The 72089-nt window shown below is 36.9% G+C and overlaps 1 pseudogene across 1 annotated transcript; it reads right to left on the bottom strand.

Annotated features, from left to right (window-relative positions):
* Positions 1–37929: 37929 nt before the first annotated feature.
* On the bottom strand, positions 37930–68464 carry LOC114256755 (uncharacterized; annotated as a pseudogene). Its single transcript, XR_014363352.1, has 9 exons — positions 68420–68464; positions 68047–68152; positions 61045–61179; positions 60092–60191; positions 45232–45328; positions 41174–41347; positions 39932–40117; positions 39818–39874; positions 37930–38752 (listed from the first exon to the last, which is right to left on the bottom strand). The product of XR_014363352.1 is annotated as an uncharacterized LOC114256755 (transcript).
* Positions 68465–72089: the final 3625 nt, after the last annotated feature.

Here is a 72089-nt window from a genome sequence, read left to right as displayed (position 1 = left end):
AGAGAAGAGATGAGTGCAAAAAATATCATAGTGAAACAAATCAATTCCAACTAAATTGACATTGATAAGCACACTCAATCAATTATATGGTGGCATACCATCAAGAGTTGTGAGAAACTAATCAAAACAAAAGAAAAACAGCAAACAAGAAGTCAAAAGGATAGCCCATCAAAACACAAGCAATTTAGATAGCCATCACCAGTGAGCATGCTGCACCCAAAAAACACACTACACAGCGGAACAGAGCAAACACAAAAGCATAACAGACCACAAAGCCAAATCACACTCCAGCTAGCTCACTCCCTGCTGAGGCATCTTCCATAGCCTGACTGAACTCTTATGAGGATCCAATGCTCCTTCTCACCTGTTGCAGATTGTGCACCATCTCACTGACTGAATAGAAATACCCTTTTGATTGAGACTTCACCCAAATAGCCACTCTAATTTTGATAAGGTCACACAGCTCCTCAATCTTTGGTTGAAGATTATTAAAGATACAATCATTCCTGAAAATCCAAACAGACCATAATACTGCCACTGGGATTACCCTCCAAATCTGTCTTTCCTTTTTACTGCCCTTCCAACCTAACCACCATTGAAGTTGGCAATCAATTGAGCCAGGAATAGCCCATAGTGAACCCCACCAACTAATTATAGCAGACCAGACTTTCCATATAAAAGGGCAGTGGATCATAATATGATTCAAAGATTCCATCTCCTCATGACAGAATGCACAGTTTAAATCAACATTATCGCCCAGAGTTCCAAGTCTATGCAGCTCTGTAGTCTTCAATCTGCCTTTCCAAGCTAACCAGGTAATGAACTTAACTTTGGGAGTGGAAATATTATTCCAAATCAACATTAGCTGAATCTGATAAAGGCCCATTAATAGCTTCACCCCGTCTGTAAACATGATTAGCTTTATACACCCTGTTTGATCAAACTTCCATCTGAGGCAATCAACATTACACTCAATACTGGCCCAATAACCAGAACTATTTGCAATCTTTCAACCTCCTGTTCCCAAGCAAAAAGAAATCTTCTAAATGTTAAAGCCCATCTATTTTGACTATTTTTCCTGGATACTTGCAGCTTCCCTTTCATCACTCAACTGATTTAACCTTGGAAACTGGATCATAAGGCTTGAGCTTCCCAACCAGTTATCCACCCAGAATTTAATTTTGTTACCATCACCTATTCTTATCTCAATCATATCCATGAAGAACTGATTGTCTGGCATTCGTATGACTCACAGGTAAAATATCTTTCCAAATTCTGGATATACAATTAGGCTCTTCAGTGAAAGATAGCGCCACCTTCCACCCACAGAACCAAATTTGCCACGTATAACTTGCTTCCATAATGCATCATCTTCTTGACCATATGTAAGATTTCTGAATATTTTTTAAATATTTAATTGTGTAATAATACAAAGAATACATCTAATTATATAGTAAACCTAACCCCAAGACTAACGCTGTGTTTGGTTGGGAGATTTAGGAAGGGATTTGGAAAGGGGAGGGGAAAAAGTGTGTGCAATTAGGTGAAATGTAAGTATATTTTATTCATATTTCACCTACCATTTCCATTTTCCTTTCCAAATTCCTCCTCAAATCTCTCAACCAAACACAGCATAAAGGAAACACTGCCATATATATACACCTAAAACACTGCCATATATATGCACCTATACAATCTCTCAGAAAAGGAAACACTGCCTAACCTAATATTCTCACACCCCCGTTCAAACTCAATGTGTTGTAGTAGAAAGCACTGAGAATTTGCCAAGAAGAAACTAAAACCGAGTAGTGGTGTAAGTCTTGGTAAAAAAGTCAACAAGTCGTAGAGCTAAAGAGACCAAAGGAAGCGAGATAGAGCTGGATTGCAGATGCTGACAGACAAAGTAACAATTAATCTCAATGTGTTTGTTCCGCTCATGGAAGACAGTGTTATGGGCAATTTGAATGGCACTACGACTGTCACAGTAGAAGGAAGTCGGAGAAGACTGAAAGACACCCAACTCAAATAAGAAACAACGAGGCCAAACAATCTCAGCAGTAGCATGAGCCACAGCACGATACTCAATTTCGGCAGTAGAGCAAGCAACTATGAAGCACGGATACTTCAAATATGGAGACGTATCCGTATCGGATACCGATACTCCTTGGATACTTACGGATACGTATCAGATACTTATTAAAAGTATCAGATACTTCTTAATTAATTTTTCATTAATTTTGAAGTATTGGATACTTAGTTTTGAAGTATCGGATACTCCAAGTCACATATTATCGGATACTTCTTGATTAATTTTGTAGTATCAAATGCTCTAAGTCATGTATCACTCTTTTTACGAAATTAGAATTGTATCATTTCTTGCATACCATCATAATATAATATAATTGTAAGGATAAATAGAATATTTTTACAATACTGTGCTTAGTTTTTTTTTATAAAAATAATATAGTAAGCTAAAGTAATAGAATTCATCAAATTGACATTATCTTCATTGTATCATGCATGTCCTCTATAACTATATAGAAATAAGGATTAATAAGATAATATAACAATAGTAAAATTAAATATCAATAAATAAATAAGCAAATAAACTTGTGTACGGGGAGCAAATATTCCGGCAAGCCCGTACTCCTTTCTTCCAAGCTCCCAGTCGGTCTGATCGACCTGCGAACACAACGGCGGTGAGCTACCCGGCGGTGTATGGCCGGAAAACCCCTCCGACGATCAAGTTAGCACACTCTGGGATAGAGAGAGAGAGGAGGAGGTTTTGTGTTTAGTGTTCCTCACCAAATGATCATCTGTCTCAGCATGGGGGGCGCAGACACGCTTATATACCTTCTGCGCCCCAAATCTACTCCCATTAGCCTCTCGACACGTTGTGCTGCTATCCTATCTGTCAGCACAAATCCAGCAATCATCACCTAACCAAGCTGTCAGGATATCTTGACGGGGCCCGGCAGATCGACGGTATCACCTCGGCCTATCCCGGCCATGCTGTGTCGCATGCCCGAATGTTCACTAGCCGAGCTCCGTTCCGACCGAGCTCACTGCATTCCGGCAGAGCCGTGCTCGAAATAGGTCACGCGGGGTAAAACTAAGGCCTTCCTGCCGAGCAACGCAAGTAGCACGGTTCCCATCTGTGCAAGTTCAAGTAGCTCGGTCTTGGGCTTTTAACCGAGCAGCCCCATCTCTATGCAAGCCCAAAAACTAACCTGGCCCAAACGCGCTCGGCCTTCAAGTTGCCTGGCCCTTACCGTGGCCCATTTCCAGCTCATAAAATCTCTCTCCCAATTGCCCCTTAATTCCGCCTGCACAAGCGTGACTGGGATTACATGATCCAACCGGGGTAGACTCTTCCTCGGCCCTCAGTTTGCAAGTAGTTAACTGCGCTAGTCGACATGCCTGGTTTCCAAACTTGCCCGGTCGACGTTTCATCTCACCTCCGTCTCTTCAACTCTGACGCCGCTATTAATCGGGACACGCGTCGCTCGTTGATTGGCCTCGAGCAACCAACCCTCACGTCTCTTCACATTCAAAAATTTTAGCGGTCTCTCTCTCTCCCGTATATACGTCATTTCTCCCTTCATTTCGTTCTTACTGACTCTCCTTCAGTTCTTGACATTCTAGAGCTCCAAAACCTTCGAAGAGCTTCCTTCTTGCACCTTGCTGCGTTCGTGCTTGAAGACTCACCTCCAGCCCCATTCTAGTAAGTTCTTCGACCCTTTTATTGCTATTTCATTTGATATTCTTTGTTTTAGGGCACAAAAACCATAGATTTTAGGGTATAGCTCCCAAAAACTCTCCCCTGCCCCTTGTTCTCCTTGCTGTTCTTCAGTTTCACTGATGAACACCTGAAGATCTGGGGCGGACCGGGCTCCAGATCTTCTTTTGATCCCTTAAAACGTTAAGGCCGAGCAAATTACAAGTTTGCCAAACCCTTAGTAGAAACCGAGGTAGGCAGAGGACTTGGCCGCTCGATCGGGCTGACATCTGGTCCGCTTGAGCGACCGAGCTCCTTGGTTTGCCTTCGCGACCGAGGTGGTCTGGCACTCTTCCTGACCGAGCTAAAGTCAAGCTCATTTTGCGCGATCGCGCTTCCACTTACAATTACCCTGCTTTTCCTGCAGAGTCCAAGGGGACCACTGACCAATACCGAGGCTCTCAAAGACCGAGCAGCCATCAAACACCTGCCTGCGCCAAACCACCTCAGTCGAGCTAAACCAGCCGGCTACACATGGGGTGCTATCGCTTCCTTGTCAACACCCCGGCTGCCTTGGCCACATTCCGGGAAGAGTACGGTATCCCGACCGACGTTGACCTAGAGCTCGGCGACATTGACATAACTCCATGGGGCAGATTAGACCAATGCCCTTTCACCGTGCTATCCATCATAGAAGGAGGCCTCCGCTTCCCGGTCAACCCACTCATGACCGAATTCTTGCGACGCACCAGGCTAGCACCTACCCAAGTCTCTACCAACACTTACAGAATAATCAACGGGGTCCATGAGCTGAACAACCGGCTAGGGACCAAGTTAGGGATAGCCGAGATACTCCGCCAATACACCTTAGGGCACACAGGCGACGACCTCGCCTACTATTTAAAAATTAGACCGGGCAAAGAGAAGATAGTGACCGGCACCCCGGACAAGAATTTGCACGACGATGACTTTTTCTGGGTGTCCGGCAACTATGAAACAGCCGACGTACCGGGCTGGTTCATTAACAAGAACTTCGGTTCAACATGTAAACTGCGCTACCTGCTCGGTCAATTTATCTTTCTTCACTATTCTGTACTTGACGTTTTTTCTTCTTTCCTTTGCAGTAATCGAAGCCCTGCAAGCCCACTATCATTATCCCAACGAGGCAGCCATCAGAACCGCGCTCCGCTACCGCAACCGCGATTGCCACGAGCTCCTCGGTTACACACCGACATACAGATATTCAGCTCCATGCCAGAGTAAAGTCACAGACTTTCTTCGCAGTCCATCTCCACCTCCCGGTCCCACATTACCGGACGTGCCACTCATCCGATTGACCGAGGCAGAAGAGATGGCCAAAAGAAGCCGCATCAAGAACCTCATCACCTCCACCTCCACCGAGATACCGAGCATCCCAGCCCGCTCTCCTGCTGCTGGGCAATCCAGCAGGACCGTGGTTGCACTCGCGTCACCCGCCGCCGGGCAAGCTAGCAAGGACAACCGCCGGGCTGGAAAACGGCCACGTGCAGACCCTTTTGCCGAGCTAGTTGCGGAGCTCACCACCAAGCAACCTACCGTGATAGCTGACCCAACTCCGCCATGGAGGCCCCAACTCAAGCATCGGGGTAAAGAGATCCCGGCGACAGCTTCTGTCAAAGGCGACAAGAAGCATCTACTCGCCTTTGACCTCAGCAAAGCCCTGCTGCTACCGACTGACGTAGTTGGCAGCGACCATGTGCCAGACACCCGGCTGGTGAAATCCTCGGTCAAGTCTATGACCAGGGTAAGAACTTTGCACATTTTTTCTTTCTGATCAAGTGTTTGCTCGGTTTTCTTTCTGATCAAACCTTCCTCTTGCAGGCTATCCAGAAACAACACTTAGTCATGGAGCGCAATCACCGTCTCCGGCAGAAGGCCACCGATTCTGCCAACTAGGTGGATCACCTTCAAGCTGAGCTTGGCCGGGCAAAAACGTTGCTGCAGATGGAAAACTCTGACAATTCAAGGTTGCTCGGCCAGCTTGGTGTTGCCGAGCAAGAGAGGGATGCGCTCAAGGCCGAGCTTGAGGTGTTGAAGGAAGCGAGAAAGAAGGAGCTGGAGGATGCAAATAATGCCAGCATCAAGGAGGCCGAGGACAACTACACAAAGCAGGTCCATGCCACTCAAGACATTTTCTTCAAGGCGGGCTGGAAGACTGCTTGTGAACAGCTCGGCCAAAGACCTGATACCGACGTGTTTGCCTCTCCTCCAGCTGCCTTCGTACCGACCTATCTCGTGCGCTACGCGAACGACGTCTTCAGCGCGCTGCAAGCTGAGGCCGAGGAAGAAGAGGCCGAAGACATCGAGAAGGATGAGGAGGGTGACAACCGCCCAAATCTGGCCGGCCAGGAGAAGACCGGTGCCCAAAAAACCACAATCACAGTCGACCTGGAGGCCGCAACCGGGGATGAATTCACTGACCTTTCCCCCCTAGCTTAGTTTTCTGTCTTCTTTCTTTTTGTTTGCACATGTAACCGGGCTATCTGCCCCTCTTCTTGTAATTATTTTGCACATCAATGAACAAGTTCAATTTTCATCAAGTGTTTGCACGGTCTTCATGTAAAATAACTTCAGCCGGACAAAATACTTCGGCTTACCTTGTTAAACTTAATTAACCGGAAAAGGCATCTCGGTTTGAATAATAAAGTTGAGTAGGTCATCAACCTAGTCAACCAGAGTAAAGCATCTCGGTTGAAGTTTCACAAAAGTTGAATAAATCATCAACGTAGTCAACTGGAGTAAAACATCTCGGTTAAAGTTCAACGAAGTTGAGTAAATCATCAACTCAACTAACCAAAATAAGACATCTCGGTTGGAATCTCAAAGTTGAGTAAATCATCAACTTCAGTCAACTGGAATAAAACATCTCGGTTGGAATCTCAAAGTTGAGTAATTCATCAACTTCAGTTAACCAGAATAAAATATCTAGGTAGGAATCTCAAAGTTGAGTAAATCATCAACTCAATTAACCGGAGTCATCAACTCAATTAACCGGAGTAAAACATATCGGTTGGAATCTCAAAGTTGAGTAAATCATCAACTCAATTAACCGGAGTAAAACATATCGGTTGGAATCTCAAAGTTGAGTAAATCATCAACTCAATTAACCGGAGTAAAACATCTCGGTTGGAATCTCAAAGTTGAAAAACAACAATCTGAATGCTAAAGCAAAGATGAGACACTTCTATTATATTAACAAAAAGAATATTACATTCTGAAGTGAGACAAAAAATTCCTTTGCACAAAAAGAACACAAAAGCTAAAAATAGTACAGTTTGAGGCTGGCCGCATTCCATGGCCGGGGTATTCTTGTTCCCTCCAAGTCCTCCAAGTGGTATGCCCCCTTGCCCGCTAGACCGGTTATCTTGTAGGGTCTTTCCCAGTTTGCCTCTAGTTTGCCTTCTCCTGGCACCAAGGTATTGCCCATGACCTTCCTTAAAACCCAGTCGCCTACTTTGAACGGTCTGGGGTGCACCGTCTTGTTGTATTTTCTTGAAAGCTCTTGTTGGTAGGCGGCCACATGGATGAGAGCCTTTTCCCGGCATTCTTCCACTAGGTCCAATTCCAGGGCAATGGCTTCGGCGTTCAACTCGGGCTCAAAACTTTCACTGCGGAGGGTGGGCATACCGACTTCCAAAGTGATGACCGCCTCCATGCCATATGCCAAGGCAAAAGGAGTTTCCCCGGTGGATCGCCGCGGGGTCGTTCGGTATGCCCAAAGAATGCTTGGGAGTTCCTCGGCCCATTTTCCCTTGGCTTTCTCAAGTGGTTTCTTTAGCCCATCAAGAATGGTCTTGTTTGATGCTTCGGCTTGACCGTTAGACTGCGGGTAAGCCGGGGTAGAGTTGTAGAATTCAATCTTCAAGTCTTCACAAAATCCTCTAAATAGGTGGCCGTCAAATTGGGTGCCGTTATCAGAGATCAGAATTTTGGAGATGCCAAACCGCGTTACCACGTTCTGCCAAACAAACCGTTTTACATCCTTCTCCTTGATCGTTGCCAAAGGCTCAGCTTCAACCCATTTGGTGAAGTAGTCTGTGGCCGCGATAAAGAACTTCTGGTTGCCTGGTGCTGTTGGGAGTGGTCCCATTATATCCAACCCCCACATCGCAAAGGGCCAAGGGCTAGTGAGGGGAAGAAGTTCTCTGGTCGGTTGGTGAATTTGGTGGGCAAACTTCTGACATTTCTCACATTTGCGAACATATTTTTGAGCGTCCGCTTGCATGCACGGCCACCAATATCCTTGCGAGATAGCTCGGTAGGCCAAAGATCTGCCCCCTATGTGACTGCCGCAGATGCCCTCGTGAGTTTCGTATAGGAAAGCTTCCACGTTCCTTGGGTGTACACACTTGAGATAGGGACCGGTGAAAGACTTCTTGTAAAAAGCGCTAGATGGAGAGAGCCAAAACTGCTCTGACTTCACCCGGACTTTATGTGCTTCCTTTTTGTCGGTGGGAAGGGTCCGATCTTTAAGGAAGAGGATAATTGGGTCCATCCAGGAAGGACCTAGCTTGGTGCAGAGTACTTCTGTCTGCTCGGCTTCCGCAATGCTGGGCCTCGGAAGGAATTCAATCAGGAGAGGGCTGGGAGATGTGCTATCGACCATGGAAGCGAGGTTGGCTAATTCATCTGCTCGGTCGTTTTCTTCACAGCCAATTTGTTGGACCCTTATTGCCTGGAATCGCTTGATGTGGTCTCTTACCAGAGCTTGGTACTTCGCTATTTTGTCGTCTTTAGCTTCGTAAACCCCAGAAACTTGGTTAACCACAAGTTGGGAATCACTATAAACCATTAGCTCGAATGCGTGCATCTGAAGCGCGCTCTTGAGCCCGGCCAAAAGGGCCTCGTACTCAGCCTCATTGTTTGATGCAGGAAATCCAAGGGTGATAGAGTGTTCGATGGTCAGTCCGTCTGGCGAAATCAGAACTATGCCCAGCCCGGCACCGTGGCGATTAGAAGCCCCATCTACGAAAAGTTTCCACATTTCGCCCACAAAGAGCTTCCAACATTCTGAGGGGTCCTGGGAGGCTTGCAAGTGGATGGGCGCACGGTCGCTCAGCTGTGCTGCGTCAGGTTCAATGTTGATTGGTTCCACTTCCTCCCCTCTTAGCGATGCGGCACAGGACAGAGCAGGTTGGTCGGTAATACCCAACTCGGTCGTCGCATCGCCGGGCTGTAGCGTCATACTTGCTGAAGGATCTTCGGCGGGGCGCGCAAGTTCCGCGTCGCCAACATCGCCTTGCTGTGTTACTTCGGTTAAACCTGCACTCACCTCCTCGACTGCCGCTGCAAGATCCACTGGGCAGACGGGATGAATCCCGGGCGAGAATTCAGCAACAAAATCGCCCAATGTCTGGGCCTTTATGGCAGTGCGCGGCTGGAACTTGACGTCAAACTGTCCCAATTCGACCGCCCACTTGAGAATTCGACCGGAAAAGTCCGCCCGCTCAAACAAAGCTTTGAGGGGGAACTCGGTCAAAACAATGATTGTATGAGCATGGAAATAGTGCGCCAACTTCCTGGAGGCCATTAGCAATGCCAACACAAGTTTTTCCAGTGGCAAGTATCTCGACTCTGCCGTAGCAAGGTTTTGCTTACGTAGAAGATAGGGAGGTGCTTGACTCATTCCGACCAGACAAGCACCGCACTAACTGCATGCTGAGAAACGGCCAGATAAAGGTAAAGTTCCTCGCCGGGCTTCGGTGTTACCAACAGTGGTGCTGAAGACAGATACTCCTTGAGCTCGGCCAAAGCCTGGTCACATTCTTCATTCCATGAGAACTTTGATTTCAAAGCTTGAAAGAAAGGACGGCAGCGATCTGATGACCGGCTTATGAATCAGTTAAGCGCGGCGGCCATTCCGGCCAGATGCTACACGTCCTTAGCCGAGCTTGGCTGCTTTAATTCTTGTACGGCTCTGATTTGTGCGGGGTCTGCCTCGATGCCTCGGTTTGTGACTAGGAAGCCTAAGAATTTTTCGGATCCCACGCCAAAGGCACACTTGGATGCATTCAGGCGTAGCTTGTGTCGTTTGAGAATGGCGAACATCTCGGCCAAGTCGGACAAGTGGGTCTGCTTGATGCCGGCTTTTGACGACCATATCATCAATATAAGCCTCAATTGTCCGGCCTAGCAGAGGAGCGAACATCTTGGTCACCATCCTTTGGAAAGTTGCCCCGGCGTTCTTCAAACCAAAAGGCATGACTCGATAGCAGAAGAGTCCCCTTGGAGTAGTGAAAGAGGTGATTTCACGGTCGGGGCCATGCATGGCAATCTGATGATAGCCGTGGTAGGCATCCAAAAAACTGAGCCTGTTATGTCCGGCCGTTAGATCGACAAGCTAGTCTATTCTAGGCAAAGGAAAGCTGTCTTTAGGGCAAGCTCGGTTGACGGTCTTGTAGTCGACGCAAACTCGCCACTTCCCATTCTTCTTAGGGACAACGACCGTGTTTGAAATCCACCGAGGGTAGTGCACTTCCTAAATAGCTGGTGTCTCAAGCAAGTTCTTCACTTCTTCTGCAACTACCTCGGCATGGTGTAGCGCCGATCTCCTCGTTCTCTGAATGACCGGCTTTGCCCCGGGGAAAACATTAAGGTGATGGCAAATAAAACTCGGATCGATGTCGGGCATGCCGTAAGGTGACCATGCGAAGACTTCGATATTTTCCATCAAAAACTCTACCATCTCGGTCCTTTCTTGGGCGGTAAGGCTTGATCCGAGCAAGAAGAACTTGTTCGGGCTCTCCGTGTCAACCCGCACTTCCACCAACTCTTCAATGGCTTTGTCCTCAGTCTTGGTGCCCACGTCGTCAAGGACTCCCCGGTCTTCCGGTCCTTCAATCATTTGGACGAAGCCCTTGACAGCTCGGCTCCCATTTACTGCCACGAAGCATTGCTTCGACATGACCTGATCGCCCCAAACTTCCTCAATTGCCCCCATAGCCGAGGGGAATCTCATCACCTGGTGGTAGGTCGACGCTACGACTTGCATAGCATGAAGCCATCCCCTTCGAAGGATCAGGTTATAAGTAGACGGCACTTGCAATACCCAGAACTCCACTTGCTTGACCATGGATCCCGTTTTGACCGGCAGAATAATTTTTCCCAAAGGCCACTCTGGTTGAGAGTTGAAACCAACCAGTGGCGAAGTTGCCGGAGCCAAGTCTGAGTCTCGGAGTTTAAGCTGTTTGAACGCGTCGTAATACATGATCTCGATCGAGCTTCCCTGGTCGATCAAGATGCGCTTGACATCAAATTCCTTGACGCGGAGTGTGACCACTAAGGCATCGTTGTGCGGCGTCTGAATGCGCTCTAAGTCCCTTGTAGAGAAACTGATCACGTCTTTCTCTTCGGTCTTCCCCCTCTTGATCGCGGGCGCGACCGACAAAACTTCCCTCATGTGTTCTGCCTTCTTGGTCATACCTCGGAGCTCGCATACACACGCCGGCTCCACTATGCCGTGGATGACATTAACAACCCCTTGTGGGGGCGCCTCCAGGTCATTCGGTCCACGCGGGTCAACCGGGGCTTGATGTGCGGCCTTCACACCTCCATCAATGTAAAGGTCCAAGTGTCCGGCCGCGACTAGCTCCTCCAAGTATTGCTTCAGAGGCAAACAGTCCTCTGTCCGGTGTCCGTGCTCCCGATGGAATGTGCAGCGGTACCGCGGATTGAAGCCTTTTTGCGCATCGCCTAACTTAGCAGGAAACCGGACGTAATCCTCGTCGCGGATTTCACTAAGTATGCGATAGATTGGAATCTTAAAGACCGTGGTGATGCCCGTCCGAGCTTTCAACCTTCTGTTTGCATCAGCTTCGTCGTCGCGGGGGTATTCATCTCAGTCATTCCGCCGACCCCTACCCTAGTTTCGACGATTTGAACCTCAGTTAGATTCCTCGGCGCGATCATTTGAACGGTTGGCCTCCTGTCCGACCGCGTGCACCTTGCCAACCGACCTCTTGTCTGTTGCTACCGGAGTTGCCTTCGTGGTAGATGCTGCCGCATCATCTTCTACTAGGATGTGCTCATTGATGCGCTGCATTAGTTGGCCCATGGATGTCGGCTGGTGCATGGTAAGCGAGTCCTGCAGTCTATGTCCGACCGGGAGACCACGCTTATATTGCGTGATTGCCAGGTTGACCGGGCAATCCAAGATCTGGTTAAAGGTTTCCCAGTATCTAGAGTTGTATGCCTTGAGTGTGTCACTCGGCTCCATCTTGACACTAAGAAGGTGGTCAACTTCCTTTGGCGTTCTGGTGTTGGTTTTGAAACGCGTCACAAAGGCTTCCGCCAAGTGCTGCCACCTTTCGATGCTCCCCTCCGGCAGCCTCTCAAACCATTTCAAGCCCAGCTCGCCCAAACTTGACGGGAAGATAAGGCACATAAGAGCGTCATTCAGCCTATATCCGGCCATGACGTGTCGGAAGTGGCTGACATGCATGTATGGATCAGTTTTTCCGTTGTAGAGCGTGAACTTTGGCTGGTGGAAGCCCGCGGGAAGCGGTGTTGTTTCTATCTCCAGGGAGAAAGGAGTGGCACTCAGTCTCGCCAGATCTGTGTCTAGAAGGAGGGGCAAAGCTGGGCGGGGTGGCGGCATTACGACTTCTTCACTGGCATAACCCCCGTAAGATAGCCACTGGAGCGCCGGCACCCGCTGAGTCTCTCGCCAGCATGCTCGCTCCTTCAAGACTGCCCGCAAGTCCTTTGAGCAAGCGGAATAGGAATACCTCGACGTCGTCGCCAAACGTGAGGGCTGATAGGTACTGTCTTGTGTGCTAGACCTCTTTTCCGGCGCGTCGGACTCTCCAACCTTGTAACTTCTGGTGATCGAGAGGGACAGAGTGTGCCGCTGGCCCTAAATGCCTAAATGGCGGGGTTGGGTGCGCTCACTGTGGTCTCCCACTCCAGCTACACCCTTCCCTTTGACATGCCGCTTAAGATCCTCCATCTTTGCCGCCATTCTCCGGATGACGGCGTCTTGGTCCCGTAGCTTGTGTTCCAGACGTTTGGCGTGCGATTCTCTCCGCCGCTGGTGACCGTCTGGACTCCGAGAATGACCAAAGCTTCTTCTGCGCTTATCCCACGCGTCTCTTGAATGTTCTTCGGGAGAAGTCTCCAGGTCCGCCATCGGAAGAATGGCGGGGTGTCCATCTCTCCGTCTGGCTGACTCCGGGGTAACTCCGTCGATGGCGGACAACGGAATCTCTTCGTTGTTCGCCATGGACGGCGATCAGATGAGCTGGGAAGACAAGGTTTTGTCTATCAACTTCCCACAAACGGCGCCAAATAAAGCCACCGGTCCCCGTGCTTTGCACATATTGTTCGCTTTGGCATTCCGACCGCACGGTTTTGTTCCTCCCCCACTGGGGGAAAAGGCCTATGCAAGGTAAGAGGAGCCAGCCTGCTTATAAGGTGGGAAAGTAGTCCCTCACAGACCGATGTGGGATTTCCCGTACAACTTGCATAGAATATTTTTGACTAGTGCAAAAGGAAAAAACATAGGGTCAAGTTGTGGATTGTTTTGATATTATAATATCAACATATTAGACTTGATATTGAAATGAAATATCTGCAAGACCTATTGAAAATTTAAAAACTAAACTAGCTACTGGCTTAAATTAATATCTAATTATTAAAGATTAGTATTTTGCATTATAAAGTTACTGTGGTTTTTCAACATTCTTGAGCTTATGTATAACTCACTGCTAATAATTTATTTATTTTTTATTTTTTACAAATGTATCCTAATCGTATCCGTATCCTACTTTTTTAGATTTTGTTGTATTGCCGTATCCATATCGTATCGTATCTGTATCCCGTATCCGTATCCGTGCTTTCTAAGCAAGTAATAATAGTTTGTTTCTTGTTTTTCCAAGAGATCAAGGAATCGCCAAGAAACTTTTGAAAACTAGACACGGACTTAAGATCATTAACATCACCAACCCAATCAGAATCAATATAGGCCACCAAATCTAGAGAAGAAGTAGAGGACAATAGTAAACCCTGAAATATAGTACCTCAGAGATAGCGAAGAATTCGAACCAAGGCAACCCAATGTGTGGAGCGAGAAGCTGAAACAAACTGGCTAACCATATGAACAACATAGGCAAGATCAAGACGCGTAACCGTCAGATAGACTAAGTAACCCACAAGCTCAGGATAAAAGTAGGATCATCTAGAGGGACACCATCACTAGAGTTAAGCTTCACATTAAACTCAATTGGTGTATTAGAAACCTTAATATCAGTAAGACCAGTACGGTGAATGACCTCACTTGAGACAGAAAATAGTCCTTTGGAGAAGAAGCAACCTCAATATCAAGAAAATACCGCAATGGACCCAGATCCTTTATCTCAAAGGTGCGAAAGAGATGCTGCTTAACTTTAGAGGTAGCAGAAGAGCCAGAGCCAGTGATAATCATATCATCCACATATAGTAAGAGAGCAACAAAACCAACCAAGGTATGTCTCAGAAATAAAGTAGAGTCGAAAGCAAAAGGACGAAATCCAAGCTCAGTAACAGTAGTCTAAAAGCGATCATACTAAGCACGAGGAGATTGCTTCAAACCATACAGAGCACACTGAAGGCGACAAACCTGCCCAGAGGAATGGAGAAGGCCAGGAGGTGGACGCATGTAGACCTCCTCAATGAGATGACCATTAAGAAAAGCATTCTTAACGTCCATCTAATAGAGAGGCCAATGTCGCATAGCGGTAACAGAAATCTAGGTACGGACAATAGTCATCTTGACAACAGGGGTAAAGGTCTCCTCATAATTAATACCATACTCCTGCAAGAAACCATTGGCAACTAGGTGATCTTTGTATCGCTTGAGAGAACCATCGGAATGAGTCTTGACTTTATGGACCCATTTGCAACCAACCAGATGCTTGCCAGCAAGCAACAGGACCAACGCCTAAGTGTTAGTCTTCTGCAAGGTAAAAAACTCATCCTCCATAGCTTGAACCCAATTGGGATCCTAACAGGCCTCCTTGTAAGATTGAGGTTCTGAAAAAGAATAAATAGCAGACAAAAAAGAACGATAGGAAGCAGAAAAATATGTATTAGACCAACCCAACCTGTTTGGAGGATGATGCGCTCGAGTAGGATATCGGTGTGCAGCAAGAACAGAGTCGTCAGAAGCATAAGGATTAACAGTAGGGGCAGAGACAACTTGGTGACGAGAATAAACTAACAACAGAGGAGGAGGAGGAAAATGATGGGGAGAAGGAGGAGATTCAGGAACAGATTCATGGGGTTCAGTGGAAAAAGACTCAGCAGGAAGGGTGGTAGGAGGAGAAGAGAGAACAACTTCAGGGGGAACAATAGAGATGTACTCATCAGAAGGGACCTCAGAAAGAAATGGATCAATATAAATCAAATCCTCTTTGGAAATCGGAGCAGTGATAGGAGAAAGCTGAAAGCAAGGCAGACGTTCGAGAAAAGAAACATGACGGGAGACATAAAGACGACGGGAAACAGAGTTGTAACACAGATAGCCTCTCTGAGTAGGACTATAACCCAAAAAGATACAGAGAACAGACCGGGCACTAAGTTTGGTCCGATCTTTGCGGGGAAGAAAGACAAAACAGGCAGATCTAATATAGCGATTCCGGTTTTGACCCGTTACTTATTGCATTCTGGACTCAGGTTGGTTTGATTTCGAATAGTTATTCATATCTCTTTCCCTTGTCTTCCCCTTTATTTTGATTATCAGGTTGTAGTTGTACGTTTGGGATAGGTTAGTTGCTTGTTTTTCCAAACATTTGTTATCCAAATTTTGGCTCTTCCACTCAAGCGGGCTTCACAAAATTTGCTCCTTTGCTCAAGCGGCCATTCTTGCGCTCGAATGAGATTTGCCACTTCTCAGCATTTCTTTTACAGTTCTGAAAATACTGGGAAAGTGCTTTGGACGCTCGAGTGTCCAATCCCACGCTCAAGCAGGGACCTTCGTCTGCAAAACTTCTGGAAATGTGTATTTCACGCTCGAGCGTCAACTTTCACGCTCGAGTAGAACTTTGTGTCTGACGCTCGAGCGAGGCTTTCTACGCTCGAGCGGACTGCGCGTATAATAGTTCGAGAAGATCATATTTTGAGTCACTTTTTCATATCTTTCTCTCTCTAAAACTTTCCAAAAAGCTTGTTCTTGAGCCTCTCGCTCTAGAATTAACCTTCTCTCTTAGATTTCATCTAGATCCATTGATCTTTTCACCTTAGTGCCTTTGAGAAAAAGGTAGAGCTCGTCAAGATCTACATTTTGATCTGAATAAAAGTGAGTTTCAGCGTTCTTGGGATTTCTCTCTTATTTGACTCATCTTCTTCCTTTGAGGTAGGGATCTTTTCTACACCTTCATATGTTATTTAGCTTAGTTATTTGTATCTTGCGTGACAATGATGTGAGTTGAGGGTGTTGTAAGCAAACCTAGGGTTTGGGTATATATGGAAAGAGGGATTGTTGTTAAAATGAAATACATGAATGTGGGTTTTGAAAATGAAATGATATTGGGTCACAATGGTTGGAAATGATATTTGGGTTGATAATTAGAAAAGGGGAAGTTTTGCCCTAAAATAACTACCATGACTATTTTATAGAGATAATTGAAATTGTCATTGAGAATGTGAAATTGAGAGACCTCATTCTTTGAAAATTTGAATAAATTATCTATCATGAGATTGAATATCTATTTAGAAATAACTGTATTAGGCTATCGGTAGAGGATAGCTATGATTGTTGTAGAAATTGCATGAGGATTAGGTGAATTAAAACTAATCTCTTGTTGTTTGTCATTGAATATGACTATGTTTATATACATTGTATATGTATGATTATGTGGGAGTGGAAAGGGGATGTGCTCCATTGTTTGATGTTGTGTTTGAATACATTGCATATATATGAATGATTGTTTGGGAGAAGAAAGGGGATGGACTCCATTATAATTAAATTGGCCGGAGTGTGCTGGGTGAAAGTCCCGAAATTATACATGGGTGCCTAGCCCGCGGACGAAATATCCGTAAAATAGCAATTGTAGTGCTTGTATAGCCTACGTTTACATGGGTCCCATTTGATGGCTGCCTGCAGACGAAATTTCCGTGAAAGAAAAGTTTGAAGTGTTCATGCATTGTTGATGTGATGGTAGAACTAATGAGTTGAAGTCTCATTTGGATTGTTAAAGAGATAATGAAACAGGTTCATATAATAAAATGAATGGAAATTGGTACCTTATGATTATATAAACTGTGGAGGTCTCTATCACTGACGTTGTGTATGCATAGTGTACTTATACCTTTGTTAAGTTTCATATATTGTGCTAGATGATTTCTACTAGGCTGTGACTCACCCTATTTGGAAATAACATTTTTAGGTGTTGGTGACTTACCTCTACCAAGGCAATAGCTTGGAGGGATATTTTGGGAGCAAGAGCTTTTTTAATTTGAATTGTATAATTTTGTAAAGCCTAGGGCTAAATATGTATGAGCTAATCTCCTTTCGTGTAACCAAGTCAAGGCTTGGAAAGATGTAAGCCAATAGGACATTTAATTATGTTAAACCCTTTTGTGTTATTAACTTCATGTAATGAAAGGACTATTTACTCTAATTCATGTTGTTTTTAATATATGTTTGGGTTATATTGTTGTATTATTTTGGGGGCGTTACATCCAAACACACGAAGGAGAAAGTAATTAGGAATTTGGGAGAACAAAGCCTCATAAGGAGACCTACCAGAAACAAGGGGATTAGGCATGCAGTTGAGAAGAAAAGCAGCAATAAGAACTGTCTCCCCCCAAAAACGGAGCTGGATAAGACAGAGAGAAGAAGAAACGTAGTTGTCTCAAGGAGATGACGGTGTCTACGCTCGGCTCGACCATTTTGGGCAGGTGTATCTGTATAGGAAGTTTGGGGAATGGTACCTGTTAAGTATTATTGTATAAGGGTAGTTAAGGATAGTTATGTCTTTTGTTCCTTTAGTCTTTTATTATAAGTATGTGTAACCCTAATATGTTTAGGAGCGTGAATAATATACAGTTCTCTTTCTTTTCTTTCTTTTATGCAAATCTAACATGGTATCAGAGCATCATCTTCCTCCTTGAAGATTCGTTTCTTTTTCTTTTTCTTGTTTCTTTCGTTCTTCCTTGTACACAGAAAAAATCAGAAAAAAAAAAATCCAAAAAAAAAATCCTTTATGGTCGAAATTTGATGGGTTTTCACCCTAGATTTTTATTTTAATTTTTTGATGAGTTTTTGAGTGTTTTTCCAATTTTTGTTGATTTTTGGAAAAATCGATTGATTTTTTTTGGAAGTCCCTGCTGGGGCTTGTTTTTGGCTGTTTTTTCCCTTCCTCCCTTTACCTTGGGAGCCGACTGGGACTGATCTAGGGTTGGGAGGACTGGTTTTGATGATTTGGCAAGCTTTCACTCTATTTTTGTCAATTTTCCTCAGTTTCAGCACGTTTTCTCTCAGTTTCTGACTGGTTTTGGCCTCTCTAGCCCCTGTTTCGGCTCTGTTTTTGTCTCTAGAGGTACTTTTGTCCCTAAGTTGAGTTTGTGGATTGCCTCTGTTGGTTTTTGCTGTTTTTCAACTGGTATTTGCTTTTTCCTATTGTGGGCATTTAATCTTCAATGGCTGAGGGTGAGACTAAGGATACAATTAGTGATGAGGGTGGCCTCCGTCGTGTTATGACTCTTACCGACAATCCCTCTCTTCAAATTAGTCCCGTTAAATTGGATGGTTCCAACTATTTGATTTGGTCCCGCTCCTGTGGTCTTGCTATTGCTGCTCGCCGTTTGACTGGCTACATTACTGGTTCTCTTCCCCTACCGAATGGTGATGCCTCACTCCATACTCAATGGATTTCTGAAAATGCTCTTGTTATGACTTGGCTCATCAACTCTATGCAGCCCACTATTAGTCGGAGTTTCCTTTTATTAGATACTGCTCATAAGATTTGGACAGCTGCAGCCCAAATGTACTCCCAACAAGGTAATGATGCACAGGTGTATGAGTTGAGGAAGAAGCTTCGAAGCTTAGATCAGAAAGATAGATCACTCGCAGTCTACTATGCTGAGTTGAGTAGTTTGTGGCAGGAACTAGACTATTACCAAAGCTTCCAGGCTGTTTGTTCTCGGGATGCCACGTTGTTTCAGCAAACCGTTGAGAAAGAGCGTGTGCATGACTTCCTTGCTGGCTTGAACTTGGAGTATGATCAGATTCGCGTCCAGGTGTTGGGTCGTTCACCTTTTCCCACCCTACGCGAGGCTTATGCCCTTGTCCAGCAAGAGGAGAGTCGCCGTAGTGCTATGGTGCATTCCTCTATTCAGGATCGTTCTGCTTTAGCTGTTGCTCCTCCTCCTCGGGCTCCTCGGCCTAGTCCGGTTCAGTCTGGGAGTCAGGGTACACTGGTTGATCGAGATCGCTTGAAGTGTGATTATTGTGGGAAAGACAGACATGATCCAGAGCATTGTTGGAAACTGAATGGTCGCCCTACTTGGGGTCGAGGTCGTGGTAGTACAGCTCGACCCCAAGCACATGTGTCCGAGATTGCTGTGAGTCCTTTGAGCCCAGCATTCTTTCCCAGGATGAGTTACACACTCTTAGACGTTTGATGGCTCGACTTGACTCTCCTTCTACCACAGTTTCTTCTACTTCTGCTTCTTCCAATTTTGCCAACACAGGTATTCCTGCTAGTGCTCTTAGTACCTTATCATCGCCTTCTTGGATTATTGATTCCGGTGCCACCGATCACATGATAGGTGCCTCTAGTCTTTTCTATTCTTATTCTCCTTGTTCCGGCCAAGACAAGGTTCGAGTGGTTGATGGCACTTTATCCTCTGTCTCTGGCAAGGGTTCAGTTCATTGTTCATCTTTGCTTTCTCTTTCCTCTGTGCTTCATGTTCCTACTTTTTCCACTAACCTGCTTTCCGTTAGTAGTCTTACTACTTCTCTAAATTGCTCAGTGACATTTTTTCCTACTCATTGTGTCTTTCAGGACCTGGCTACGGGGAAAACGATTGGCAATGGTAGAGCACAAGGTGGGCTGTACTTTCTGGATGCCGTTCCTCCTGTCGTCCCATCTCAAGCTCTCAAGTGCACTATTGGCTTCTCTCTTTCTCTCCTTCATCAGTGGCATCGCCGTTTGGGTCATTCTTCCTTTAATGTTTTAGAGAAACTTTTTCCTTCTTTAGTTCGTGATTGTCCTAGGAGTATTTTTGGTTGTGATGCTTGTGAACTTGCAAAGCATAAACGTACTTGTTACCCTTCAATTAATAAAAGATGTACTTTTCCTTTTATGCTTATTCATACTGATGTGTGGGGCCCTTCCCCTGTGGTTTCTACTTCTGGGTATCGATGGTTTGTTACTTTTATTGATTGTTTTTCCCGTGTGACTTGGATTTACTTGCTTCGAACTAAGAGTGGAGTTTTTTCTTGTTTCCAAACTTTTCATAAAATGGTGACCAATCTTTTTAATGCTCAAATCAAAATTCTTCGTAGTGATAATGGGACTGAGTATGTTGATGGAGTTTTTCGGGCATACTTAGAGGAGCATGGAATTCTTTATCAGACTAGTTGTGTTGGTACTCCTCAACAGAATGGGGTTGCCGAACGCAAGAATGGCCATCTTCTTGAAGTTACTCGCTCTCTCTTGTTTACCATGCATGTCCGTAAGTCATTTTGGGGTGATGCTGTTCTTACCGCTGCTTACCTTATCAACCGTATGCCTTCCAGTGTCCTCCAATTCCAGATTCCTCTTCAACTACTTCCTGTCGCATATCCCACCTCTTCTCTTCCTCCTCGGGTGTTTGGGTGTGTCTGTTTTGTTCATTTGCAACCTCGTACTCGTGGAAAACTCGATCCTAAGGCTGTGCGTTGTGTCTTTATTGGTTATTCTACTACTCAGAAGGGTTACAAATGTTATGATCCTCACACTCGCAAAGTGTATGTAAGTATGGATGTCACTTTCCGTGAATCTGTGTCCTTCTTTCCTTCTCCTCCGCCATCTCCTCCGGGGGAGAATAGTAGTGGTATGGATGAGATTGCGGATGAGAAGATGGCCTATCAACACGAGTTGTCTTTTTTCCTTCCTAGTCAGCGGACTATTATTTGTGGTGAGGGGGAGCCTAATAGTTCTCTTGATGTGGAGCCTGACATTAGTGGTCGTTTGGACAGGGCTGATTTTAAGACTTATTCTCGACGTCCGAAAGAGCAAGCATCCCTTGTGCCACCAAACCCATCATCATCCCTCATGCCAGTTCCAGGTAATGCATCTCAGTCTATCCCTCTACCTGTAGTTGAGAGTCCTGTTGTTAATGATTCGAGTCTTCCTATTGCTCTTAGAAAGGGGGTTAGGGCCTGTACTCAACACCCCATTTCTAAATTTGTGTCATACGATTCATTGTCTTCTACATATCGTGCTTTTGTTTCGTCTTTGTCTTCTGCATGTATTCCCCAGGGTTGGACAAAAGCTATCAATGATCCTAAGTGGAAAATAGCTATGGTAGAAGAGATGCAAGCTCTAAGCAAGAATAACACTAGGGAGTTGGTTTCTCTTCCTAGTGGAAAAAAGCCTGTAGGGTGTAAATGGGTGTTCACCATCAAGCAGAAAGCAGATAGAACAATTGAACGGTACAAAGCACGGTTAGTGGCCAAGGGATTTACTCAGACATATGGAATTGATTACCAAGAAACCTTTGCTCCTGTGGCAAAGATGAATTCCATTCGAGCTATTCTCTCATGTGCAGCTAATTTGGGATGGCCTTTACAGCAGTTAGACGTGAAGAATGCATTTCTCCATGGTGATTTGGAAGAGGAGGTATATATGGATATACCACCAGGATTCTCATCTCAGTCTACAGTTGGGAAAGTTTGTAGGTTGAAAAAGGCGTTATATGGTTTAAAACAATCTCCTCGGGCTTGGTTTGACAGATTCCTAAAGGCTATGTTGAGGTTCGGGTATAAGCAAAGCAATGCAGATCACAGAATGTTTGTCAAACGTCACGCAAATAAGGTAACTGTGCTTATAATATATGTGGATGACATAGTTGTGACAGGTAATGATGAGGAAGAAGTGACACATCTTAAGATGCTGTTGGCCAAGGAAGTTATGTCTTTTGTTCCTTTAGTCTTTTATTATAAGTATGTGTAACCCTAATATGTTTAGGAGCGTGAATAATATACAGTTCTCTTTCTTTTCTTTCTTTTATGCAAATCTAACAGTACCCAAATTGACCAAATACTCACAGAACTCATTTTTAAAATATTCCCCACCTAAGCCAGACCGTAACACTTTAATTGTAGACCCAAATTGAGTAGTAATCATAGACTGAAAGTTACGATATATCTGATAGAAATTGGACTTATAAGCCACAAGATAAACCCAAGTATAATAAGTGCAGTCGTCAACAAATGACATATAGTATGTAGAACCCCCTTTGGTAAGAACAGGAGAAGGATCCCAAACATCAGTATAAACTAAAGAAAACAGTGTATCATATACAGAAGTACTTTTACGAAAAAGGAAGACTGTCATTTTGGCAAGTTTACACCCCCGACATTCAGTAAGTTCACTATGAGAAACTTTACCTAATATACCTTATTGAGCTAAAGACCGTAAACGGTCAGTAGACAAATGCTAGAATGCCACAGGTAGAAAGGACTGAATAGAGAATCTAAATGAAAAGAGGAAAAGGCAATCGGAGAGGTTGTCATAGGCAGATGCAAGCTCTCCATCACATAGAGGTCTCCAACTCTATGGCCAGTCCCAATCTGCTGCTTGGACATCCGATCCCGCATAGAACAGATAGAAGAAGAAAAGATAAAATCAAAATCGAAGGCATCAAGCTGATTGATAGATAATAAATTGACAGGTAACTGAGGAACATAAATGACAAATAGAATACAAATAGCAGACATAGCAAACGGTAAGACAAACCCAACAGATATAACAGACATACCAGACCCATTAACAGCATTAACAGTAATAGGAAGGGGAGGGGGAATACAGTTTTGAAGTAAGAAGAAATGAGAAGTCATATGATAAGAGGCACCAGAGTTAAAAATCCAGACAGATAAAGAGATACCTAAAAAAGACCCAAGCAAACCTGAATAAAGAGAGGAAACAATGGAGGCAGACGAGGATGGTTGAGTGGTAGACAGTATATGCTAAAATTGACTAATTTGAGCACTCAAGGAAGCCAAGTCAGGATCAGGAGCCGGAGTAGATGCAGTAGAACCGGAGAGAGGCTGAAAAATATTTGGAGGAAGGGCACAGAACTGGATCGGAAACTACTGTGAAGACGAGGCAAACAGACATCCCTTCTTGGGACAATGATACTTCCAATGACCCCTTTGATGGCAAAAGGCACACTCATTAGAAGCCAGAGGCATCATAGTAACCAGAAAACTGAGAGGTTCAAGTGCAATCAAACAAAATAGCTAAACCAGGGGTTCAAGTGTAATAAACCAAAAATAGACCAAAGTAACCAAATCAAGATCAGATGACCCGACAATCCGAATGACCCGACGAACCAATTGAACAAGAAAGAGAGAGAGAGCAGCCTAGTGTCGCAATTCCGAAACCAGATTGAACCAGAGAGCTCGCAATGGGTCGCGATACCAAAGTAAAAGAAAGAAAGAACTTTGGTGCTCAGAGGATCAGCGAACAAGGATCACCTGTGAAAACCAGTCGACGAACCCTAAGTCCACGAAATCAAAGGAGAGAAGACTAGTAGTGAGAGGAGTTCCGACTGAAGGTCACAAACCAAAGAGAGGTCAAGACGGATGGCCTTTCAATTAGCGAAGACGAACCACGATGGCGACGAACTAGAGCTAAAAATCGCGAGGTCCAGAGATGTCGGACGATCCACAGATGCCGACCATAGAGGAGTTACGAACTAGACTGGAGAACCTACGCAAATCAGACGATGACTCAAACAAAGGACTAGACGAACCAAACCCAATCTGGAACCAGATGGGTTGCACGTATTCAGAAAGTTGAACCAAAGAACTCAACAAAGCAGAGAAGCTTGGACAATGGCTGCTAGGGTTTCGAACCTAGCTTTGATATCATGTAAGATTTCTAAAATATTTTTTGTATATTCAATTGTGTAATAATACAAAGAATACATCTGATTATATAGTAAACCTAACCCCAAGACTAAAGGAAACACTGCCATATATATACACCTAAAACACCGCCATATATATAAACCTAACCTAAAGGAAACACTGCCTAACCTAATATTCTCACAATCTATGCCACCATTTCATTATCAAGCTATCATTCACCAATCTGATATTTCTAATCCCAAAACCCCCTTGTTTCCTACTCTTTGTTGCTTCTTTCCAGCTTACAATATGAACCTTTCTTTTTAGCTCATTAACCGCCCATAAAAAAGCTGCTTGAATCCTTTCTAATTCCTTGGCAACACACTCTGGCATCCTGAACAAAGACATGTAGTACACTAGTAAATAGGATAGACCAGATTTAATTAAAGTTATTCTACCAGCAAAAGAGAGGATTCTTCTCTTCCAATCTGCTAACTTCTTAAATTTGTCTATCACAAGCCTCCATGTCATTTTCGTATTGGGATTGGCACCCAATGGCATACCCAGGTACTTTAGAGGTAGATTCTGACTTATACAGTTTAATTTTTAGGCAAAATGTGCAACAATGTCCTTTGCCACTCCCACCCCACACACCACACTCTTGTGGAAGTTAATCTTTAGACTAGACACCACTTCAAAACATCTAAGGACTCTTTTAACAGCTACTACTTCTGACCAATCAGCTTCATAAAAGATTACTGTGTCATCAGCAAACTGAAGATGGGAAATGTTCAAACCATTTTAACCGTCACACCCTTAAAAATGCCCCATCTCCTTAGCTCTTGATAGAAGCATGTTGAGTCCTTTAGCTGCTACATTAAAAAGAAATGGTGAAATTGGGTCTCCTTGCCTTAATCCTTTTTTAGGTCAAAACTCAGCAGCTGGGGATCCATTTACTAGCACTGACACTCTGACAGAAGAGATGCAGCTCCTCATCCAATTAATCCAAGTGTTTCGAAATCCAAAATTGTCTAACATTTGTAGCATGTAGTTCCAATTCACTGAATCATATGCTTCTCAAAGTGTACAGAAAATAATTTGGAGAAAACAAAGTCAAGATTTTAACAAAACTTTCAAGTTTTAGAATTTCATAATATAAAAAAATAATAGCAGATATGCCACACTAGAAATTTGAACAGAATGTAACAATTTTAAATACAAACTTACAGTGCAATAGAAAAAAAAATTCAAAGAGTCAGAAATTTGGGTATGAGGCTTGGCTGGAGGAGGAGGGTATTTATAGCCATCGAAGTGGCTGTTTGCAGCAAAAATAGGCATAGCTAGCGACAAATAGACGTTATCACAGAGAAGGAAGGGAAGCAACGCAACAATTCAGATTTGAAATTCAAATAATTAGATACAAAGTAACCCTGACCTCATGTTTGAGCTGGTGGGGCAGTGGTGGCTCATATGTGTGTCTTTTTATCTAACCCACTTGGTTCGTAACTCCTCTCCTTCACAAAATTGGGTGTCACTTGGAATCTAAACCCAAATCCAATCCTAGAGCTTATAAACTCATCTAGCTTTCATAGTTTTCCTATAATATGTTTCCACCAACACTTCCTTATGGAGGTTACTTTGGTGTCAATTTTTCATTTGCTCATAAATGATTTTATCGAACCAATTACACAGCACTAATCACCACACTGTTAGAATAGGAAATTGGTATAATAGGAAATATTAGAATAGGAAATAATTCATTGTATTCTTATTTTCCTTTTTTGATTATTCAGACTATGCATGTAATTGCTCAATTATTAATATAAAAGGGAATGAAGTCTAACTCATTCCCTAACTCTTTCTCTTCTCTAAACCTACATAGTATCAGAGCCTCAATAGGAGGCACTGCCTAGGCCACCCGAAGGCAGCCCTTGGCCATTCGGCCTTCACCCACCCAAGCCAACTGACAGTCAACTCTCTCTAGGGCAACCGAAGCGGCCTCTGCCCTCCTCTGGCTTGTCGGCAGCCCTAACTCATCCATATAGCACTCCTGGAGTCCTCGTAGACCTCGTCAGGTTCACCTCTGCTTCTATCGGCATTCCTGGAGGCTCAGTCGCACTCGTCTGGTCGTCTTGGTTCATTGGCGTGTTGATTGGGGCCTAACCTTGTCATCTTCTCTAGTTCTTTCTTAATACATATAAAAAACAAAAAAATAATAATAAAAATAAAAAACAAAACAAAGAAAAAAAATGTAGTAAAAAAAAAAAATAGAGAATCCTTTATGAGTTAATCCTTTATGCTTGCATCGTGGTAGTTGGGTCATTTCTTCCACCGTTATCTTCTGGGTTTGTGATTGGCATTGTGCTTGAGAGTTAAAAAGTAGAGTATCCAAGGCAGATTCCCTTAGCGAATCAACTACTTCTCAGCCACGTAAGAGCGAAAGTTCCATTATGCCTTCTACTATGACTGATAATCTCAACCCTTGTCTTAAAATCACCACTTCTCCATTCAATGGTCAGAACTATCTAGCATGGTCGCAGAGTTTAACTATTTTCTTGAAGAGCAGAGGAAATATGGGGTATGTTGATGGTAGGATCCAGGCACCCACCACCATGGACCCAAGTTATGATCAGTGGGAGATCACCAACTCCCTCATTATGGGTTGGTTGATACATTCTATGGTCCCGGAGATTGGAGAGGGCTATCTCTCTATGGACACTGCCTAGGATATTTGGGAGGCCGTGACTACCACTTACTCCCAGAAGGGGAACTTCTCTCAGGCTTTTGAGTTATGTCGCTCCATTGAAAGGTCAGTCCAAGGTGAGATGACTATTCTTTAGTATTTTACCTTCCTTAGCAATGGGTGGAAGTGACTTGATCACCTTCAGGATTACAAACCAGTTTGTCTTACTAATTCTGTTGGTTACCGAAAGTTTGTGGCGCAAGAACGGGTTTTCAAGTTCTTAGAGGGCCTAAATGTGAAGTATGATCCAGTGCAGAGCAGAGTACCTAGCATGGATGTGCTTCCTTCTCTCCACAAAGCCTTTGCTTTTGTGTAGAATGAGGAGAGTCGCCCTTCTGCAATGCTTCCTTCTACCACTACTGATCGCTCGGCTTTGGTTTCTGTACCCCCTTGTGATGGAGACCGTGTGACTCGTGGTTCTCGTCCTTCCTTTGAGAAGGATAATCTTTTCTGTGACTACTGCCGTCGACCTCGCCACACACGAGAGACTTGTTGGAAGCTGCATGGGACTCCTTCTGGTGGCAAAGAAGACCGTCCTAGTACTCGAGGGGGTCAGTCTGGTCAGTCTAGAGGTCGATGGGCCAATGCTCGGGCCCATCTTTCCAACACGGTTGACCCACCATCTTCATTTCCAGTTATCTCTCCTACTGCTGATGTTTCAGGGTTATCTGCCTCAGATTTTGAGATTGCTTTTCGACACTTCCTACATCGTCGAGCCTCCACTCTTGCTCCAGGTGCACCATCTTCTTCCTTTGCTAATTCAGGTAATTTGGCTTCCTCCCCATGTGCATTGCTATCTCATACAAGTATACCATGGATTATTGATTCTGGTGCTTCCGACCATATGTCTGACTCTTCTAATTTATTTTCAGAGTATACACCTTCCTCAAGTCAAGAAAAAGTTCGTATTGCTGATGGTACTATTTCGTCTGTGTCAAGGAAAGGTTTAATTTATGCCACCTCTTCCCTTCCTTTGTCTTCTGTCCTCCATGTTCCCAATTTTAGTGTTAATCTTTTATTTTTGAGTCGTATTACCCATGACTTAAATTGTAGCGTGATGTTTTTTCCTGATCATTATCTTTTTTAGGACCTTATCACGAGGAAGATGATTGGCAGTGGTAGAGAGGAACATGGCCTCTACATTATGGATCAGACCGACAAACTGGCCCATTCATCTATTCAATTACCATCCACCACGGAAAACATTTGGCTATGGCATTGTCGCTTAGGACATCCTTCTTTTTTATTACTTAAGCATTTATTTCCTTCTGTCTTTGAGAAAAATAATGTGTCTGATTCTCAATGTGAGTCTTGTCAACTTGGAAAACAACACATAGGCCTCTTTTGCTCCTTCTATTAATAAAAGTTTAGTTTCCTTTTCTTTGATTCATTCTGATGTTTGGGATCCATCCCGTTTTCTATCTTTAACCGGTCATAAATGGTTTGTTACCTTCATAGATGATTGTTCTAGGGCTACTTGGGTCTATTTGATGAAAGATAAAAGTGAGGTTTTTTCTGTGTTTCAAAACTTCCATAAAATGATATGTACTCAGTTTGGGGCGGTTGTCAAAACTCTTCGCTCCGATAATGGGGGGGAATATATTGACTCTAGGCTTGCCACTTACTTCGCCACACATGGCATTACTCATTAAACTTCCTGCACTAATACCCCTAAACAAAATGGTGTTGTAGAACCCAAAAATCGCCATCTTCTTGATGTCGCCCGTTGTCTACCCTTTGAGATACGGGTTCCTCGATCCTATTGGGGGGACGCAGTTCTCACTGCCGCTTATTTGATTAATCGTCTTCCTACCCAAGTCTTTCAAAAACAAACACCTCTTCAAGTTTTGTTCGGGTCTACCTCTTTTGCGTTCTCCATTTCTCCTAAGACCTTTGGCTGTGTTCTCTTTGTCCATAATCATTCTCCCACTCGTGGTAAATTGGATCCTAAATCCCTTAAGTGTGTTTTTCTGGGTTATTCTGCCACCCAAAAGGGTTACAAGTGTTATCACCCTCCCACTAGCAAATGGCTTGTCTCCATGGATGTCACATTCTTTGAGTCTCAACCCTACTTTCCGTCTTCCTTGGTATCCCAGTCATCTCTTCTGGGGGAGCCTTGGTGTGAAGAGATTCTTGTTACACCTGTTTCTCTTCCGCTAGTGGGTGAACCGATAAAGGATGATGAGCCAGCAGTTGTTGAGGACAAGGAAGTAGGCAAAGTTTATATTAGGGACAAGGACAGACAGCAAGTCACCTGGATGCAAAAGCCTACTCTCCCTCCACTACTGCCAACTTCTTCTCCGGATGAGTGTCCAGAGTCAACCTCATCTCCTAAGAGTCTAGGTAATTTAGGTAATTCTAATTCTAGTACTCCTATTCCTGATGTTTCCGATCTTGATGTTCCCATTGCTAATAGGAAGGGAAATAGGTCATGTACTCAGCATCCTATTACTAATCATGTCTCTTATTCTAATTTGTCTTCCTCATATAAAACCTTTTTGTCTAAAGTGTCTTCTGTGAGTCTACCTACCACTTTCCAGAATGCTCTCTCTACTCCTGAATGGAAACATGCCATGATGGAAGAGATTAAAGCTCTCAGCAAAAATGGCACTTGGGAGTTAATGGAGTTACCTAGAGGAAAAAATCCAGTTTGGTGTAAATGGATGGTTCCATAGAACGGTACAAAGCAAGATTGGTTGCTAAGGGCTTCACTCAGACTTATGGGGTAGATTACTATGAGACATTTGCACCGGTTGCTAAGATGAACTCTGTAAGAATCTTACTCTCTCTTGCTGCAAATTTGGATAGGCCACTTCATCAGTTTGATGTGAAAAATGCCTTCCTTCATGGAGACCTAGCAGAAGAGGTCTATGTGGATATTCCTTCTGGTTTTGCGAATGCTAAGTCCAAAGGTAAAGTATGTAAGCTCCAAAAGTCGCTTTACGGACTAAAGCAGTCCCCTAGAACTTGGTTTGAAAGGTTTGCTCAAGCTATGCTGAAATATGGGTTCAAACAGATTCAAGCTGATCACACCTTGTTTGTGAAACACTCCTCACATGGTAAGACCACAGCTCTCATTGTTTATGTTGATGATATTGTTCTTACAGGGGATGACGTTGAGGAGATCCCTCGGTTGAAGGAATACTTAGCCAAGGAGTTTGAAATCAAAGACTTGGGTCGTTTGAAGTATTTCTTGGGTATTGAAGTAGCTAGGAGCAAGGATGGCATCTTTATATGTCAGAGAAAGTATGTGCTTGACTTGCTAAAGGAAATTGGACTGCTTGGAGGTAGACCATTTGATACACCTTTAGAACCAGGCCAGAAACTTAGTGAGGATCAAGAGGGAGAGCCAGTGGATAGGGAGAGATACCAAAGACTAGTAAGCAAGCTCATATACTTATCCCACTCACGTCCAAACATTGCCATTGATGTGAGCATGGTGAGCCAGTTTATGCATGCTCCTAGAACTTCCCACTTAGATGCAGTTATGAGAATCCTGAGATACCTGAAGTCTTCTCCTGGAAAGGGTCTCTACATCTCGAAACATGGCCATCTTGGTGTGGAAGCATTTACTGATGCAGATTGAGCAGGATCAGTCACTAGCAGACGATCAACTTCTAGATAATGTACATTTGTTGGTGGCAACCTAGTCACATGGCAAAATAAGAAACAGAATGTGGTTGCTCGATCTAGTCCTAAGGTAGAATTCAGAGCTATGGCTCAGGGAGTCTGTGAGTTACTATGGATTAAACTATTGTTGGGAGACTTGGGAATTCATCAGACTGACTCCATGTGACTATACTGTGACAACAAGGCCGCAATCAACATAGCTCATAATCCAGTTCAGCATGATAGAACTAAGCATGTGGAGATTGATCGACACTTCATCAAGGAAAAACTCACCAGTAGCACCATATGTATTCCATTTGTGAAGACTGGGGACCAACTAGCTGATGTTCTCACCAAGGGACTAAGGAGCAAATCCTTTCATGGCATTCTCAACAAGCTGGGCATGAGAGATATCTTTGCACCAACTTGAAGGGGAGTGTTAGAATAGGAAATTGGTATAATAGGAAATATTAGAATAGGAAATAATTCATTGTGTTCTAATTTTCCTTTTTTGATTATTCAGATTATGCTTGTAATTGCTTAATTATCAATATAAAAGGGAATGAAGTCTAAGAGCATCTTTATCAAAGTAGTCAAATTTTTAGTCAAATTTTAACTAAAAAGTTACTTTTCTATTTTAGTTAATCACTTTTTTAATACATCCTCCAATAAACTCTCTATTATTTTTCTATTCCATTTAAATATTTTTGTTTTATTATTTCTTTATTTTTTTCTAACAGTCTATTTTTTTAAACTAACATTTTTCAATAGTTCAACTTTTTATCAAATATTTTTAAACTAACACATTTTCAATGTGTGTTTTTTTTTCATATCTTTCTAATATAAATAATATCACTTCATCTCTATTTTTTATCCACTTCAGTATAATTTTTTTTTTCAATTTATTCTTTGTTTTTCAGTATGCTTACAATTTTGTACAAGAAAAACTATTTTGTTCATACACATAACCATTTAAAATATCCCATTAGTTTAAGTAATAAAAAAGTTGGTTGGTTTATACACTTATCAAATATGTGAACAAAATTAAATTTCAAAAAAATAGTTGTGTAATGCTAGTCTAATATTTTATTATTTAAATATATTTGTTGAGGCTTGATGGCTAGCTACTTGTGGAGAGGATTTGAGCCTCAACAGATTTGGCAATTGGAAAGGCTAGATTGATGGAGTATTTGTTTAGTGAATTTTCTTGGTAGAATAGCTAAGAAAGGGATTTGATGTGTTTGATGCAGATGCTTTAACTCATTCCCTAACTCTTTCTCTTCTCTAAACCTACACACACAACATAATATGCATAACCACTCAAACCAAACTCTAAAGGTACGTGGGGGGTCCTACCTCAATATTGGTTCAAAGTAGGCCAAAATTTCAAAACCATTTCCAACATGGTATCAACAGTAAAAAAACAAAAAAAAAAAAGGAGAAAAAGAGTAGAGTACGGGTACGACAAGGTATGTTCATAAAAAAATAATTTATTTTTAATTTAAAATAATGTAAAATTAGGTAAATATTTTAGTTTGTTGAGATCAAATCTACAACTCACATTTAGAGCAAAAAGTAAAGTATAAACTAAAATTAAATGACATTATGTTGATTAACTTACAAACAAAAACTTGATTTTAAAATAATGCTAGCCATAAAAAAAATTCTACGAAAAGCTTACTATTCCGGTTGAGGTACAACTTGAGTATATACTAAGTATGTCTGGCGTACAACAAAAATATAGAAAAAAAATATTTAAATACGTGTTTTTGTGTACCCAGTGTATGCTTTTTGCAGACGATATCGTGCTAGTGGATGAGACTAGAGAAAGAGTTAACACAAAGTTGAAGATTTGGAGAAAAGCTCTTGAATCTAAAGGTTTCCGGATAAGCAGAACTAAGACAGAGTACATTGAGTGTAAATTTAGTAACAGTAACAATGAAAGTAGAGAAGATGTGAAGATTGAGAACCAAAAACTACCTAAAAGTGAACATTTTCGTTATTTAGGGTCGATTATCACAACAGCGAGGGAGATTGATGCGAATGTGGCCCATAAGATTAAGGAAGGATGGTGCAAGTGGAGAAGGCGTATGGGATACTGTGCAATAAACGAATACCTACTAGACTAAAAGGTAAGTTCTAGAGAACGGCTATTAGACCAAAGATGTTGTATGGGACGGAATGTTGAGAACCAAGAAACAACATGTAGATGAAATGAGTATGACTAAGATGAGGATGCTAAGGTGGATGTGTTGCAAGATTAGACAAGACAGAATTAGGAATGAGTATTCGGGAATGGGTAGGAGCAGCACCGATAGAAGATAAGTTGACACAAAATCGATTGAGATGGTTTGGTCATATTCAACGGAGACCAACAGAGACAGTAGTGAAGAGATGAGATGTTGTAACGGTAGATGGAAGTGTTAGGAGACGGGGTAGGCCTAGATTAATGTTGACTAGCATTGTAAATAAAGATATGCATCTACTTAATTTGACTAACGAAATGGCCTTTAATAGGACCGCGTGGAGAAGAAGGATTCATGTAGCCAACCCTATTTGATGGGGCTTAAGGCTTGGTTTGGTTTGGTTTTTGTGTACCCAATATATATCTAATACGGGTACGATATATTTGTAGAAAAATCCATGCTTCATAGAGTTCAGAACATCTAGTTGGGATAAAGCTAATGAAGATCTGAGGGAAAATCAGAGTTCTAATGTGTTTGTGCATTGCATTGATGATAAGAAACACAAAAATTGATTAAGGGTGTGAGTATTTTTCTGTTTTCTTGTGTTTTGCTTTGATGAGTACTTTTAGTTCTGTTGGTGTGTTTCCAACATCTGATTTGGTGCAGTGTGCCTCAGTGCTGTGAGTTTTTTTGTTTTGTTTTTTTCACTGCTTCTGGCTAGTTCTGCTCTGGCATTGTACTCTTCTTCTTCATTTAATACATTATAATTTCTTTGCTAATCAAAGAAAAAGAAGAAAAAAAGATGTGAAGAATGAGAGAGATTTACTTAGAACTAGTTTTTGACCTATGCTATGCACGGATTGTACTTGAAATTTAATTTTATGTAAATATTGTTCGAATGTGTTCATTTTTTTTTTTTCTACAAATCACTAAAAATGTTAGTTGATAAATTTAATTTGAAAATATTATATTAGTGAGTGAATCAATTCTAATTTATTTTTCATAATAATTATGATATGTATTTTCTAAGCAATTGCACATGAACTTTACAGTTGATGTAAATGAGAATTATCAATTTCCTAATAAAGTGACATATAAAGTGATTTAGATCATATAGATGACATATTTTTAGAGTTATCAATTTCCTACTCATGCTACTTTTGAAAAATATTTTGACAATAATCTTTTAAATAACAAAAATTATAAAAATATGTGCATACATAAATTAACGCATTACATAAAATACGCAAATTAAGACTTTAATGATCTATTAAACAACTCAAGTTCCATTGTTTACATATGACCATAAATTTTAATGATCTTTGTATTATATCATCCAGATGTTCCCATTTTCACTTTCATGAATGAATCGCTAAGGTCTACATATAAACGATAAATTAGGATGTTTCTACTTTTGAATGATAGGAAATATGGCTCCATCTCACAGTTCAATACAAAAAATAAAAATTAATTTTTTTTTATATATGTTGGGTCCATATCATTGAATGAGATAGTTAATAACATACCACAATTAGATTGACAAATAACAAATAAACAAATATTCATTGATCATAAAAGAGTAACATTTCACTCAAATTTTGATGAGTTATTTCATATTTATGTAAAACAGTGATTTTTTAAACAAAATTTCTGAATGTGAAAAATACTTAAGAAAGAAAAGGAAACTAAGAAGGGAGAGCCAATAATAATTATAGAAAACAATGGAATGGAAATAAAATATTAGAGTTCTGTAAGTGAACATTTGTACTTTTTTTTTTTTTTTTGAGAAAATAATACAAAGCCTCTTTTGTAATATAAATTACAACATTGTTTCCAGTAAACACAAAAAAAATTTGCTAAAATTCTCCTTTTATTTTTATAAAGCACCAAGAAATAAAAAAGCAATTTGTGGAAATTAAAAGATGAAAAATAAATAAATAAATAAATAAACACTGGTAGAAAGTTGGTTTTGTTTTTTTTCTTCAGTCGCATTTAGCATAAAAATTTGAAAGATTTTGATAGGGAAAAAAAAAAACTAATGACAGAAAAAAACTTCAATTGAATAATTCACTTCTAATCCTAGAAATAAAAAAATAATTTGATGGAAAAATGGAAAAAAAAAAAAAAAAAAAAAACTGGTAGAAAGTTGGTTATTTTATTTTTATTTTTATTTGCATTTGAACTACAAATTTGAAAGATTTTGATAGAAACAAAAAAAAAAAAAAAAACTAAAGACAGGAAAAAGAAACAACTTCAGTTAAATAATTCACTTCTAACCAATTATTTCATCATTTTTAAAATATTTTTTAGAAAATTGCGTTTGCTATAATAATTAAAGAATAAAAAATATTTACGAAATTTTTTGGCTTAGAAAAATGAAAGATCTTAGAGAATAATAAGAGAAGCTAAAATGACACAAATTTAATGAGTTGGCTATAATTTATAAGGAGACAAAAAATAAGAAAATAGAAGAATTAAAACATAACATGTGAGCATATTTTATAAAGAAAAATGCTTGGGAGCTCTAATTAGACACCCCTAAATGTGGAATGGAACCCACTCCTCACCCTTCCTCTCTCTATCTCTCTCTATTCCACCTCATTAGAGGTCAAAATAGAGGTGATATATTAGGGGGATGTAGCACCACTCCTTAATAAAAAGACATGTGGCAAAGAATTACAAAGAGATATGACACTCTTTTAAAGCTTATTTTATATGATTAGCTGAAAGCAAGTTTATCACAAACCCCGTTGTGTTCCTATGTTTAGTTTGTAATTGCTCACTATTGTGTTTTTTAAGATTGTATTTACCATTACTTTATTTATAAAATAATTGCTAATAACAAAAATAAAATTATTACAGAATAAAGAAGAGACATATAAAACTATATACCTATGTATTAAGATAATGGGTAACAATGCAATGAATGCTATTATGTTAACACGATAGCGCAGAGAAATGCATGTCACGTGATAGACCGGCCTTGCTGATGATCGTATTCCCACATTGACTATCTGAAGGAATAGAACACCAATCCATGACAGTGCCTTCTATAGCTTTTCTGTCCATGTCATTGCCATTTTGCACCCAACTCTGAATGCAAATGACAATAACAGAATCAACAAAAGGCTATACAAACTAGTTGTGTTAGCAAATAATGAAATTAAATGCTTCAGTAACACAAATTATCAATGTTAAGCATTATCATTACACTTAATATCAATACCTAGAATAGAATAAATTTGCAATTTTAGATCACAATAGTGAGAAATGCAACAGCCCTTAGAGAGAGAGAGAGAGAGAGAGAGCAATCAGTGAAGGAGTGTGGTGAGAGAGCTAGGAATACATAGTAGTATATATAGAATAGATAAAGATCGACGACATCGTGATGGTATGAGATCCTCTAGAGTGAAAAATCATTGAAGTGATGGTGGAGTGCTTTTGCTGTCTGGACGCACGTGGCAAACTAACAAAGCAAGGGCCAGGATTGAAATAGAGATACAAAACACTGCGTTTTGCGGCTGGAAAAAAAGAAAAAAAGGAAAGTGTGAATCCAAAGAACAACTATAGAATAGAGAAAGAGCCTCTCGCCAGAGTCCTCAACTCGCTGGAGTCATCCACCATCCACCGTTCTCGACAACAAAGCCATAGCCGTTCGTCAAAGCTCTCTTACCACTCCCTTCCTTCAAAAACCAAAATGTTTTTGACTGAGAAGTTAAGTTTGAAGAGAGGAAAACCATATCAGTATCTTGGCTATTTGAAACATATGATTTGTGGAATCAAATCCATAATAGATTTCTAAAGGAGCTCCCAGCCTAAAGTAAATTTCAACCATATAGAAAAATAATACTTCCTCCGTCCCATTTTATTTGTCCATTATTTCATTGTTTCGTTGTTCCAAAATAAATGTCCATTTTTGAAAAGTCCAAACTTTAAATTTAAAAGTTTCCAAAATTGTCCATTAGAAATAATTATAAATAAATTTCAAAATGAAAATAGAAGGGCATTTTTGGAATTAACACTTTAAAATTTGAATTCAATTGTAGTGATTACTTGTCCCCTTGAAAAGTTGAAATTTTTCAAAAGGAACTATCAAAATGGGACAGAGGGAGTAGATTTCTATAGTTGAAATCTCATGATTTGTGATTTATTCCAGTCAAAAAATCCTTATTAGAATTTTCATTGTTTCCCTCACCATATTTTTTTAAAGATTTCATTATTGTTTCCCTATTCTCTCTTCTTTCTTTCCTTTTCTTTTACTTTGGTTTTTTAAGAGCCTGCATCTGAGCTTCGGCCGACGGCTGTAGAGGATGGTGGAGGACAGCATGGAGGATTACAACGAGAGGTGTTCTCTCTCTCTCTCTCTCTATCCTGTCATACGTCTCTTTCTCTTTCTCTTTCTCTCTAGTTTCAATTTTTTTTTCAGCTACAAACTCTATTTCAATCCTAGCATTTGCTTTGTTAGTTCACCACGTGTCATTCAGCCAGCAAAAGCACTCCACAATCATTTCAACAATTTTCACTCTTGAGGATCCTATACCAATTCGCTGATCTTTATTTTCCTAACCTTCTTCTTCACTGATTGCTCTCTCTTTAAGGGCTACTGGATTTCTCAATATTATGATCCAACATTGCAAATTTGTTCTATTCATCAAGTGTAATGATAATGCTTAACATTGATAATTTGTGTTACTGAAGCATTTAATTTCATTATTTGCTAACACAACTAGTTCATATAGCTTTTTGTTGATTCTCTCATTGTCATTTGCATTTTAGAGTTGAGTGCAAAATGGTAACAACATGGATAGAAAGGCTATTGAAGACACTGCCATGGATTGGTGTTTTATTCCTCCAGATAGTCAATGTGGGGAATACGATCATCACCAAAGCCAATTTATCACATGGCATGCGTTTCTCTGTACTATCATGTTTAGAAGCATAATAGCATCCATTGCCTTGTTACCAACTGTCTTAATACATAGGTATATAGTTCTATCTGTCTCCATTAATTCTAGAATAATTTAACCCCAAGGGATTGGCCTAGTGGGTGCAACTTGGGACTTAGGAGTGTGCTCCCTCTAGGTCTCAGGTATACTCCCATTAGGAGCAATCCACTTCTTAAGGCCACACCTGCGGGCTCTACTTGAGATTTGCCCGAACCACATAGAGAGGGCACTTTGCGTGAATCCCCAACTCCCATTAGGAGCAATCTGCTCGTTGGGGCCACACACACGGGCTCTACCTGAGATTTGCCCGATCCACATGGAGGGGGCACTTTGCGTGAATCCCGAAATTAGTTGAGATACGCGTAAGCTGGCCCGGACGCCCGGTCGCCAACAAAAAAAAAATTTCTTGAATAATTTTACTTTTATTTTCAGCAATATTATTTAAATAAAGTAACAGTAAAGATACAACCTTCAAAAACACAAGAGACACAACAGTGAGCGAAACCAAACTAAACAAAAAATAAAGGAGCAAATAAATACTCCAACGGGTTCATGATAAACCTATTTTCAGCTAATCATGTCATATATATATATATATATATGCAAAGTAGAAACTTATATTACAAGGTTTCAAAAAGTGTCATGTGTCCATGTAATTCTTTCCCATATGTCCTTTTATAAAGTACATACGCTCATACACTATCTTTAATTATTTTATTTTCTTATTTATTGTCTCTTATAAATATATGTCCAACTCATTAAATTTGTGTCATTTTATTTTCTCTTATTATTCTCTAAGAACTTTCATTTTTCTAAGCCAAAAAATCTCATAAATCTTCTTTATTCTTTAATTATTATAGCAGACACAATTTTCCAAAAAATAAATAAAAAAAAAAATGATGAAATAATTGTTGAGAAGTGAATTATTTAGTCTAAGTTTTTTTTTTCCTTGTCTTTAGTTATTTTTTTGTTGGGAGATTTATTAGGAAATCCTTTTTCAAGTACCTGTATCTCAATTAGTCCATAACATATTTTTGTATTCCAATAAGTCCTATTATTTGGACATTTGATCTACCAAATTTTAATTCTCATACTTCAGGTATCTTATGGATAATTTTATCCTTACAAATATTTTTTGAACGCTTACCAATTTGGTGATGAGAACATTCATATTTTACAGTATGAATGTTCACATTGACAATGAGAACATTAAATCCCACAACTGAACAAAACCATAAATCCCACAACTCTAATAGGCAGTTTGTATTGGGAACAAATATAACAAGAGCAATGACGTTATCGGTGACAAGTGAAAATGAGTCAAGCAGAATATTTGTCAACAAAAAGGCTGAAGATTGGAACAAATTATTTGAGCACCAAATACACATACCTGAGTTTCCAGGTCTTAAACTCTGCTAAAACTTCCTCTTCATCTTCCGCAGAAAGTTTCTCACCCAAAATTGCATTAATTTCCTTCAAGATGCATAAAAGAGGACGTAAAGGATTAAAAATCTTAATTTTATCCTAAGAATAGAGAGCAAATAAGAATAAACATGTTGACAATTATTAACAGATGAAAACATGCCAGAAACAAGAACAAGGTACAAATAGAGAGAAGGGAGGAAAAAAAGAGAGAGTAGTGATATGTTAAATAACCTTATCTAGAAGCATCATTTGTTAGTTCTCAAAAAAAAAAAAAAAGATAAGTAAAATCATCATTTGTTATTCCTACAATAAAAATCTGACAGAATCTGACAAGATTTGCATAATCACCAAATTGCTCCAGATTAATCCATGATAAACCCTGGATTAAGCAACTTATCTAAGCGTTTTGACATGCAAATACACTATCAATCTAAAACTGAAGTCTTAGGCAACTTATATTTCCTTCTCTCTCTTTCTCTATCTTTTTTCTTTGTTAAGTCAGGTGCTAGTCAACTCTTTCCATAGATGCAAGACTGTCACAAAACATTCACTGGAAGGGTCACAATAGAAGTCATCTGAGCTCTATCCATTTCACTAACCAACATAGGACCGCTCCATGCACCATGCCTGTAGGAGTTGGTGCAGGTGAAGCGAACACCCTTTAGTTCAGTACTTTCTGCCCCAAATTATAAGAGCAAATTAATAGCAGAAGAGCAGTGGTTCACCAAACATAAAGGTCTTTTCATTGTTCAAGCTTATGAAATTAGTTCAACCTATATGTGGTTTTCTAATAATGAGAAACTCCTTAAACAGAAAGCACACATACGTCATTCTTCAACATACTAACAAGAGTTCATCTTGGAAAAAAATTCACCGTAAAAGAATGAAAAAAAGGGTCTCCAAAAGAATTAAACACCAAAAACAGCAGTGTATACTGTATACTCCTCGCATAAACAAACTTTGGTCACTCACCGGTAGTGGACAAAAACAAACTTACCAAAAACTTATTTCACCTTTTAGTAGATCAAAAACATTACAAGTGTTTAACAGCAACATGAATTGAGCAAGATAACAAAATCTATAAAGTGAAAGATGAGGGAGAGACACACTCACATCTTGATAAAGCTTAGCTTCAGCAGTATCATCCATATTCTCCTTCTCTATTGTGTACTACATCAATACGTAAATCGTGCAAAGGGTGTAAACAGAGCATCAAACATTAAATACAAATATAAATACAAAAGAAATAACTGAACAAAAGGAATGGCTTGATTTTATTAGAAAATAAATTACTTGCTGCTCAATATTAATGAGGTAGGCATTGACTTGTTTCATCTAGAAGGCTCTGTCTTTCTTCTTTTCATGGAGCAAGTCCCTTGCAGCTTGCTTTTCAGCTTCAATTACAGCATCCAGCTGAAAGAAGAAGATGAGAGGAATTGGAGCATTATATGGTGCTTGTGGAGAGAAAAAAATATGCACAGTTCAAAAGAGACAGAGTTAACAATTCAAAAACAAAAGACGAGTTTTTTTGCATTGTTTTATTTTACTTTTTTGCTTAAAGGCATTTTTTTTTTTTTTTTTGTGAATCCAGATTTGTTCTTGTAGATTTTTTAGGTGGCTTCAAATTTAATGTTGAGCCTGACTTCTTAGTTTTTGTACAAAGGTTGTGTCCCTTCTGGCACTCTTTTTCTAATACAATATTAACTTATCAATATACATATATACATACATATTCATCAAATAACATCAGAGGATGCTAGTGTGTTACACTATATAATAAACCCTCAAAGAAAGGGAAATTCATAGATCATTATACGAAGTAGTTATCTTGAAAAAGGTATCAGAGAATCCATTTCTTTAGAATATCCTAGGGTTAACATATATACTCCCTTTCTTCTACATTTTAAAATCCCAAACATACATGCCTTGCTTAACCTAGGGTAACCACATATTTATCAGCATTGTATACACCAATTTAAAGAAAACAAAACAAAGTTCACGTTCTCATTAAGTAATTCCTCTAATTCAAATTGCAAGGAATACATAGTTCATTCAACTAACGCTCCAAACGTAATTGCCAAAAATATCAAATCTTGGGAATGCCTCTAAATAGTTTATAAATGACTAAAACCAACCAAAATATCTTGAATCCAGCAGATTCTCCCCTCCACCAATATTCTAATTATCGCACTTTGGAACAAAACCCATATTTTATTTTTATTTTTATGCATTTCCTCTTTAACCAACATCAACCACCTACAGAATTGGTTGTAGCCCAAGTACCTAATTCCCCAACAATGATCAAAATTATCCCTCACCAGTGCAACTGTCAATTAATTCCTATCCTAACACCATGGAAATCAACACAATTACCTCATTCCGGACAAATTTTAACCTCATAACAAGTTGAGATCTTCAATCAACATTAAACCCAAAAATAAAACTTCAACAAATTTCAAAATATTGTACCTTTCGCTGGTAATCAGCAAGCTTATGCCCCTGGGTCTTGAATGAGAGAATTGCTTTGTCAACATCAGAGACCTTGGGTTTCTTCACAAATATGTTTGGTTTAGGCTGCGTTTGGTTGAAGGATTTAGGGAGGGATTTGGAAAGAGAAAGAGAATAGGATGGTGAAATATGAACCTAGTTTTACATACCTTTTTCCTTTTCTTTTCAAATCCCTCCCCAAATCCATGAACCAAACACAACCAATGATTTGAAGAGGGAAAGGGAAAAGGTATATGCAATGTGAATAAAACATGCTTATATTTTACCTAGTTTCACACATTTTTTCCCTTTCCCTTTCCAAATCTCTCCTTGTGCACAAGCAATTTGCAATGAAGCATATTTATGAGCATTATTTATTTATTTTTTGTGACATAAACCATTAATTAGATATGATGAAATTTTTGGTTGCTAAAGATTTCAATTTCAACTAATCCCTTTTATGCTATCTAAAAAAAAAAAAAAACTACTAATCCCTTTTATATTTTGTTGCAAATTACTTACTATAGGCGACAAATAGAGATTTTTGTTGCAGAAAAAAATTAAGTAGCTGTTTTCATGACTAATTTTAGTGACAAAAATTATATTTGAACAAAATTTTTAATTTTTTTTATTGCAATTTTTCTTCATAGCAAAAATTAAAATTTCAAGTAGTGTCCATAAAATGTTAGCCACAGCATGCAAGGACAAATGTTTGAGAGGCCTCATCAAGGCAAGGAATTAGGTAGGATATATTTGAGTTTTCATTAAATTATGGGAAAATCTATGGTGTGGACCCCCTTAGGGTACATACCATATACATCCTACCACAAATTAGCATAATTTTATCATAAAATTTCTTAACGTCAATCACAAAATGCGTAATTTCATTACAAATTGGCGTAATAAAAAATGTCGTAACCAAGCCACAACTTTTGCAACATCAACCAGAAAATTTTAGACATTTTGTTATACTAATTTGTGGCAAGGTTACACATTTTGTGATTGATATTACGAAATTTTATGATAAAATTACGCCAATTTGTGATAGGATGCATACGATATGTACCTTTAAAGGGGTGCACACCATAGGCTTTCTCATCAATTATACATTGTCAATGGCGATATAAAGATTAGAAATATTATGACATGGCCTATTCTATAATACAGTGTTTAAAAGGGTACATGCAACTTGGCTAAAGCCATTATCAACAAAATTGGCATATCCGTAATAGAATTGCGAAAGATGATGATGCACGTTTCCGAACAAGTTAAGAAACCTACACTTCTTCTCTTAAGCTTTTGCCCCATAATAAACAGAGACCAATCCAAGATTTTCATATAAGGGGCGAACATGTATATACCAACAAATTTTTAAAAAGAAAGTATGAATTATAATATCAATTTTTACCAGTATAAAAAGTGAAAATAAGATGAAAAAAATATATAAATAGCATGTTTTTTGTATCTACATTCAGTTACAAAAAATAGCAAATATAAAACAATCTATATATTAAAGTGAGGCATCTTGAGTTATTGTGATTTGACACTATTTCATGTCATTAAAAATGTTTATGATAGAATTGATATTAAAATCTTGCACAATGTCTTTCTTGATGAACGTAAGTAATTAGCTAATACCTTATTCTATTCTTTAGAAAATTAGACTTCTAATTAGCACTAGTCATAAGAAATTAATTTTTTTTTTTTTTAATTTTTACGTCATATTTTGATCTAATGTTTTAAAAGGCTCTAGGCGCACTAAGACGACAAGGTCTCCTATAGCCTAAGCGAGGTGTAAGTAGTAAAAGAAAAGTAAAATTATAAAATTGGCAAACTTTTCAACATAACAAATATATATAGAATTTCAAAAATCATAACTATTTCCGATAATCTTTAAACATAACATTCAATCTTCTAAAAACTAGAAATATAATATCCAACAAAAGATATAAAGCATGAGATTCAATCTTTTATCACTTTCTGTTCTCTTTTGACGACGTTTGGTCGTTTTATATTGAAGAGTTTTGAATCCCTATAGGTATGCCCACAAAAAAAAAAACACTTAATCAACAGTTAGAGTAGGAAAATAGGTAAAGCCAATGAAGCCCTCGCACCTTGAAAAAAAGCCCTCGCCTCAGCGCCTAAATTGCGCCTTGCGTCTCGCCTCGACTTGTTCGAAGCACAGGGCTACGCCACATTGCGCCTAATCGCACCTTTTAAAACACTATTTTGATCTTATGTTTCATAGATATAGAGTGACATCCACTTAAAATTTCTAAAAGAAGAAAAACTTAGGCTCTGTTTGGAAGAGCTTTGGAATTATAATTCCACCTCTTGGTTTACACGTGGTGTTTGGTTGTAGTTTTCAAAAATTAATTCCACACCCACTTTTGAAAACTCCTTTCCAAGCGGAAAATTTGGTTAACCCAGTCGTCCCCCAGGACGTCTAGTCGGTTGACCGGAACAGTGTACTTTTTTTTTCTTTTTTTTTTTTTGCACATTTTATTTTTATATTTTAAATAAAAAATATTTCCAAAATTTTTTTAAAATTTTTTATGAGCTTTGAATAGGATTTTGGGTTGTGTAATTGGTTATGAATTGTAAGTTTTTGAATTAAATATCATATGTCACATCATTCATTTCAAACTCAATTCAAAACTCTTTCCAAAATTGTTTTCAAAATTGATAACCAAACAAATTTTTCACACTCAAATCATAATTTCAAAACTCACAAACTCAAAACACAACTCTTATTCTCAAATCATATTTAGAAAACTCTATCAAACGCTACCTTAGAGGGGACAAGTTTCTATAATATGTAGATATTTGTAACTAATACAACTATAATAAAGGATGTTTTTGAAATCGTAGAGCAGACGATCAACCCCTCTAGATCCATCCTTGAAGCGCACAATCCACCTATGACCAAAATTGCCCCTGTCACATTGAAGTTAATAGCAATGTTAAAAACACACATGTATACTTAGTAGATAAATATTTTATATGTATAGAAATTTTTAGTAAATACCTTCCTAAATGCACGCTTTCTCCTACTATTATTAATCCAACTAATATCCCAGAACCATTGACAATGGGCTGAAAGCAGTGACAAATACAGGGCCCTTGCCCTTCATCAACATATTCTAAACATATGTAAACAAAGCAAATACAACAAAGCCCTGCAATTATCAATAAATAATGTCACCAGAAAAATTAGTTTGTAACAAATAAAAAATATGGACTCATAACGTACTAAACAAAAAAATTACTAGTAGTACTACTACCAACATTGAAGTAACAAAGTAATTCTATGTCCCACAAAATACTCTATATGAAACTTTACGTCTTGCTTCTAAAGTCGGTGCGACCCCAATGTCAATAATGGCTTTCGTCATGCAAACAAAGGTCATGTCGTAAGGGCAAGAGCCGTAGGGTACTTTAGGACAACTTTACCCTAAAATTAAAAAATAAAACACACTAACATTTATAAGTCAATAGACATGAAGATATTAATTTGTTCCATAGAAAATATATTAACTAATAAATTTTGCTCCTAAACCAACAATTAGATCTATTTAGGTATGTTATTAATATTTTATATATCTTATCAAATCAGTAGTCTTAAAAAGAATTCAATCTAACCAATAGGGAATCTGACCACTCTAGCAAATTCAACTCACATCGAATCTTGATAATATCCACTAAACTCACGAAATTAATTTATGAATATTTCGTAGGTCCAAGCAAGTAGATTATTGAGAAAGTTCAACTCACATCGAATCTTGATAATATCTATTAAAACTCATTAAACTAATTTATGAATATTTATTAGGTCTAAACAACTAGATTATCGAAAAAAATTTATTTCCAACTTGGAAGTTGTGGATATTAAAGTAATTCATATAGCAATTTTCTTTTTGTTTGGTTTGAGTTGTATTTATGAATAGTAACAAATGGTAAAAGTAACAAACAATGTCAACATCAATAAACAAAGGAGTTGTTGCAATAAAATAAAATAAATAAATAAATGAAAATTTTACCAATAAACTGATGTAGAACCCGAATGAGAACGCTACAATAAAGACATATGCAGAACCCTCAATCCAGTCCTCTTTAAGCTTGGATCCAAGTTCACGGCTATTCGAATGGAAGGATAAAGAAACAGCAATAGTAAGGTCACTAGAAAGTATTACAATTATGGTGCCCTACCATAATTATTGTACCTAACAATTTTATCTAGCTTGGCCTCTAATTAAGTGTGACTGCCTCTAAGCTCAATCTTAATTCCCAACAAAAAAGAAAACACAACCAGAAGAGAACAAAACATAAGAAAGTTGTTTGTTTGCATTATTTTGACAAACAAAACTAAACATAATATATGTGAATTTGAAATTGATATGTGCAAATTTTATTAAAGTTACAAAACATACCCAAAAATCCAAGCAACAATGAACGTCAATGTGGGACGGACACAAAAGTTGTTTAAGGCACCGCCATGGATTAGTGTGTTGTTCATCCAGATAGTCAATATTGGAAATACAATAATCACCAAAAGCGCTTTTGGTGATTATTTTATTCTCAACATAGACTATTTGGATGAACAACACACTTATGTTTTAAACAACTTTTGTGTCCGTCCCGTATTGACCTTCATTGCTGCTTAGATTTTTGGATTTTTTTGTAACTTTATTAAAATTTGCAAATATTAATTCTAAATTCACATATTATGTTTAGTTTTGTCTGCCAAAATAATGCAAACGAACAACTTTCTTACCATTTTTTTCTTCCTCTTGTAGATGTGTTTTTTTTTTTTTTATAATTTTTTATTGGGAATTAAGATTTAGCTTAGAGATAGTCACATTTAATCAAAGGTGAAGCCAGGCAAAATTGTTAGGTACAATAATCATGGCAGGGGCACCATAATTATAATATTTTATAATGGCCCTACTATTGATGTATCTTCATCCTCCTATTCGGATATTCGTGAACTCAGATTCGAGCTTAAAGAGGACTAGATCAAGGGTTCTGCATATGTCTTCATTGCAGTATTCTCATTCGTTTTCTACGTCATTTTATTGGTAAATTTTTTATTTATTTATTTATTTCATTTTATTGCTACAACTTCTTTGTTTATTGATGTTGACATTGTTTATTTCTTTTACCATTTGTCCCTCTTCATTAATACAACTCAAATCCAACACACACACACACAAAAAAAATGCTATATGAATGTTCTTTAATATCCACAACTTTGGTGTTACTCCAAGTTGGAGATAAAATTTTCTCAATAATCTAGTTGTTTAGACCTAAAAAAAATTCATAAATTAGTTTCGTAATTTTAATAGATATTATCAAGGTTCGATGTGAGTTGAACTTTCTCAATAATCTATTTGTTTAGACCTAAGAAATATTTATAAATTGATTTCATGAGTTTAATGGATATTATCAAGATTCGATATGAGTTGAATTTGCTAGAGTGGTTAGATTCCCTATTGGTTAGGTTGAATTTTTTTTAACACTACTGATTTGATAAGATATATAAAATATTAAAACATATAATTGTTGGTTTATGAACAAAATTTATTAGTTAATATATTTTCTTTGGAGCAAATTAATATCTTCATATCTATTGACTTCTAAATGTTGGTGTGTTTTTATTTTTTAATTTTAGGGCAAAGTTGTCATGAAGTACCCTGCGCCTCTTGCCCTTGTGGCAGGACCTTCGTCTACATCACCAGAGCCATTATTGACACTGGGGTCGCACTGACTTTGGAAACAAAACATAAAGTTTCATGGAATATTATGTGGGACATAGAACTACTTTGTTATTTCAATGTTGTAAGTAGTACCACTAGTAATTTATTTGTTTAATACATTATGAGTCCACATTTTTTATTTATTACAGACTAATTTTCTGGCGACATTATTTATTGATAATTTCAGGCCTTGTTGTATTTGCTATGTCTACATACGTTTAGAATATGTTTATGAAGAGTAAGGGCCTTGTATTTGCAACCGCCTTTAGTCCCTTGTCAATGGTTCTGGGGATATTATTTGGACTAGTAATACTAGGAGAAAGCGTTCATTTAGGAAGGTATTTACTAAAAAATTTTATACATAAGAAAGGAAAGTATATCTATTAGGGGTGTTAAAATTACCCAGTGAACAGAAGAACCGAACCAAACCAAACTGACATCTTTGGATTGGTTTGGTTTGGTCTTTGAGTGCATTGGTTTGGTTCTAGATCTTCAAATCCTCAAACTGATAGGATTGGGTTGGTTCCTAAATAGAACCAAACCAAGAATTGAACCTATTTATATATATATATATATATTTGAAATTTTATTTATATTTGATATATCTTCACATAATTGGTCTATTACAATGGATTTGATTGCACCTAATAATTTTAGGATAAATTACCAATAGGTCCTACTTTTAGGACTTACTACCCATTAAGTCCTATTGATAAATTTATCAAGTGCTAAATTTATCAATCTCTTGTTTTTATGAATAAATTTACGGTGATAAATTTATCAATCAGGACCTGTAGGTAAATAAGTATAGTTAATAGGACTGATTGATAATTATTAGGTGAATGAAGGAAGGAGTACTAGAAACTTGAGTTGTATTTCGAAATTGATTTAATTTGTATTGGTTGTATTAATGGATTTAATTTGTGTTAGTTATGTTTAAGCTTGAGACAGATTTAATTTGTATTGACTTGCATTAAACAATATTTTACTCTTTTTGTATTACGTTTAAATGTTAAAAACTTGTTTATTTTTATTATTTAATATTGATTGATTAACTTATTTTTAATATAGTGAAACTCTGGTTCCTACCCGAACCAACCCGAGCTACATCGGGTTGGGTTGGGTTGGTTATAGTGCATGATTGGTTTAATTCTGGGTCCAAAAAATTGGAACCGATCATGATTGGATTGGTTCCACATTTAGTGTCAAACCGAACCAAACTGAACCATGAATACCCCTAATATATATGTTTTTAACTTTGCTATTAACTTCAATTTGATAGGGGTCTGCTGTTAAGTAACCAATTTTTCCAAATGCCTAAGTTGTTAGGAAATGGACTCAACAATATATTAGCTCCACATTTAGTGTCAAACCTAACCAAACTGAACCATGAATACCCCTAATATATATGTTTTTAACTTTGCTATTAACTTCAATTTGATAGGGGTGTGCTGTTAAGTAACCAATTTTTCCAAAAGCCTAAGTTGTTAGGAAATGGACTCAATAATATATAGACAAACAGATAACCAAATAGAAGGAGAAGCAAACAAACGGGGACATAATACCAAATGCTAATGGAGAGACTTGAACCTAAGACCTCTCTTAACCTAAGTTCTGATACCATGTTAAGTTACCAATTTTCCCAAAAGCCTAAGCTATTAGGAAATGGGCCCAACAATGTATATCAAGCTGTCTAACACTAAAAGAGAAATTGTTTGACTGGTGGTGAATTGACAAATTTGCTATTAGAAATCATCATTTTTTCATCACAAATCGACGGAGCAATTGGCAAATAATGGTAGTTTCGACTTTTTTTTTATTTATATATTTTTATTATCAACAAAAGAGAAGTTTATTGATGCATCAAATTAAGATACAATATCGAAGGATATATCAAGTAACAAAGATGCAAATAATGTGGTTCAGATGAATTGGCGGATTAGAAAAAAACTTAATTCAAATAGTAATGCTACGGACCCGGACATAAAAACCCATAAATTACCCAGGATTTTACATCAATGGCTCAGATTTATTTCATATGTAGATCCCACACTTCATTCAATCTCCACCACCCCAACCCATTTCTGGGTACATTCTGGGACCCAAATTCTAGGACCCTAACTTTTTTGTAATTCAAATTACAAAATTTGAATGAAAGATTTTAAAAAAAAATACTGATTATAAATTAGCTAAAATAGTCGAAATTAAAATATAAATTTACAATGAAGTTAACTAAAAAAATTCCAACCACATTACCTAAAAATTTCCAACCATAGTATCTAAAAAATTCTAGCAAAACAACACCTAATTTATTAGCATTACATAAATTTGCCTTGGTTCATTCTTTTTTTAAGATAAAAATTCATTGAACAAACAAAACTAGCAAAACAAACAACCAAAGAAGAGAGAAATAGTGAATGAACAAAGAGCGTGAAAAAAATTACGAAAAAACAAAAACTAGCAAAAACTATCAATTTATGTATAATAAAAATAAAATAAAATAAAAAACTGAACCCTAAAAAAAATAGAAATATGACATAAAAAAAAGTTGAAAAATACTATAAAATGATTGAATCAAATCAAAGTAAGGATGTTTAAAATCTATACAATACCCAAAGATTTAAGAGAGAGAGAGAGAGATAGAGAGAGTACTAGGGGCGATCGGTGATGAGCAGCAGCGAGATGAGTGGCAGCGATCGGGCATGTGAGCAACAAGTTAGCAAGAGGAGAGGGGGAGGCCAAAAGCACTGTCTATCTTCTCTAATCTGATACAAGAGATATGAGAGAGAGTAAGTGAATTAGGTTTAATTGAGAAATGATTAGTTGTGTATGAGTGTATGTTTATCACAATACATTTAGTTTGAAAGCTGTACATAAATGGCCGATGGATTGGTTTGAGTGTGACACATTATTTAGATTGGTGGTTGGTTCAGTCGGTGAGACACATACGCAACTTAATCTACTCCAAACTTTCTCTCTCAAATCAAACATGTATAAATGGAGTGGAAGAGATAAAATAAAGTGATTAAAACAAATTTATCGAACATGCAAATAGATGGAGCGATAGAGAGAGACACATCGTCACTTAGATTTGATACTACTAAAAAAAGTGCTTTTTGCGACCGCAACAAGCCGTCGCAAATAATAGAAATGTGGTCGCAAAAGACCTTTTTGCGACGGCCATGCGACGGCAAACGGAGGACGCGAATGTAGGGGTGGTAAATACTTTTTGTGATGGCAAAGCAGAAGTCACAAATTATTTGTGGGCACCTTAACTACTTATGGCGGCCGCTATTTTGCCATCACCAAAAAAAAAATGCCATCATTTTTTGGCCACCATCTTGTTACCGTCACAAATAGTTTTCAGTGACATTTTATAAAATACTACAATGGTAGCTGACTTTTCCTGTATGATATTCTCCATCTGCTTGATGCTCTCATCCTTGCTTTTCAATTCGTGGAATTTATTATCAATACTGGATTCTTAAAAAACATATGAATGGAAATGTAGGACAAACAAAATCAGGAAAAAGTAACAGATAATATACTCAATTTTCCAGCAAAAGCTATCTATTAGTGAAACCACAATGCCTTGTTACACGTCACTCTGAATAATCTAGACAGGAGTTACAAGTTAAAAACTAGATACACATTAGCTAGTTCGCGACGAAATGGCCAACGTTCAGAACCATGGCTAGCACCCTTTGTGAAGACTGCAAAGTGACCCATTCAACCACAATAACCACCAACCATCAGCTAAATAGCCAATAGAGTTCTTCATTTCTCAGATTTAGATAGGGAATTAAAAACTATTTGAACAACTATATACCATATGCTCAACAACTTCCTAGAAAATAAAAGAAAAGGGTAAAAAGGAAAATCTTAAGTTTTATCTTGTAATTGGTTTTCAAAAAACTAAAATTTTACTGCACAAAGTTGTAGTAAGCACAGTTGCAGGAATACTTGTAATTGGTTTTCAAAAAACTAAAATTTTACTGCACAAAGTTGTAGTAAGCACAGTTGCAGGAATACTTGTAACTCAAGTACTTGTGCCACATAATTCAAAACGTGAAGAAGATACAAAGATACAAATATACAAAATTCTTTCTTTTGGTCTCTCTCTCTCTCTCTCTTTTATTTTTATTTTTCTTATGTCTGATTTTCTGACTTATCCTCAGATAGCAAGGTCCTATTGTGAATGAAACCAAAAAAAACCCTAGAACTAAAAGAAAACAAAGAAATCAATCTAATGTACTGATACTGTCAGTGAATTGAGATAGATGTGAAACCAACAAAAACTAAAAATAAAATTGAAGAAATTGACAAACTTCAATCCAATCATAGAAAAATGCACTTCAAAACTCGATATCATACAGGCAAATGCACAGTTTAACTATCAATCAACCGGTGTGTTACAAAACCCAAGAACAAAATCACTGCTGCATTTGATTGCCAGGAAATGTGGGTGTGAACAAAAATATAGAGAAAGAATAAAAAGAGATGAAAACTTCAAAATTCGAGCAATATAAGAAAGGAAGGAACTTGCATTTATAAGCATTATCTTTGTCATTACCTAAAAACCTAAAAAAAGTATAACCCCTGCTCGAATGAGCATAGGTACTACTTTTTTTTTAAAGCTCAATTGAGGTTTCAAAATCAAAATATATCTTAAAATTGCAATTCCTTCTTCCATTTTCTCATCATCCAAACATATAACAAAATTAAGAATTCAATTAACTAATGCTATTTACTTCTAGAAGGCTAAGTTGAGCTAGAAAATTTTAAATTCCCAATCTAAGTAATGAGAAACTTAAAAAGTTCAAATTCTTCCTTCATTTCTCTTTACTACATTTACTCAACAACCAAACGGAGTATAATGAAAAACCCAAGTACATAGAGAGAGGATAGTAACTAATGCTTCGATTTTCCCATAATCCAAACAGAAAACAAAATTAAGAATTCAATTAACTAATCAGTGTGTTTGGTTTGAGTTTTCCGGATTAATTTTTTTGAAAACTGACTTTTTTAGTTTTCTTGTTTTTTTGTTTTTAGTGAATATTTTTTAAATTTTAAACATTTTTTTTACTTTTTTAGATGCACCTTACTTAGATGTATCTAAAAAGTAAAAAAATTGTGAAAAAATATTTTTAAAAATTAATAAATACATAAAAATACAAAAAATGTACTGAATTCTTGTATTTTTTTATATTTTTGGTATTTAGTGAATTTTTAAAAGATTTTTTTTACAATTTTTTTACTTTTTAGGTGTATTTATGTTAGGTGTGTCTAAAAAGTAAAAAAAAAAAATTGCTTAAAATATTAAAAAAATTCATTAAAAACAAAAAAACACGAAAATAAGAAAGTAGAATTTTCTGAAAAGCATTTTTTGAAAAGTGGAAACAAGCAAGGTGATGCTATCTACTTCTACTACGCTAAGTTGAGTAAACTTTTTACATTCCCAATTCAAGCAATGAGAAACCTAATAAATTCAAAATTTTCCTTCTCTTTACTAGATTTTCTCAGAAACCAAATAGAGTATAATCAAAAACCCAAAAAGCAGATAGAGTTAAGAATCCAATTAAATAATCTTGTTTACTTCTAGGTGGCTGCTAAGTTGAGCAGAAACTTTAAAAATCCCAATCCAAGTAATGAGAAGCATAATATATTCAAAATTCTTCATTTGAATTTTGATGTTTCTGCTCAACTAATTCATTCAACTTGGCCACTGGTTACAATTGAAAAAGGTATCTGTTTAAAAGCTTAAAGAACTGATAGAAGTGTCTCACATGTAAAATAGTTCCAGACTTACATCCATGTAGAAGCAGTGCAATGACAGAAGGCTTCAGTGCATCAGCATAATCAGCAAGTTGATGGTAGCTTCACCGAGGATGGCAGACTGTGAAGAACCCTGATGCCAATTCAATTCAAGATATCATAAAGTTAATTACGATGGGATAATGTGCGTAATAAGTGCAGAAAAATACAAGAGGCATCAGTGTATCAAGTACAGAAAACTAACAGTATAGAAAAATATATTTATAAACATAAGAATCAAAGTGAAGAATTAGTGAATAAAACTACCACGGCCACAATAAATTTGTATAGCTTTCATCATATTGTTTGCTTTTGGAGTCTTGGAGAAGTATTGTCATTTCATAGATAGTCAATGGAACATTTTGTATGGTTGGGTTACATGCTAATTATCATATTACTACCTTGATTTGAATTAGATTTTGCTTTGTTTGGACATATCTATCCCTTGAATTTGGTTCTCAAATGTGAAATAAGCTTTTAAAAAAACAAGGAGCATATAGGAAGATTTGATTGTCGATTTCAAACAAGGATTGAATAGGTAGATCAAGCACTTACAAGATCCTCAAAAAGCCAGAGTTGGCTCGCAGGTGCCCTGGCCAATTGGTGGCTCCGTAATGGCAGTATGGTACAATTCATAGCTTTGATAATAATATCCTCATGAGCACAATTCATAATATTCAACACAAGTTGACATGCCTTCTGAGTACTCGTCAATAGCTTTGATGGACAATTAAGTCAACGGGCTGAAAAAGGTACTTTAAGGGTATTCTCATTGTAGGATGTACAAAGAAAACCATATAAAGAAACAGGTATAATATATTTCAGTATGACATTTTCCTTCCCTTGGTTTGTGGACATGCAGTTGGCTGGTTTTCTTTCCCATGCACAAACTTTGAATTTAAGGCCTAATATGTAAGGCCTTCATGTTGGGATAAATTTTAATTAGTTTCAAACAATGAAGCCTATAATTTAGGTGGGATCAATACACTATTGGAATATAAAGTTGACAAGATTAGACGAAACAAAAGAGCAATCACATTGTCAAAACAAATTAATGCACACATTTGGACGCAAATCTAAGGCCTCCTATTTGTGTTCCTAATTTATTTATTTTATGATCAAGCTCTAAACATCATAATTAGTGATGGCATCTAAATGTTCAAGCTCAAATCTATCTTGGCATATCAGGAAAATTAGCATTAAGCAGCCACACATAAAATCCGAAAAGGAAATGTAAGCAAAATGACATAAAATAAACTGAATTAATCACCATTACACTGAATTTTCAGTCTAGAAACGGGCACTGCATAGAACTAATCACTACTTAGCTTCTACATTTGTTCACAGACCCACAAAAACATTAAAATGTACAAATTACAAAAATGAACTGTACAACACCAAGAATTCATACAGAGTGACGAAGGAATAAGGATGAACTGAAAGGAAGCAACAATTAAGCACCAAAACAAGTTAAAATGACATAAAATCGCAAAAACAAATCACCATATTGAAATGTGATACAGAGAGACCTGAGATGCACGATCTGAGGAAGTGAATTGGAAAGATCTAGATCTCTGTTGGTTCGTCAACAACTCGCTTCCTGGATTGAGAGAGATAGAGAACGAGATTGAGGGGTCGAGAGAGGGTTATGAGAAAGAAAGGAACGTTGGGAAGAAGAGAGAAGAGGGTTCTGAGAGAGAGAGAGAGAGAAAGAGGAGCGTGGGTATTCTTCTGTTCTGTCCACGTCTTTAGAGTCTATTGGAGTCTTGAATTAGAGATTTTCATAAGCAAATAAGGAAGAAGAGAAAGAGACATTAAATGGGGAGAGAGAAGGTCTGGAGAGGACGATACGATACAAATATCTGTTTCCTTCCCTCCCCCTGTTATTTTGAACGCATTACATAAAAAGAAAAGGGATAAGAAAAAATAAAATGAGATGGATTTGGAAAAGTAGATTCAACATAGAGAAATAAATAAAACAAAGGGAGATGGCTACAATATTCCAAAAAGGGAAATTTTGTTTGAAAGCAACTTTTAACAGCTAACACAGGGAGAGGGGCCATTTCCCAATATGAGCCATTTTTGTATTGTATTTCCAAAATTAGGCCAACTTCTGACGGAATCCCAAAACTAAGTTAAAACGCTATTACTATTCGCGCTTTCACTGTTAGGAGCGTAAAAGTAGGTGAACAGTAAAATCGCTATTACAAATAGCGACTTTGATTAATAAGTCGCTATTACAAATAGCGCTTCTAGGGTTATTCTTTTTCCCAATAAAAAACGCTGTTCTTAACAGCGCTTTTCACACAAATTTTTGTTGCAAAAAAACGCTATTATCAATAGCGATTTTAACAAAAACAAATTTCCCAAAAAACGCTGTTTATAGTAGCGATTTTAACATAATTTTTTTTGCAGAAAAAACGCTATTCATAATAGCGATTTCAGTTCAAATTTTGTTCCAAAAAAACGCTATTTCTAATAGCGATTTTAACAGAAATTTTTTTTTTAACATAAACTTTGTTGGAATAAAACGCTATTTTCAAGATAAAACAAAAGAAAAAAACATAAAGCAATTATCATGTTAAAATATGTTTTTTTTTTCTTTTGTTTTTGTTTAGAATGTGTAATTCATAAATTTTACATAATATGAAAAAAAACCTCTTCTCATATATTAATTTTACATACTATTTTTCATATATATAATTTCAAAATCATATTCATGTAGATTATTGAATTTTTTTTGGGAAAATTTTACATAGCGATTTAGCTATTATAAAAAATGTAATTAAAGCTCATTTAGCTATTATCAATAGTATATTAATTTTACATAGCGATTTTTCATTTTTTCATAGCGAATTGTTTCAAGTTAAATGAGCTTTAATTACATTTTTTTAATTACATTTTTTTGGGAAAATTTTTTTTGTTAAAATCGCTATTGTTTTAGAAAATGTAATTAAAAAAAAAATTTCATCTTCACTAAAGTTGTTTTCATGTAAAATTTTTTTTTGCTTATTGTTTTGTGTAATTAATTATTTTTTTTTCGCTTTACTAAAGTCGTTTTCATGTAAATTTTTTTTTTCTTTTGTCTTTATTTTGGGTTGGAAGGTGTTATTTTGAAAATTATTTTGGCTTTACGAAAGCCGTTTTCATTTAAACATAAATATATATTTATTCTTTTGTTTTGGGTTAGAAGGTGAGAATGTAATTCAGAAAATCAGTTTAGTAAACCAGTTTAGTAAAACCGTTTTGTACCCGTTTTCATTTAAATTTATTTTGTTATGGGTTAGAATGTGATATGCATGCTGTACAGTTCGAAGCACACCCACACATTGTGCAACTCGACGAGCAACGACGAAGGGTGAGACGCGAAGACCACCGCGGAGTAGGCCAAGAAGACAAAGGCCACAGCGAGAGCTCCTAAAATAAATTTTCTCAACATTTTTGTAATAATACTTAATACATAATATACGAAGTCAGTACTTTACAAAATACTCTTACGGGTATGAAAACAACATAACTGAAGTTGCAAATGTAATAGTTTTCAGTTACGTAGGTAGTACAGACATAATTCTCCCACAAAAATACATTATGGACACCATGAACTGAACACACATTACATACATCCTGGACACTCTTAACTGAACACACAATACATAAACATAACAGTTAGATAGAGAAACACCTAATTCATGACCTAATATTGCATATTAATAGCCGTAACATTTGACAGACACAATACATAAACATAAACTTAAACATAAACATAACATAACATAACAGTTATACTTACTCTAACACAGACATTACATATTAATGGAAGTTGTTATATTGCCGAAGTGTAGACATTAACACCTAATTCGCGCTTAAATCGGCAGGTGGCTCAGAATCTGAACAATCCGAAAGCTCAGCGTCAGAGACAAGTTCAGGATCCTCCATGATAGCCTTGATAGCCGCAACATTTGGTTCTGTTTTGTTCTTCTGGGCATCCTTCTTAAGTATGAGTAGCTGCATATCGCGGGCCAATCTACGACCCATTTGAGAAATCTCACGTTCTAGTGTTTGACATAGTCGATCAACATTATCAGGATCTTCCTTTTGGATCTCAACAGAACGTGCTTTTGGCACCTTCAGTCCTCTTTCCCGACATAATCGTTCGTTTTGCACTCGCTCTATAAATAGTGCGGGCCACTTAAGAAGTCTAGCCTTTGCATAACCATATCCTGTTTGATTTTCTGATGGATCCTCCACCAAACCACATGGATCTCGATAGTACTTGGGCATGACGAAATGTCGCTTCCCAAACCTATCATGATAAGCACAAGAGGCATCCAAGAAAGGAAATGGTGTTTCATCTTCAGCATCGCCACTTCCCCTTCCCCCTCCTCGTCGTGAACTTTCACCCCTTTGCAAGTTCCTACCACCTCTGCGACCCCCACTCCCTCCTATGAACCATGTAGCCATGCTAATTTTTTAAAACAAATGAATAATAATTTCGTAGGGCGAAATGAGTTGTAAGGTTGTGTCTTCACCTTGAGTTGTAAGGTTGTGTCTTCACCTTTACTCGTTTATATAGTTGATTATGAACGGATAAATGAGAATCCCACATATATGCATGCTGACTGTAAGGTAAATCAGTAGATTCACTGTTGCCATGTGACTTTCTAAATTGAGAATCCCACATATATCAATACGAGATGAGTTATCACTGTAACAAAAAAGTCGAGCAAAATATGGAGAAAACCAAAGCATGTGGACCAAGTCACATCACTTCACAATCCATCTGCATATACGAACAAAATAAGGGCATGGTGACTGTAACGTAATTCAGTGAATTCACTATTGCCATGTGACTTTCTAAGTTGAGAATCCCACATATATCAATAATAGATGAGTTGTCACTGTAATAAAAAAAATCGAGCAACAAATTGAGGAAACCAAAGCCTGTGCACCAATTCACATGACAAAGACCATCCATCTGCATATAAGGACAAAATAAAGGCATGCTGTTGTTAACAGATGACAAAGAATCTCACATATATCAATAACAGATGAGTTGTAATAAAAAAAATCGAGCAAAAAATCGAGAAAACCAAAGACTCTGCACCAAGTCACATGACTTCACAATCCATCTGCATATACAGACAAAAATAAAGGCAGGCTGACAATAAGGTAAATCAATGAATTCACTGTTGCCATGTGACTTTCTGAGTTGAGAATCCCACATATGTAAATAAGAGATGAGTTGTGACTGTAATAAACAAATCAATCAAACCGAAGACTGTGCACCAGGTCACATGACTTCACAATCTATCTGCATATACTGACAAGTCTCTCCACGATTTGACTACTTAATGTGTGAAAAAATGAAGGTTATGAAGCTTACGACCCGCTATTTGTATTTCATTGAAAAGTATGACTATTTGAATTGTTCTTGTCATTTGGGAAGCTATTCACCGACCTACCTGTTATGTTTTATGTGTTGTTGAAGGCGGTAGTTCGATTCACCGAGTTTAGTTTTTTGTCAACCCCTCATTCATTACCGGAGTCATAATTTTTACTGGACTTTCAATAATTGTAAGGTGACTCTTTCTTCTTTCCTGATGGAGATTGAAATTCGTTGTAATTTCATCCCTATTTCAGCAGCCCCAGTTAAGGGAACCTTTTCTCCGAGTTGCCTGATCTATTTTATGTGTTTTAAGTATTCACATAATTGAACATACATTAATCCATTAATTAATCCAGAACATTCATGAACAAATTGCAATTCAATAAAGAAAGTCATGAACTCATAAATGTGTACTTATAAATGTAGGTATTTCATAAACTTTAGGTTCATAACAAAAATACTTGAAATACATCCGTACGTTACACCAACAACAACGTTGTCTTACACTCCAGGAACGAACATATGAAAGATAACGGTGTTTGATTTCTTATTCATCATCTGACATGTAGTAGTCAGAGAGATATTTTTCATTGTTGAAGACATTATTTCGCTCAACCATTGTCAAATCTCTGTTGCTTGCTTCTGCCATTTCAGTGGCTAGCTGAAGCATGAAATGTCGACATCTCCGCATCAACATCCTGTTGTTCTCCTTCTTAATTCTGCTAACTGCTTTTTCATAGTCACTCACATTTCGTCTAGCCATGGTCAATGAACGACGATGAGGTACCAGTGCCCCAAAGTTACGTAGATCATTATACAATCCTTCTTGCTCCGTTACCCTGAACGCCCATTCTGCTCGGATACCAGCATAATAATCCTTCGGACTTGAGTACTTTTCGCTCTTGTAGTCATACATAAATGGAGGTAGCAGCCACACTTTCGGATTTCTTTGCTGGCGTGAACTTCCTGCACCTCTTGAAGACATTGTTAATAAAATTAAAAATAATAATAATAATAGTAATTGTATATCTATTACTATTGTTATGCCTTCAACAAACATCATACTGGGGTATTTATAGACATGATAGTGGTGCTAGGGCACTATGGAATAAGTGATACACGTGATATTATTTGATGTTATTCATTTCATGTAATTTTGATTACCCGTGACTTTGTGTACCTGTGATGTAGTCACGGATGTGGTTGTAAGATAAAATAATAATTGTAGGCCATAGAATCACAATGCTATCCCTTCATATTCGAGCAGTGCGTTGTCAAATAAAACAAAATGCAGTGAGTTGTCACATCGGCACATGAAACTATTTTGTCATGCTTACTTTTGTAATACAATAAGTACTCACTTGGAATTGACGATTTCAGTACGTATAAGTGTTTTCGAGAAATTATAAATCAAATCGAAAAATGAAATTTTCTTTGTATTCAAGTAATATTGTTCATAAACTATCATTGTTTTTCTCACCAACATAAGAAAATGGTCACCTGCTAGGTAAACACGATTGGAACGTTGGTGCCTATATTTTATCTTATTTTCAGTTAATGAACTTCAGTCATCCGATTTTTATTGTCATTACACAATCGTCCATCATATTTTTTTACCAACATAATAGCATTTCTGCTTCTTTTCACAGTCATAATAATGTGACTTAGATGAATTCTGAAATGTGCAGAAAAAACAAAGCATGTAAGTTGCACTGCAGAAGTCACATGCATCACGTAATGTCAAGAAACAAGTCACAACGTATACAAGCATGGCAAAGTAAGAAAGTCACATGCATTACTGCATCACTGCATAAAGTGACATGCAGCATTGCATCACTGCACAAAGTCACATGCAGTGATGCAGTGATGCACAAAGTCACACGCATCACTGTATCACTGCACAAAGTCAGATGCATCCCTGCATCGCTGCACAAAGTCACATACCTCCTACGTACTGTGCCCATTGCAATTATGCACAAAGTCACAGGCATCGCTGCATCTGCGGCACAATAGCCGATGCTACAGGCCGTTGATTCGTTCATGACTGCACAAAGTCGAGTCCTGACAGCTGTATCCACTGGATAAGGTCAGTGGCATGCATGTGATCGAACAGGAAATTGCATACACACAGGTACCATGTGTGTATATGGTATAAATATCGTAGCATACCACAACAAAAGTTTTACAGCTATTTCTACCGATATGATCATGACATATACGGTGGTTGATCTATATTCAGCAATGGGTCGCTATTGGGTTGCAGATGGAGATGAATTTCAATACCCATTAAATCCAAATTTGCGTTACTCACGTGCCACCGTCAATACCATGAGAGCTGAGTGGGAATTTCGCAAAACTCGAGCAAACGTTCTCGTTGAGCTATGCTGTGAAGTTAATCTTAAATTTCCTCGCCGGTTAGCCATGCGTATGCCAACTGACACTCCACAGTTGTTGCAAAGGGCATTGCATCGTATCCGCGACGAGGTTAATCGCATGACCCAACGTTTGCAGAGGTCTGAACTAATGAAGACCGCAAATGAGCGTGCCGAATATGGGTTAATGGATGATGCACACCAGTACTACGCCTGGAGCATGGATGTTATGTATGAATCTGATATTGAGATGTCAGATGATGATGATAATGAATGAAATTGTTTGGATGAACGCCCAGGGCATTTCTGTAATGCATGCAATTTGTAATGCTTATCCATGACTTATCAATAAAGCGAGATATTTCAATTATTTTTAGCCTTCAACGAACATTTTTTTTATAGCTTCTTTACACATTTTTTTTTCTTCATCACACATTTCATTCTCATCATTGTCTAGGGCGACATCAGGACCGTACATGTCACTGTCAGCAAACTGCACAAAATTAACCGTTTCAGCCATATTACCAGCAACTTCAACTGGAGTCGTATGATGGCTATAGGTGGGCACATCTTGGGTGTTATTGTGAAATTCAGTCTCGTATCCACCATGTGAACTTGATTCTCCACCATGGCCATGAAATGTCTGTTGTGTGTAGCCAGCTGCATAACATTCATTTGATTCATACATAGGAGACTGAAATGCTGTCGTGTCAACCCCATGTGTCAGCAATGTAGTGAACGGCTGCGATTCCATCTGTGTTACATTCGGAAGATTCTGTACAACCTCTTTCTGAATGTACACTTCCAAACAATTTGGTGGTTCGAAATTTCCACCGATACTTAAAACGGTGTTCAACGCCTCATCGTCATTTATCGGTAATATTTTGTATTTGCTGGTTGCTTGCCACTGGCGATAAGGATATCTACATTTGAAGATCAATCGGACTGTTTCCCCGTAACTTGCGACCTTGGACATAAACATCTCCTCCAAATTGCCAAGTGTGGTGCCAAGTTGCACCATATATATCCCTTTCGGCTCAGCATCATATGACACACCTTCATCGGGATCCCGAATTATGTTTCCCCCCCAGTAAAAGATAATTGGAACAGTTGCCATATACTTGCTTCAATGAAACAATAAATATTAAAATATCAACAATATACATATATTGAATTGTACTTGTAAAATAAACATTAAAATTTGCAGAAGCCACAAATAAAAGCAACCCTCTAATTTTTTATCAATTTATATTTTCCAGGGTTGAAGGAACTGTAGAGGTGAAACATTAATTCAATTTGTATTTTGTCAACTATATATTTGTGTCTCAACTTGATTATTACTTTTTATTCAATAATCTTGTTCACTTATTTTTATTCGTATAACAGAACAGCTGAGATTTCATCTATACGTGGAGTTACATATTGTGTCTCATTTACTTCGTATGTGAAGACTCTTATCTTTTCAACGTGAATGTTCTTTGTTGTCATTGCTCTATTGTCTTCATCTAAAAAACACATAACAAGAAGTATACTTGTTGTCTTAATTCTTTCGAATTAGTGGCGAAAAATAAAATAGGTTGACAGATATTTAGTAGAGGGTGACGCGATTGATTTGGACAATATAAAATACAGGGTGCAAACATTGAGAGAGATTTTTTTAACCTGGTGATGTAATTGTTCAGATTTATGGAAAATATAAGTTAATTTGATTTGCTCCAACTTGTGCCATTACGGACCTTAATGACAAAGTTATTTCCTATGTGAACTAGTAACCCTCGTCCATTTTGTAGAGGGCATAGAGGCTTTCTTATAAAATTAAAACAACAAACTGATTTTGGATCATTTTGGATTGTTCTGAAAAGTAAGAAAAAAATTAAATTTATTTACTCTTTTTTTTTCTTACACATACAAAAACAACAAAATTATTACAGAGATAATTTATAATGGCCAAAAATTAGAGATAATTAAATTGAAGTTGGTGGTTAAATGTATGGACTACATTTTGGACAGTTATCCATGTGAATCTATCGGGCCATCCGTACCAATTATTTGGTATTACAAAATACATGCTTACCCATCAACGTGCCAATTTTTTTTTCCCTTCTTACGTACGAAATTGCTACGGACTATTAATTAAATTAATTTATTACTCTTTTCATGCATATATGTCTGCACACCTCTATGGACAGAATAATTATGATATTTGCTTCCGCCAACCCCTAATTTTGTAAATCTATTTAACTGGCCTTCGGTAATCTTAGGATTACTGGCCGGTCATACCTATAGTAGCGGGTTTGGGTCGTGATAGAGTGGTATCAGAGCACGAGTTGATTATTTGAAGTGTTTCCATGTTGGATCATTTTGGATCGTTCTGAAAAGTAAGAAAACTTGATTTTGGATCATTTTGGATCGTTCTGAAAAGTAAGAAAAAAATTAAATTTATTTACTCCTTTTTTTTCTTACACATACAAAAACAAAAAAATAATTACAGATAATTAAATTGAAGTTGGTGGTTAAATGTATGGACTACATTTTGGATAGTTATCCATGTGAATCTATCGGGCCATCCGTACCAATTATTTGGTATTACAAAACACATGCTTAGCCATCAAAGTCCCAATTTTTTTTTTTTTCCCTTCTTACGTACGAAATTGCTATGGACTATTAATTAAAATAATTTATTACTCTTTTCATGCATATATTGTAACTACTCTAAAATAGCAGCCAAAGTAGATTTTCATTTTCAATGGTAGTGGACAATCACAAAGTGAAAAAGACGATAAGTCAGTTCGTTCAATACCCATTTCAAAAACTTTCTCAAATTTTCTTCAGTTTATCATAAAATTTTAATTTGTACTAGAATACTATTATATGTATTACAAATTCAGCTCATTAAATGTTTTAATCATATTTTGGCTGCTTGACCCCAAATATGACCCCAAATATAGTGAAATAAACCAAACGAAATTAAACCAAATTTTTTTTTTTAAATCAAATACAGTCAAATTTAAATATTTTCAGAAACCAATAAAAATATTTCTTTTCAATAAAATAGAGTCAAAATTAAATATTTTGATAAACCAATAAAAATATTTCTTTTTAATAAAATAGAGTCAAAATTAAATATTTTGAGAAACCAATAAAAATATTTCTTTTTAATAAAATATAGTCAAAATTAAATATATGAATTTCGGATTTTTTAATCGCAATTCTTAATTAAAAAAAATTACTTTTAAAACCCTAATTTCCTTTTAATTCCTCTTCACAAGAAAAAAAAAACAATTTCCAATTCAACAAATGTACGTTGGTTTATTCAATATTCAAAATATAGACATTTTCATTCACAAACATAATTTCAAAATTCTAATTCCTGATTTGAAATTTAAAAATATAAACATTCAAAATATTCAAATTTATTCAATATTCAAAATATTTTTCTTTTGGGTCCAATGCCAGTGGTGCAATACATAGTAATTAATGGGTGGACATTGGAGATTCTTCTTTCTACTAATAAACCCACTTCGCAAAAGTATGAAACAAAGAACTAGCTTGTTGGTCAAGAGTCTTTTTATAGCTATTTTAGCCCAAACATGAGATGCCAAACGAAACCTAAGATTCACAAAAATTAAATTTAGAAGGCATAACACTATTTACATACATCCTAAAATTATATATATTACAGCTAAATTAGCTAATTGCCCAATAGAAATCCAGTCTATGATTTTGCATAATGATGAGTAGCTCTTTCACTTGTTCATGAATTCCCTTCATTTGACTTGATTATGATTGTGTTTGAATCATAACTTTGAACACAGTTTAAAAATAAAATAAAATAAGAAAAAAAAAAGAAAAGAAAAGAAAAGAAAATAAAAGAAAATAGAAGAACAAATTAGATTTTATTTTACTCACATTTTTCTTTCTCTTAATTCAAACTCAGTTTTAAGAGATTGATTGACCTGACAAATGAGACACTTTCTTAATCAAAGTTGTATTAGATTTATCATTGCAGAATTGATTGTAAAAAGAGAAAAAAATACTCTCTTTTTTTCTTTTTTTTCGGCTGAAGGTTAGATTTGATTTCAAGTTTTTGGTACACCTATTAAAAGACTTGTGAATTAAGTTAATGTGGTCATTTAATGTTGTACCCGAGCCTTGGATTTACCAAGAGAAATAAATAAATTCACCTCATTTTCTTTTTGTCAAGATAAAGAAACATAATCTTAGGGTGTTGTCATTTACTGCATTCCAACAAAAAAATCAAGGTTGAGATCTGAGTCGATTTTTTGATATGAGTCGATTTTTTGACAAAAAAGGGTTTGTTTGGATATGAGTCGATTTTTTGACTATTTAATTTGGGGCTAAAAAATGTCGTTAGTGATAGGTTTTTTTGACTTTTATGAGAGAAAAAATAAAATATTTATGATTTAGATATAACATTTTGTCTTATATGAATAAAATAACTTATTTTATCTTATATGACTATTTTAGCCCAAACTAATATCCCAAACGGGAGCAAAGCCAGATTGAGTTATTGTGCCCTTTCTTTGACTTGAAACCTTGAAATTTGTTTATGTTCATTTTATTTTTTATTTTATTTTTGGGTAGCCCTATTAATATTTTGGTTTTGTTGTAACGGTCCATGAAATTTTGGGATGATCAAATTATATTAAATCTAGCATTTAGTGAATCTTATCACGTTTTCAAGAGATGAGGATATGTAAAATATTTTGATCCTCCATGTAATTCTCTCTGCCTTAAATTAATCAGAGTATACATATGTGACAAAACTTTCCTTTTTTTTTTTTTAAATTTTAATTTAATTTGTTTTTTGGGGTAGGTCATCCATATGTGATCCTAACACATTCAAAACCCAATAAACAAAACCCCTAAATAGTCCCAAAGAAACATGGATCCTTTGTCTCTTGGGTATCACAATGCAGGTCTCGAGTCTTGACCTCTACAATTTCTCCCAAATTAATGACATTTACATGCTTTGATTTCTATTTTAACTATCTTCATTTGTATAGGAGAATGTAAAACATAAATAGAAATAAATATGATGAAACTTAGATATTTTTGTACATAGACAAAAATGTTCTCACATTTGAAATAATGAAATTAACTAATTTATAAAAAAAAACATAACAAAATAAAATGATAGTATCCTCTTGAATAAAAAAACAAAAAACATTAATATTTCATTATAAATAAAATATAAATTTATAAATCATATAAATAATATTACTTTCTTTATTTGGAAGCTCATTTAACTTGAAACAATTCTTTGAAATAGATTATTGAATTTCACTTACAATTAGATTTTAATCTATTAATTTTATAATATTAGAACCAAAAAAATAAAATCCATTGATGCTATAATATTACAAAAAAAATAAAGCATTTCAATTTATTCCAAAAAATAAAAAACCAAATAAATAAAAATACTTTATTTAAAATTATATAATGACAGTATATGTTTCAAATTAAAAATACTTTATTTTGATAAACCAATAAAAATTTCAGAAAAATTCAAAAACTAACCATGATTCCAAAAAATTCAATTTCATTTCAAAACCCTAACATTGACAGAAAAACCCTAACCCGTATGCCAAAAAATTCCAAACCCTAATTTCATAACCACAATGATAAAAACCCTAACACATTTAATAATTCACAAGTAAAACCCTAACATTGACAAAAAAATACAACACATTTACAAACACAAAAAGTAAATACATAAAATTAGGGTTAATGTCATACCACGGAGAGAGAGAGAGCAGAGACAGAGAGCGAGAGAGCGAGCTGAGATGGAGCGAGAGCAGAGAGAGAGAGAGCGAGCGAGAGCAGAGAGAGCCAAAAACCTAAGTCTGAGTATGCAAATGAGGGGGGGGTGAGGGGGGGGTTTTGTTCGTATATATGAGGAGTTTGAAAACGCTGATATAAAAAGCGATTTCATTTAAATGAAATCGCTATTACAAATAGCGTTTTTTGGCAAAAAAATTTGAACTGAAATCGCTATTAGAGATAGCGTTTTTTCCGGGGAAATTTTTTTCTTAAAATCGCTATTACGAATAGCGTTTTTATGCAATTTTAAAAAAGGCGCTGTTAGGAAAAGCGTTTTTAACAAACCCTAGAAGCGCTATTTGTAATAGCGACTTATTAATCAAAGTCGCTATTTGTAATAGCGATTTTACTGTTCACCTACTTTTACGCTCCTAACAGTGAAAGCGCGAATAGTAATAGCGTTTTAACTTAGTTTTGGAATTCCGTCAGAAGTTGGCCTAGTTTTGGAAATACAATACAAAAATGGCTCATATTGGGAAATGGCCCCAGGGAGAGGTTTTGGAACAAAAAATAAGAGTGATGTGATACTAGCAATGGGGGACAGCTGTTGCGCTCATGCGTAGCAGTGATTGTTGTGTGATTAATAGAATATTCTTTAAGTTTTATTTTAATAATTTAAATTATTCACTTATTAAAAATTATCAACTAAAATATATTTGTAAAAATTAAAATTAATCGGATATTGACATTCATTATCATTTAATTTTTTTATATACAAATATATTTTGGTGAAGAAAAATCCCAACCATTGATGCCTCTAGTGGGACACATGTCGCATTCTCCTCGTTTCATTTCACGATCACTCTACTTAATTCAATCTAGAGTATCCGAACAACTTGTGATTTGGAACTAGGGAGGAGAATTATTATTTGAGTAATGATACATTTCTCTAATTTTAGAATTCTAATTGAGCTCTAATAATATGGCATGGGATAAAACAAATAAAACCAAGACCAAAATATCACAACACAATGGGGTCCACTCCCATTAAAGCTCTTTTATTAGAGCTTCCAATCAATTTTCTTATTATTTAGAGTAGTTCTTTTAAAGAAATATTACATATTAATAAAGAAAGGGCTAAATTTCAATTTATTTTTGTGATTTGGAGAATGTACGATGAGTGATTCTACTTACACCACTAGTTTACCTCTTTACACTCTCCATCTCATTATATCACTAAAAAAAAGTGATTCTCATTACACCCATTATAGTGCCAAAACTAATCCTAAACTTAAAACTCTTCAACACCCTTGCAGTTTTATACCGATAACTTTTGGTAATACAATACTAAAGAATTTGAATTACTTAAGTGCCGTGTTACCAGACAAACTAATTTTTTTCAACAATTTGTTACTGTTTGATTGGGTGATTTTACTTTATTGAATAAGAAATTAGTTGGAGCTCATTTGTGAAGTGCATGTTCAGTGATACATTATTATATAAATTAGATTACTCCAATATCATGTTACCGAACTAAAATATATTTGTCCATCCGCCTATCGCTATACATTTATAGATTAGTCCAGTATTATGTTGCCAAACTAAAATAAATTTGTCCAGTCACCTGTCGCTTTACTTGCGTTGTAGATTGTCTTTATTATTGTCGCATTAAAAGTATCCCTTCGTTTCATTGTAATCAATATCTCTTTTGATCGCACTATACTCTTTGACATGTCAACTAACAATGATGTTTCCTCCTTAGATAATCTACTAGCAAATTAATTCCCTTCAAGATGTTCAGCAGTCGGATGATTATACTTACATTGCTGCAATGAATCGAAGCATTATCCTTACAATCAAAAAAACAAAAACTATTAAAAAAAATAAAACGGAAAATGCATAGTAAAGAGTAACCGAACAAATTAAAAACGTTCAGCCTTGGGTTACCAGAAATATATCTTTTATTCTACAATGGGTTACCAGACATATATTTTTTGTTCGGCAATGTGATTCTAAACTACTTTATTTTGTTTGATTTTGACACACCGAACAAAAATCGAAGTACTCTCTCAAACAACAAAACGAAAATATCCACTGAACAAATAAAAAAACTCACCATGTCACTTCTTTGATGATTCTTCACCACTGTTTCTTCATCCATTGCTTTTTTCTATGATCAAAGCACTATGAATTTTACTTTTTGAAAAGAGAGGTATAGCAGAAAAGAAAAACTGAGAAGGAAAGACTAGCAATAGGGATTGAAGAGCAATGGGTGTAAGGAAATGATAAAATATATTTAATTTTAGTCTTTTGTCCTTAAAAATAATTTTACACATGGATAAAATTGGAAACAAAAAATAAAAAATCTCATATAGAGGGTGTAAAGAGGTAAACTAGCGGTGTAAGTAGAATCACTTTGTGTAGTTTATGCTCTTAATGTTTAAAAATGACCATATAACATTTTGTGGTTTGTGAATTGAAGTGTACCATTAAAATCGTTAACGACTTAATGAAAAAGACTAAAATACCCCTGTATTTTCGTCATTTGTTTGAAAGGCAAAATGCACTTTGATCCATGTGCTTTATTTCACGTGCACTTTACCTAGGAGTGTAAAAATGGTCCGCGGCTCGTGGGCTACCCGAAGCCAGCCCGCGGCCCAAGATGGGCCCGGCCCGTTTAGGCCTGGGCCTGGGCTATCATTTTGAAGCTCGGCCCAACCCATCAGCCCGTTTAAAAGGGCCACTCAAGGCTCGGTCCAAGGCCCACTCTGCCCTACTCGAGGCCCAATGTCTTTTTTAGTGGAAAATAATAAAATTGGTAAAAAAATTGGGTAGGCCCACCTAAGCCTGAGGCTAGGACCAGGCCCACCAGCTCGGCCCGCCTAAGGCTCGAATACCCCTGGGCCTAGGGTTGGGCTTGCGTCTAATTTTTTGGCGGGAGCCCGCAAGGCCCAACATGGGCCGGGCCAGGCCAGATTTACACCCTTAGCTTTACCCCCTTCAAATTTGAAAATGAGTATATGACTCCTTCTGTTTGCCACATATTTCACATTTGCTATTAAATTTAATGGAATGTTTAACGGTATTTAACAGTGTAATTTAGTCCACAAACTAAGTAAGGGTTCTATGATCATTTTCAAACGTTAAGGGAATAACCATAGTATTTATAAAAAAAAAATATTATTTTTTAAATATAACGTTAAGGGCTTGTTTGTTTGGACAGATTGGATAATGAGGGATTGTAATTCACCGAACTATTAGTCTTGGGATACATTGTCCCGGATTATTTGGCTGGATTGGATTTGTATCCCATGTTTGTTTAGTCGTGAGATTAGATATCTGGATTGGACTATTCTATTGAATCATATGTTTGTTTAGGATATTATGGACAATGATAAATACTCAAAAGACTGTTTTGCCCTTTTTAATTATTTACTAAATAATAGGAATATTAAATATGAATTATAAATTTTATTTAATTTTTTTACTAGAACTTTTAAAAAATTAAATAAATAGAATATTAATAAAAATTACATAAATTTATTTTAATTTGTAGTTGAGATTTTTAAATTTTATTTTACTTTACTAAGCATGATTAATACCATATGATTATTAAAATAAATAATTTAATAAAGTATAAATAATTTAATAAATAAAATTTATTAAGTATAATTTATCAAATAATTTAATAAATAAATTTTATTTTTAAAAGGATATTAAATAATAGAGGATCAAAAATATAATTTCACTACTTAATCTCATGTGATGAGTTATTCTATGGATTGTGTCCCACCTCCGTGAGATAGAACAATCCATAGATTTGAGATTCATAGTCTGAATAGACTAATAGTTCGGTGTAAAAATTTTAAATCAAATAACAAACTATTAGTTCGGATAAACAAATCATATCCCATGCTATCCTTCCAAACAAACACCACCTAAGGGGATAACACTTTTTTTTGACTGACACAACTCAATGTAATTCATACAACTATCAGTGTGTTTGGTTTGAGTTTTTTGAATTAAGTTTTTTGAAAATTGAGTTTTTTGGTTTTTGTATTTTTTTTGTTTTTAGTGAATATTTTTAAAATTTTAAACATTTTTTTTTAAATTTTTAAGATGTACCTTACTTAGATATATCTAAAAAGTAAAAAATTTGTGAAAAATATTTTTAAAAATTAATAAATACATAAAAATATAAAAAATGTACTGAATTCTTGTTTTTTTTTTTTTGTATTTTTGGTATTTAGTGAATTTTTAAAAGTTTTTTTAAATTTTTTTTTTTACTTTTTAGGTATATTTATGTTAGGTATGTCTAAAAATTAAAAAAATTGCTCAAAATATTAAAAAAATTCAGTAAAAAAAAAAAACAAAAAATAAAAAAGTAAAATTTTTTGAAAAATGAAAACCAAGCATAGTTTAGAACTATCTACACAAATATAGCTAACCTATATCTATACCCATATGAAACAAAGAAGGGTTGAGATTTGGCAATTCCAGTCACCTCTAGAGTGCATACTATATGTACTTATCATAAAAATATGTAATTTTATTATAAAATTTTATAATATTAATTAAAAAATATGTAATTTTATCATAAATTAACGTAACAAATATGTTTAAAATTTTGTATCTTAGTTATGACATTTTTTTATACTAATTTGTGATCAGATTATGCATTTTGTAATTAATATTATAAAATTTTATGATAAAATTATACATTTTTATAATAAATTGCATATGATGTAAACCCCTTAAATTAGCTACCTACGTCCTTTTATTATGGTGTTATTTGAAATGATGTAAATAAAAATATTTTTAAAATTTAAAAAAAATATATATAAAAAAATAATATAACACAAAAAAAAAAAAAAAAAACACTTTTTTATAGTGCACCCAATACACTCTCATACTCTCGTGAGCAAAGCAGCACTTAATGGCCAAGAAAAAATAGCAAAATAGAGAGCTACCCCTTGAATCACCCACCCACCCACCCACTGTTTGCAATCAATTATTTGATGATGGGTGTTAATTACCCAGACTTTGTAAACTTTATTTCTAGTTCTATTTTATCTGCCACCTTTTCTACCCAAAAAAACAAAAAAAACAAAAAAGCTACCTACTTACCTTATTTACTATCGTGAGCAGAGCAGCACTTAATGGCCAAGAAAAAATAGCAAAATGGAGAGCTACCCATGCACCTAAAATTTGTCATCCAGATTTTCATTTTTGGTATATTTTTCATGACATATACAATCTGTTTCTTTCTTTCTTTCTTTTTCTTAAATTTAATAAACAATCTGTTCAATTTCAATTTTTACCAATATAAATGAAACCAACATAAATATAATTTTTTTCACTGTCATTCCCTTTAATTTTTGAAATACCACTTACACACCCCTGTCAGATAACACAGGTTATTGAAACAATGAATTTACGAAAATACCCTTTCCATTGTTCTTACTATGTGGCCCTTGTGCGACCTTCACCCCATCCTTACCATGAGCAACAAGGAGAACTCCGTAACGTATTGGGATTTTTTGTAAATACGAAATGGAAAAATATTTTTATAAAATATTAAATGGTTAATTATTTCTGGTCTTGGTGCTACAAATTTAATATGGTTGATATATGATGTATTAATTTGGTACATGCATGATTTATTGGAAGCTGCAAATGGTGTCTCGTGCTTGGGAAGTCATGGCTGCACTTGAAGGATGTAAATAGATTTGTGGCAGATTGCATGGAGTAATGGAAAGGCATTGCATGGTGGAAACTTTTGGTTG

This window comes from Camellia sinensis, chromosome 1 (assembly GCF_055761805.1).
Source record: "Camellia sinensis isolate YWXY chromosome 1, ASM5576180v1, whole genome shotgun sequence".
In the NCBI taxonomy this organism is placed as follows: domain Eukaryota; kingdom Viridiplantae; phylum Streptophyta; class Magnoliopsida; order Ericales; family Theaceae; genus Camellia; species Camellia sinensis.
This window is presented reverse-complemented; position numbering and strand designations above follow the sequence as displayed.